General features: G+C 47.2%; 1 protein-coding gene across 3 annotated transcripts; it reads right to left on the minus strand.

Moving 5' to 3' along the window:
- Positions 1-5,535: 5,535 nt before the first annotated feature.
- On the minus strand, positions 5,536-57,752 carry LOC129514429 (tumor necrosis factor receptor superfamily member 11A-like). Of its 3 annotated transcripts, none has more exons than XM_055332988.1 (10): positions 57,639-57,752; positions 37,496-37,577; positions 35,969-36,094; positions 30,513-30,656; positions 27,197-27,285; positions 25,556-25,650; positions 23,923-24,036; positions 19,781-19,833; positions 17,711-18,482; positions 5,536-5,999 (listed from the first exon to the last, which is right to left on the minus strand). In XM_055332988.1, exons 2-10 carry the CDS (start codon positions 37,532-37,534, stop codon positions 5,641-5,643), a joined length of 1,791 nt encoding a protein of 596 aa, XP_055188963.1. In that variant the 5' UTR covers positions 37,535-37,577; positions 57,639-57,752; the 3' UTR covers positions 5,536-5,640. The 3 variants fall into 3 exon arrangements, with proteins under 3 accessions (XP_055188963.1, XP_055188962.1, XP_055188961.1); XM_055332987.1 differs by having other exon boundaries at positions 17,711-18,479; positions 27,197-27,290; positions 57,639-57,746; XM_055332986.1 differs by having other exon boundaries at positions 27,197-27,290; positions 57,639-57,746.
- Positions 57,753-60,948: the final 3,196 nt, after the last annotated feature.

The raw sequence follows: 60,948 nt of genomic DNA on the forward strand, positions 1-60,948 counted from the left end.
GGCATACGCCCCCTTCCCTCCATGTGTGATGTCAGAAGGTGACAACTTTGGGTCAGCTAGCACAGTCTTGTGGGTTTATGATGGAAAAGCCATACCCCTCGGGACCTCATTTCAAAGAGTGGGAAGGTGCCCGAGGTGGGCAGCAGAGTTAGTTCACGGTTATGTGGCTCAACTCAGGAAGTGGACATGACGCCTGGGGCCACCGCTGTGACCAGGAATGGACAGCTGTAAGAGACGAGGGAAGGTGACATGTAACAGATGGATCTCTACAACTGGCATCTTCTAGGAGCTCTGCAGGTACATGGTTGTCCCTCATCCCGTGTGATCCTGGCACCAGCCCCATAAACTAACGTGGTTATCTTCAATTTACAGACATGAGAAATGAAGCTAAGAAGGAAAGCTACACGAGGGAAGTCAGGAAACAGCAGGGCTGAATCTCAACTCCAGGTCTGATGGCAACTCTTCTATTTGTTCCATCACACAGGGGACCAGGGGAACTTCTGCGGCGCCTCATGGTAGCATGGAGTTACTGTAAACGTCCTGGAATTTGTCGTTGTAACTTTTATGCTACTGGTAATCTTACTCTTAAGTGGAGTTTTTTTTTTTTTTTTTTTTTTTTTTGGAAAGTGTTCCTGCATGTCCGTTTTACTAAGGGGGGTGGGGGAAAGAGATGTTAACTAAGCACAAGTCCCAACTTCACCCTGGGGTCAAGGTAACTGCGCATTAATGAGAGAGAGAGAGAGAGTCAGGCTCACAAGATCATGAGAAGCCAAGGTGAATTGAATCAAGCGTCACAATCGGAGGTCATTTAGGTGTCCCTCCCCACTTGGAAATGTATTCTGTGCTCCTCTTGTTCAAACCTTGCAGGGGACACTGGGTCGTTTGGCCAAGGGAGGCAGTTCTTCAACGGGGGCCACCATGGGAATGTCGGTCCAGGGTTCCCAAGATCTGTGGCCCCCTGCACCTCTGGGCTTGGCTTCAGTGATTTCGCTTGTGCTGTGCCTGCCGCTGACCCCACCTCTGCACGATTTTAGGTCCCCACCTCTTTTTGGCAAAGCTATGGTTGTGGCAAGGCAGTCTGTTCATGAACCAACACAGCCCTTCCTTGGCAGTGGTTGGGTGTGGGGATGGCGTGGCGCATGGTGGCAAGAATCCCACAGATGACCTTTTCCCAGCAGCTCCTCTGCTGCCCTGGAGCAAAGTAATGTCTGAAGTCTTCCCTAGCTCTCTAGGATGTCCCCAGATCCCTTAGGACTCTCCAGTTAGCTTCAGCTCCTTTCTCAGGGATACTCAGGGCTCAAGCATAAAAACCACACTAAATAAAAGTGACTCACCAACTAAATGTTTAGGCCTGTGAATGCTTAGTTCCTCTCCTCAAAGGGAGTTGTGCAAGTGGTGCCCAGAGCACCCCACAGCTCCCTAAAGCAGTTGGCCAAGGGGAGTCAGGTACCCTCAGAGACTGCCAAAGAGCAGACGTTTCAAAATGACACCTCTTCCACCAGAGACAGAACCTCTGCTCTAGCTCACTCTTTTGCCCAATACCTAACCATAAAGACTTTGTTGAGTCAGCATAAAGAGTGAACGTGACATCTTTTACCTGTTTATCTAACAGGTTCCTCTACCCAAGTGTCTCACCAGTTTTCTTGACTTTACAAACAGTCACTTTTCAATGCCAGTGGAATGCAGTAGTACAGCAGACCCTGTTCCCCGACCATGTATATTTGGCTTTGGTAGGAATTTCAATACTTAAATGTGGATGTGGGTGTCTCTCTGTAGGAATCCACAGTTCTCTCCATCGAAGGAATGTGATCACCAGAGATGGAAGCGCTCTTTAGGGGCTGGAAACATCCCTCTCCTGCTCCTAGATGTGCTCTGGGAGCATTTTATTCTGAACACTACTCCTCCGGTGGTAAACAGATGGTAAAAGGGAACTCATTCTTTTTCCCCCACTTGCATCCACCCATCCCTCTCCCTATATCACTCTGCAAGCCTTCCTGTTAAGAGCTGGGGGTCTGTTTCCCCCAACTCTTGAATCTGGGCTGCCCCTGTGTCTTGCTTTGGCCAACAGAGTGTAGCAGAAGTGACAGCATTCCAGTTTGAGCCTAGACCTCAAAAAGCCTGGCACACTTGCTCTCTTTGAAGCCTGCCCCCACCAGAGAGGAAGGCCAGATGGACTAGTTTGCTGGGCCCGCGAGGGAGGGCTCAGTGTGGCCCAGCTAACCCCAGCCAGCCTGTACGTGGGTAAGCAAGCCAGGCTCACCCAGGGCTGAAGAACCAACCAAGCTGAGCCAACCCCCAGAACTGGGAGCTAAATAAATGGTGGTTGCTTTAAGCTACTAAATTGTGCATGCTTACTACGTGGCAGGAACCCCCCTTCTTCCCACCGCAGGAAGCTTCCAGTACATCACATTCGAACTGCTCTTTGCACTTACAGGTAGAGAGAGAAATGAATTCTTCCTTCTTCTGGTAGTGGAGTTAAATGTGGGCAGGAGACCCTAGACTCCATTTCCCTTTCAACTCTTTCACTGCACAGCCAACCTGTATTTCAAAGAATTTTCTTATGAAATCAACAGCAGATAGAGCATCAAAGCAAAGTATTTTCTGTCCCCACTCTGTTCTGGAGGGTTTCCACCAATAAGAAATAATATGACCAACATCTGGGCAGCCCCTGTGGTGCAGCGGTTTAGCACCGCCTGCAGCCCAGGGCGTGATCCTGGAGGCCCTGGATCAAGTCCCATGTCGGGCTCTCTGTATGATGCCTGCTTCTCCCTCTGCCTGTGTCTCTGCCTCTCTCTCTCTCTCTCTCTCTATGAATAAATAAATAAAATCTTTTTAAAAAAAATATGACCAACATCTGACACCACAGCATACCACAGAGATAAAAAAAAAGTCACATAGATTATTTTACAAAGAGCCCTATTCAAGCAAGGTTTTATGGTCAACTCTAAGTTTAATAATCCCTTTATGACATTCCCCAAACATTTTTCCATTATTGTCATTTTATTCTGCTGATATTTGTCACATACATCTCAGTAATACATAGACACAGACCTCTATTTGCCATACATTTCTGTCATTTAAATGTCTTTGGATCAATATCGAATGTAGGGATCAGGGTGGGAAAGAGTACTACTTTTTTCTGAAATTAGATTCTTATTTATTTAGCACCTTTTATTGTGCTCAAGATACTTAAACATTCACTGTAGCATCCTTTTGTTATCTCTGGAGATGGAAAGTGTCAAAAATGATCACTAGTGCTTTTTTATAGAAAGAAATATGAAAGCACAGAAAGGTAAAAGTAGTATCTGTGAGACGATGACAGTCACAGTAGAAACTCTGGTCTTTAGCTTAGCATTCTACTCTGTGAACCATATTTTGTCTGTTTAATATGTTCCATATCAAAAGATATAATGGTTTCTTCTATTGTTATAACATCTCTCTTTGGATGGTGTTAACTAAAAGGGCAGAACAGATAGTAAATTCCCACACACTAATCATCCCAGCAGTGCACTTACTTCCTGAAGCTATTTATGTAGCTAAGGAGTCCAAAAAATTATAGAGCCACCCTCTGCTTCTTCATTAAAAATAATAATTGAGGGGTGCTTGGGCAGCTCAGTCCGTTAAACATCTGATTCTTAATTTTGGCTCGGGTCATGATCTCGAGGTGGGGAGATGGAACCCGGCATCCGGCTCTGCACTGGGCATGAAGCCTGTTTAAGATTCTCCTTCCCTCTCCCTCCACCTCTCCCCTGACCCCCAGCCACGCTCACTCTTAAAAAAAAAAAAATCATGATTGACTGCTACTATTCTAGCATTTGCAAGAGATCTGCAACCAGTAGGGAGAAACCAGTGACCAATGGTCATTCCTTCAGCTGGGCACCTGTGGCCATTTAAGTTTGGACAGCGACCACTACTAGCACTCTTAAAACCTGTCAGATCCACAAAATTAATTTTAATGTGCTTGGGTATTTTAACTTTTCTTTGGTATACGAGAACAAATACCGCAACAGATAGAATAACCCAGGCCATTCCTTTCAATCTGACTCAGCTGTTTCTCCACAAGAGGGCTGATCTAAGAGAAACGTTTCTCTATGATAAATTTTCTTAAATTCACAATATGAGGATCTGGTTTTTAATTAAGAGGCTTTGGAAGAATTACAGAAATGTTTTCCACTTCTACAAGGCTAACTTACGATGCACAATTATTTAGGAAGAAAATAGGGCCTATTGCCTGAACACACTCATGCCATTATCTAGAAAAAGAAAAGGTAAATGAAGCTTTTCAGCTTTACCCTTCTTTAAAATTTTTTTTTAAATTTATTTATGGGGAGTGCAGAGGAAGACAGAGAATCTCAAGCAGACTGAGCCCCTGAGATCATGACCTGAGAAGGAAGCAAGAGTGGGATGCTTAATGGACCAAGCCACCCAGGTGCTCCCATCCCTTCTTTCTTGAACTTCCCTGGCAGCTTGTCACCCTGTACTCAGGCTATCCCGTGTCCTTTCATTTTCCACGTATTTTTGAGAGAGATATCAAAAATAGGAATGCCAAGCTGCAACCAAAAAGGAGAACATAGAAATTTTTTTCAAAAAAAAAAATCCCTCCACTTGCTCCCTGAGCCTCCCTCCAGGCTTCACAGGCCTGGCCTTTTCACCAAAAGTGCTTAGTACAGACTTCCCTGCCCCCCAAAATAACCATCACCAAAACGCAGGCAACCTGCTTGCAAGAAGGGGTGCCAAAGAAATTCCGTAAAGAAGGCCAGCATCCTTAGGGGAATTTTCAAGAGAATCCTTACATAGTAAAAACAAAAGGGGGGAGAATATTAACAAAAGTGTAATGGAAATGAAATACAAATAAAAGAACCGACCCAAAGAGAACAGAACAATCATTAAAACAGATGCCATAGACAAACTACTGATGAAACGATGGTGAATGGGAGGGGACGGAGTAAAACCCTAAAAGGAGGTAAAAAGTGGAGTGACGTGTACCTGTGTCCTCAGCTGATACGTGACTGTGGGTGTTCGTGAATGGTCGTAACAAATGCAGGCTTTTAAAAAGTGCCCGATTCTACAAAGAGCAAGGTGGGCGCAGAATGTCAGGTCATCTGACGTGGATGTACCGGTTGGGAGGGCCGATAGGGCGCAGATCCGGGCCCCCGCCCCAGCGCAGGTGCGAGGGCTCCCCCACCCCCCCAACTCCCGGCCGCCCCGGCCCCGCCCAGGTGCAGGTGCGAGGGCTCTCCTATCCCCCCCCCAACTCCTGGCTGTCCCAGGCCCTCCCCAGGCGCAGGTGCACGCCATCCCCGGCCCCGCCCAGGTGCAGGTGCGAGGGCTCTCCTATCCCCCCCCAACTCCTGGTTGTCCCAGGCCCTGCCCAGGCGCAGGTGCCCGCCGTCCCCGGCCCCGCCCAGGTGCAGGTGCGAGGGCTCTCCTATCCCCCCCCAACTCCTGGCTGTCTCAGGCCCGCCCAGGTGCAGGTGCGAGGGCTGTCCTATCCCCCCCCACACCTGGCTGTCCCCGGCCCTGCCCCGGCGCAGGTGCGAGGGCTCCCCCATGCCCCCACCTCCCGGCGCAGGCGCGGTGGGGGCGCGGTCCCCGGGTGGCGGCCGCCGAGAGCCGAGAGCCGCTGCGGGTCCCGGGCGCTCAGCGCGGCGCGCCGGCCTGGGCCTGGCCCTGCTCCTGGCCCTGCTCCTGCACCGGCCGCGAGGCCTGGGCGGGCCCGGGGGCGCCGCGCTGCTGCTGCTGCTGCAGGCCCCCGCCGGGGCGCGCGTCCAGGCCGGCGCACGGGTCCGGGAAGCGCGGCCCGAGGCCGGCGAACGAGTCGCAGCGCGGCGGGCTCTCCTCCTGCACCGGGCGGCCCACCGGCTCCCCCGCGCCGCCGCCCGGCCCCGCCGCGCCCTCCTGGGAGTTCTGGCTGACGTAGACCACGATGATGTCGCCCTTGAAGTTCATCACCTGCCCGCTGGAAATAAACGTGGAGTTACTGTTTCCAGTCACATTTCCTACAAGGGGAAGAGAGAACACGCAGAGGGTGAGTCGTCGGTTCTGGGCGGGGGCTTGGCCTCGTGAGCGGGAAGTTTCCCCAGGAAACAGGCTGGGCCCTCCCCTCCCCTCCCCTCCTCTCCCCGACACCGTCTCTAAGTGCGTCGGACACTCCCAGCGGCTCCTTCGGTGTCAACGCACCAGCCCGAGTGACAGAGGAAGGAGGGAGGGAGAGGAGGCGACCGAGGAGAAGCAAGACCGCGACCGTGCTCCAGCCTCGTCCTTTGCCACACGCGACTCTGGCAGGAGAGCACACGGGGCGGCAGGCTGAGGACAGGTGCAGGTGTCACCTGCAGAAGGGTGTGCGTGCGGGAGAGCCACAGGCCTGGCTGTGGTCGAATGCATCAGTAAGGGAACCCGGGCTGGAGGGAAGGTCACAGCCTGATGGGACCCCGGAGCCCACCAGCCCAGCCTCCTCTCTGACCACATTGTCACATCGTTGTGCCTTCCACGGGGGTCCCTAACAGTCAGCCCTGGAGGACCATGGGACCGCCCAGGCTCAGTTATTTAGCAGAGGTTAAATCATTTCTTTAACACTTTCTTCTTAACTCCTGGAACAAAAGGGATTCGTAAGACTAAAATGGAAAAAGAAAAAAAAAAAAAGAAATTCCCCAAATCACTCTTTCCTTCTGAACCCTTGGCGGCCGTTTTGTTCCTAGGGGGTTCCAACCATCACTTCTTTGTGAGTCACTAGACCTGATTGGTCTCTAATTGATGGGCCATTTGGAAACCAATAGAAAGTTCAACAAATGTTAGGAAACTTCTACTCTTACTACTCTTCTATTTTAAAGGCTGATGATAGTCTAGAAATGTCCTAGGTGAAAATAAGTGCCATACACCAAGCAGGCAGAAATGTCCCACCACTCAGTATCAAAACAGAATCTTTCATTCTGAGGAGAAGAGGTGAATATCAAAATGACTCCTCACTGTTAACTTCATTTTTTTTTCTCATCTACTTGGACCCAGCTTTGTAAAATTTATACAAATTAACTATCACCACTACACAATAAGAGATTTTCCCCAAATTTGGAAGGGATGTTTTGGATGGTCTGACTAAAATACCAAAAGCCTACAGTAAATCCCTTTGGGAGCCTTCCCTCCACCCACAAGGTATCTTCAGAAAAGCTGAGATGGACGTCCAGTGACCCATGAAACTGTAAGGATTTCAAATGAAAACAGAGCTATCAAATGTGAGCGACAAATTGAAAAGACTTATGACTCATGCTATTTCTCTCCTAGGCAGTTGTATCGGTTGTATTTCAAGATAGGGGGTGGTGGGATTTATTTGCCTAATGACCCCCAAACAACATGGAAGAGGCCAGCCAGTGTTTCCGTTCACCAGTTAGCCGGATGGCTCCACGTCCTTCATTTCCTCTGAAATATACAAGAGATGTTCCTAACGTACCATGTACTCTACGCTAGGGATCTACTTTCTTGTATGTCTATGTCTTTCTGCTCTCACCAGTTACAAGTTGGTTCTCAGTTCTGTTTTTACCAGTTGCACTCTTTAGGATATCTAATTAACTATTTTGTAAAGTGGTGAAATGTAAGTGTGATTAAAAAGGGGGAAAGGTTACTGTAAAAACTCAAGTGACTGCTTTGCAAGGACCCCAATAAAAGTGAGTGACTCAACTCAAAAGACAATATCAACAAATTGCTGAACTGGTACTGTGCAACTGGTATGGGCAAGAAAATTGTTGGAAAAAAGAAAGAAAACACATGAAAAGTGCAGAAGGATCTTGCACTCAATTTGCTTTGAAAATGCCTACAGTTTCTCATTCCACACTAAAGCCATAGAAAGTGGAAATTAAGATCATGAGGTTAATGTGAAAAAAAAAAAAACCACTACCATCAGCCAACACATATGGCCCTGTACTAAAAATAACCAGTGTGAATGTTAAGTTATATATCTTAGGTTTAAAAAGACGTTTAAGATATGGACTTGCAAATGACTTCTCCAAGTAGCTCAGCAAATACTGACCCAGAGCTGATAGCGCTTCTCCTGTGGCAGCTGCAGGATGAGCGAGGACACAGAAGTCCTCCCGGTGGAGAGATCACTAGCTAGTTAACAGATGTCAATTAACAACAGTATGAGTAAACCATCAACACTAGTCTAATTTAAATATACCATGTTTGTTTAATAAAAACAGCAATTCAGGGACACTAGGTGGCTCAGCGGCTTAGCACCTGCCTTGGCCTGGGGCATGATCCCAGGGTCCTGGGATCCTACATTGGGCTCCCTGCTTGGAGCCTGCTTCTCCCTCTGCCTGTGTCTCTGCCTCTCTCTCTCCATGTCTCTCATGAATAAATAAATAAAATCTTTAAAAAAAAAAGCAGCAATTCAAAAGCTGTTTAAAAGTATGATTTCCTTGGGAAGCCTAGGTGGCTCAGCAGTTGAGCGTCTGTCTGGCTCAGGGCGTGATCCTGGAGTCCCGGGATTGAGTCCCACACCCGGCTCCCTGCAGGGAGCCTGCTTCTCTCTCTATGTCTCTGCCTCTCTCTGTGAGTCTCTCATGAATAAATACATAAAATATTTTTTTAAATTATGATTTTCTCAGTATAGTTCTTCTAGTCTTGATTACAACATCACTGATTGCTGGTTTTGTTGTTTTTCAGTAGAATGTAGAGCTACACAGAGCCACTGGGTGATTGACTTATGCCTTTGAATTTATCTCCCATCTTCTTCATCCTCTTCATAGAAGATATGTAGAGATTTATCTACATAGGTCATGATACATACTATTTCTCCTTCATTTTAAATTTCATTTCCCAACAAATCATCATCATGAATCCATTGTGGTTTCCCTTCTTCCTGGTCAGAATCTTCAATTTGTCTGGGCTCAAGTAATAGCGCCCCCCCCCCTTTTATTATCTTGCACATCAAGATCTTGTTTAGTATTTCATCCCATGTCAACTACTTCATAGCAAACAATATCTTTGATATATTCTATAGGATCTGTATTCTCTTTTTCTCTTTTCTAAAATGGAACTCAAGGGGATCCCTGGGTGGCGCAGCGGTTTGGCGCCTGCCTTTGGCCCAGGGCACGATCCTGGAGACCCGGGATCGAGTCCCACGTCGGGCTCCCGGTGCATGGAGCCTGCTTCTCCCTCTGCCTGTGTCTCTGCCTCTCTCTCTCTCTCTCTCTGTGACTATCATAAATTTAAAAAAAAAAATTAAAACAATTTAAAAAAAATAAATAAAATGGAACTCAAATCCTTTTGCCTATATTTAAACATTTCAGAGTCCTTTCACTCATAGGCTGGATCAAGAATATTATTCTTTGCAGGGAGGTGGCAACAGAATGGGGAGATTGACCAGAACAAAGCCTTTAAATTCCTCACAAGGGCAGCCCGGGTGGCTCAGCGATTTAGTGCCGCCTTCAGCCCAGGGCATGATCCTGGAGAGCTGGGATCAAGTCCCACATCAGGCTCCCTGTGCCTGTTTCTCTACCTCTCTCTCTCTCTCTCTCATGAATAAATAAAAATCTTAATAAATAAATAAAAATCTTTAAAAAAAATAAATTCCTGACAATAAGGATGTAAAGAAAAGTTATCTAGAGTGTAAGATTCTAACACAATATTATTCTTTACATGTGCTTTTTTTTTTTTACTCAAGGCACAATTAATGACAAAAACCACCTTCGACCAAGTCCAAGCCCATTTCGTCTATGCTGACCTTTTATGAGGGTAGTAAACTAGTACAGACTGAACTTCCTTAAAAAGCTCTACTGATCTGCCAATGACGGACATGGCAGCAGAGCTTCATGGGCACGTGGCCTGTGCAGTTAACGGTGCCCTGCCCTCAGAAGGCCAGGCTTGATTTAATGTTCTGCTGTCATCATCTTGGATTTCTGATTAATTTTTGCACGTTTTCATTTTTCACTGAGCTCTGGAAATGATGTAGCAGGTCCTGAGTGGCAGGCAGCTCTTAGGAGTATTGCTCTGGGTTCTTGCCCCACACTGATGCTTTAATATAGTGTCACTCTTTTTGGAGGCAACCTCTTATAAGTTGGATACTTTCAATATTGCAGAAGTGTTTGTGAATCTGATTTTCTGCACTGATAAAGAACTCAGTGTTTGGCAAGACACTGAGTTGCAGAGGCTCTCTACTAGTGCCACCAAAACACAGACCCTATGATACGTTTCCCTGATGTTTAAGCCACCTGTCATTTGCTGTGAAACGTTCTACACTAACTTTCTGATGTAGCACTGAGGCTTATCCCTTTGAGAAATCAATGATACCTTTAATGCTTTGCCTCCAGTCTCGAGTTCTGGTGTCTTTTAAGTGGCATGAGAACCAAGCCACCTACCAAGCAGTCTAAGTGCAGAATCCTTCTAGAGTTGTCTTCCCTGAACGTTCATACTTGTCTCACCCACCTCAGCTTCAACAGCAAAAAGAGCTGAGCAACTCATTCTTTAAATAGTCCCAAAACACTGAACGGTGTTCATAGAAACAGTTCTCATGCTTATCAAGCATACTTCTTTTTACCAGCTTACCAGTTTTAATAGGACCAGCTCACATTCGCAGCACCCACAGATTTAGTAAGTGCAGCCATTCACCAAGTGGGAGTAGAAGGGCCTGGGTATTCTAGAGGGACCCATTAGTTGTGAGTAATCACTGTACTAAGGGCTTCCATCAGCTTACTCTACAGAGGGAGAAAAGAATGTATACTAATCTATGGTTAGGAGTACACAGGTTAAAAAAAAAAAAAGGAGTGCACAGGTTAAGAGAGCACCCATTGGGGCAGCCCAGGTGGCTCAGCGGTTTAGCACCGTCTTCAACCCAGGGCGTGATCCTGGAGACCCAGGATCAAGTCCCACGTCCAGCCCCCTGCATGGAGCCTGCTTCTCCCTCTGCCTGTGTCTCTGCCTCTCTCTGTGTGTTTCTCATGAATGAATAAATAAAATCTTTTTTTTTTAAAAAAAGAGCACCCATTGTAGTAACAATTCTAATAGAAACACCACCCCCAAATCCAGAGTTTATTGAGTGCTTCCTTCATGCCGGGCTGGCTGCATTGCAAACACCAGCTCGAAGCTACTTTGCGTCTGACCATTCCAGTCTTGCTTCTTTCTTCCCCTTCTCCTGACACTGCCACAAGGATGGAAACTGTCAAACAGCCTTCTTTTTTCATGACTTGTCCTAATGCAGATTCACCTGCCAGTCATCGAATGATGTCAATGTCATCCTGGTGGTGTGGTCTTCAAAGAGCAGAAGGTGCTCAACCAGAGCTTCCAGACCCCTGCTCGCTCCTCTGTCCCTCCCCACTTCTTATCCTCCTGTACTCCAGCAGCCACTAAAACCTCAACTAAAGGGATGAGTACAGGAGGATAAGAAGTGGGGAGGAACAGAGGAGCGAGCAGGGGTCTGGAAGCTCTGGTCTGGTCCTGCTTGGCCCTCCCTAGCTGTGGGATTTGGGACAAGCCACCTAACACCTTTCCAGATTTCAGTCTGCTTGTTTGTCAAGTGAAAATCAAGTTTCAAGCCCTGCTAGCCTGGCAGTGTGTAGCCTCACAGAGCAGCACACAATACCTGTTACATGAAAGAATAAATGAATGAATGAACACCCACAGGATGGCGTAAGGGTCAAATGAGATGATGGATTTGAAAATGTTCAGGAAATCGCAGAGAATGAGTCACAGTGCACTAAAGGCATTACTACTCCCAGGAGGTAGTATTGGTGTGCGTGGAGGGAAAGAGATGGGTGGAATGTGCCGGGCAGTAATGTTATTTTTCCATCCGTGTCTTGTTGGAGGATCTCAACACATCTTGAAGACTGAGAGGGCACTTTCCTTCAAAAGTCTAATCGACTCTTGTTTGCCAAAATAATTCATCATTATGTCTGTCACTGGTTTGAACACTCATCTATGCAGCTCTGCACTAAACCCCTTGTGGTCTTGTTTCTCAAGCTATGACTTGCCCATAGCAATGGAGTAGATCAAGGTTAAGAATGAGCTGGTAATATTCTTATCCTATAATATACCTCAGTCCTGAATGGTCCTTCTCCATAGCAAAGAATTCCTTAAAATTTGCTTTTTACTTTTTAGGACAGAAAGGTTTTATAGGGTTATGCAAGCCTGCCAAAGAGGGCAAGTCAATGGGTCCCCATGTCAGCAAGCTGCATGATTATGTGGGTGCTGAGGAGGCCTCCCTTTCAGCATGGTTGCCATGGCTTCTATAGTTGGTGCCTTCCCCAAAGGGGTAAGTCTTTCCACTGAGTGCCAAGGAAGCCCTGGGTTGTTCTGCTGTTAGGGGGGACCCAGACCTCGTTGGTAGCTGGTAAGGGGAAATATGAAAAGGGAAGGATGGTGTACATGAGGCTCATCCAAGATGCCTTACAAAGGCCTCAGACTTTTATAGTCCATTTGGCCTCCAGGAATACAAGCAAAGCAAGAGTCTATCACTCCCTTCTTCCTTACTTTCCTTGGCTGTCTTTCTGATAGCCTTCCCCTACTGGGCTCCTCCTGGCATTGACTTTAACTTTATTTTCTCTTGAGAAAATAGATGGAGTTGGAAGTATCTGAAGGAAAGAGCTTTCCTCACAAAAGAATCAGGGATAGTGAAAATAGCATATTTTGGAGACAACTCGCAGAAAGGAGGGGACTCACAGGCCAAGGTAGCCATCACCTGCTGCACCAACCCTACTGTCGCTGCCCATAGAACTTTCTGGACCTGGCCTGGCCACTGCCCCCTCGCTCAGTTAGAGAAGTCAACTATCCCAGACCCCTTATTCTATGGTTCACTGGAGAGTCTCCAACATACAGTAAACAAATGAAATCAATAATTTGATTGGTGATCAATCACCAATTTGATAGCAGCAGTGCAGTGGTTTAAGCTACAGACTTCACAATCAGATAATCAGGATGTCAAAATGGTCTCCTCATCTTTCAACACAAGGTGACTGGGAATTGTATTTGAAGCTACCAAAAAGTGGGATTTGAGAGCCAGAATGCATGAGGAATTTTATTAAATTAGAAATTTTGAAGAATTTGTAACATTTGAAATGTGTTTTTGGGGTAACATTAATATTTAATGTGACATAAGTAGCAAATTTTTCAGGTAACTTGAGACGGTTAAAAATAGCATTGAAGTCAACAGAAACAATGGACAAATGAAGTGTCCCTTCATAATCAGAAAGATGTCTACACTTTGCTAAGTCTATGCTTGACATGGTGGTTCCATGGAATCTCTCTTTCTTGGGCAGAGGAAACAAGCATCATTTTAAGACCTCAATCTCTAAGAGAACTGACATCTTTAAGCAAGGTAATACACACTCTTCTTCCCAAAAACTTATTATGTTGTTTAAAATGCATAACATATGAATATTAAATCACAAGAACTCTGCCAAATAATACCACCCAATTGTCATGTAGATTTTCTCCCAAGGAACAAAACTAAAAATATACACAAATACACTCAAACTACCCAGGCTACACTGAGTTCTTTTGGAATTTTTTAAAAACTTATTTTATATTTAACCCATATGCTTCTCATGTGATTTTCCTTTTTATGGAAATGCAAGCTCTGTTTTAGGCATTTGGAAGAAACTGAGTATATGATGATAGAGGAAGGGAAGCAGTATTTAATAGTTCCATTCTGAATCATGCTTGAAAGTTACTTAGAATGACTTACAAATGAAACTCTTCCAAAAGGAGCCCCATTAGAACAGAGAGAAAGCAAGCAGGACTGAATTGTACAGTAAACAAATTTTTCATGTATTTTGAAAGAATGCATTGACTCTCAGTACCAATGAATATTGCTACACAACCAAATAATAAAATGTCATTTTTTAACTTACAGGGTCAATGAGCTAATACTTGCCCTTATAGCACCTGACTAAAAGTGAGACAAACACAAGCTAGTGGATGGCATTCCAACAGGAAAGAGAAGAAAGAACTAGAACATCGTTCATTGCTTGGGGGGATGGGAGGGAGGGGGGAAGAAAATTAAGGTAGGCAAACCTTTATCTGTCCTTCCAGGATGGGTGGTCAAAGATAGTCATTTCATGAGAGGGAGACTGAGGATGGGGAGAAATGGGGTCAGGTGGATGCCCTTCAACCTCCAGCGCTCCAGGCTCCCAGGAATGGGCGTTGGTGTATCACTGCCATTTGGATGAACCAGCTCACCTTTGCCGCCTCTACCCAGGCCACTGAGGTCTGTCCAGGACAGCTAAGGCCAGTCCCCCCATCCCCTGCTTGGCCTCCAGCTCCCCACAGCAGACGGAAGACGTGGGAGGCTGAGAGTGAGTTTAGGGAACAAACAGGGAGATATGGCCTCCTGTTCCTTGAGTTACTCATGACTGGCTGAGTGAATGAGCTTCACACGCCGTGACTAAGGCACCTTGGGAGAGCCTGGAAAGATCAGGTGTGGCGAAGGTCATGGAAATTCCCACTCAACGGTGTGGCTACCTGGAGGCTGCCTGTTGGTAAAAGCGTGCAGCCAGCACACTGCCCTCCCTGGTTCCCAAGGAACACTGGAGCAGAGCAAGAGCCTTCAAGGACCGGAGGAGTGGGCGCTCTGTGGAAGGGGACAGAGTGGGGACAGGGTGGCTCACACTAGCAGAAGCACATAACAGAGCAGAGGAGGAAAGTGAGGGATGTTTGTAGTAAAAAAAGGCTGGCTTTGATCAAAACTTAAGTGGGGGGCAGGGGGGATTGAGGGGGAGGGACGCCCCGCTGCTGAAGGCCTTGCTGTCTCAAGTTATTGCTTTCCTCAGTTTCCATTCCCTGACCTCAATCCCTACTTGTTTTGTTGGTTTTCCCAAGTCTCTGTGGCTCAGTTGAGCCTCAAAAAGATATGATAGAAAAACCAATGTGTAGCTGGTGTTCATTAATAACCACTGCGGACCCTGTAAATAAACAACTGTTTCCAGCTCAGAAGTGGCCAAACCAAGAAAGTGATTTCAAGAGCCAAAAGCCAAGTCATCGGCCACTACAGACACACATTAGTTGCAAGAAGTGATTCTTTCGCGTGAACTAATTTTCTAGACACAGTGAGAATTCTCCAAACTCTAGATGAAAGGATTTGTAACCAAGGTAACCACCATTATGTCATCAGGATAGTAATTTAAGATGCAAATTAAGAAATGGTTATATGAGATATAACCAAATATATGTTTTCCCCTTATTGGTCTTTGTTAATAATTCCCCCTGTTTTTTAAGAGTTATAACATTGCTAAAACAGCTTTATCATTGGGTATTATTTTTTAAAGTTACACTTGTAGAACCGTTTGAAGAAGCATCAAAGGGCTGCTCAGTGCAAAGCAGATACTCCTCCCTACTGAGGAAGTGCCCAATCATGTCATTTTCCCAGAAACCACTTGATTTGATTGTGTGTCTGTGTTTTTTTTCAAATACCCACAAATAAAAATCTAAAACCCAATTAAAAAAAGCCCACCTCCTTCAAGTCCAGAGAGCACGGTGGCTTTCAGAAGATGAAATAGGATTAGACTCCCTCTGATCTTTCACCCAAGCTCCATCCTCTTTCACACATTTTATAGAACATAAATAATGACAATCTTTAAAAAAAAAAAAAGGCAATAATGAGAAAGTGCTATTTTGACCAGGAACCAGAAGGCCTGTTCACATAGAAGTAATTATGGAGAGAACAGCACAGCCTCAAAAATCAATCTGGCTGCTGCTTCTCCTCAGGCGAGAATGAATTTGGCCCTCGTGCTGGCATCCGTAGGCAGACTCTCCACGGATGTTTTGCATGGCTAAGCACCAGACGAACAGAGAGAAAGCAGTGTAAACTTTCCGCAAATTAACACCATTTAGTTGATGACACACTTTTTTCCCCCCTTTCCTCCATGCCTAGCTGTTTAGTGCTGGAGAAATAAATGATGATGAGAAACAGACGAGGGCACTGTTTTAACTCTTCATAGTAGAGCACAGACCTAGCTTTTGGTTTCATGACACTGAGCAAAATCATCATCATCATCATCATCTCTTTAAATTTGGCCAATTCTTTTCTTCCAACAGCTGCTGATGATTTTCACACAGTGGCAAACATCACCTTTCTCGCATCACTAATTGAAACACTGTTCTGCCCCTGGCAGTGGCACCAGGATGTGGCCACTGTCATGCTCAGCTTTGGCCTCCCCACTCCCCACAGCCTGAAAAGCTAGTGTTCTGTATGTCTCTATGACCAACAGGAAGAAAATTAACCACTAAAAAAGAAATAGAATCATACAAAGGAACAGCAGAGCCAAACTTTTAGTTATGGAAATTCCTTAAATCTTAACGTTGAGGTCTTCTGAAGGAAAAACAAATCAGTTCTTTGAAAAATATCTCCCAAATGTATCTCCTCCTTTCAATTTGACTGAGAACTAATGTTAGAGAATTTACACATCAGTGAATTTGTGTAGTTGCAGCAAAACCACAAAGCTTGGAAGACAGATTAAAGTGCATTGTTCTACCAAATAAGCCAGGAGCCATCATCAACATGAGGCAGGAGAGTCTCTGTGTTTAGGGCAGGATCTAGCTACCCCAGGGTTATAAAATAATTCGAAGACCAGCTGCTAGCACTACTCGCTGTCTAAATAGAGAGGCAGGAAAGAAAAAGAAAATGCATCCCAGGATAAAGGAGGTCCATCAATGGGCTTTTTTCTTTTTTCTTTTGAGGGTGGAAGGATTCTGTGAAGCCCCTTAAATAGTGCATATCCATATATTCATATTTCTGGAGAGAGTACCTATAGCTGTCAGAAGATTCTCAAAGAGATCCCTGACCCACCCATGTGGTAAACAGTACCCAGAGCCCTCACCATCAGCGGCAGAGTTCCTTGTAACTACATAATAAAACAGATGGTGCTTTACCCCTGTGGGGGAAAAAAAGTTATAATATTATAATTGGTGGGCTATTCATGCTCAAGCAGTGGTGCAGCGATAAATCTCTATAATGATTTTAAATTGTAAAATGATCCTCCTGGTTCTGTAAATATATTATCTGCAGTGGTTGTAAAAGGGGCTTCTCATATAAAGCATTAAAGGATGATTTTACTGCATCATTAATTTAGCATAGAACCAACAAGCTACTTTGAATAAAAATTAATTAATTAAAGATTAAAACAGAGCTTCCTCAGGGGAAGCTAAGGCATAGGTTCTTAGGCATAGGTTGCTTGAAAAACAAAAACAAACAAAGCCAAGAATTCTGAGGGTATGCCTCAACTTCAGCCAGCCCTGAGGTGGCTGTTGACATTGCCTGCAGGGGGTCCATGGTGGGCCTGGGGCATGTGGAAGTGAAGAGACAGCCCAGGGCTGGAGGATAAAACCTCATGGCAGTGGGCAAGACCTGCAAACTCAACATGTCGATTGCATCAAAACCCACCCTGCAGGGACGCCTGGGTGGCTCAGCGGTTGAGCATCTGCCGTTGGCTCAGAGCGTGATCCCAGGGTTCTGGGATCGAGTCCCACATCGGCCTTCCTGCACGGAGCCTGCTTCTTCCTCTGCCTATGTCTCTGCCTCTCTCTGTGTGTCTCTCATGAATAAATAAATAAAATCTTTAAAAAAAAAAAACCCACCCTGCAAAGAGGCCTAGCAGGAGAAAAGATTCAAGTGGAATCTTCCCCACGTTAGCATCCTTCTTCCCAAAATGGTCTGTGACACTTGCTTTCCAACACTGCACAAAGAACAGGCCTTTTGGCTTGGAGGTGAGAGACAAGGAAAATCACTTACCAGATGCAGGTGGCTGGTCCCCAGAGGCACTTGCAGACCCAGGACCTCCCCTCATGGAGCCGGGAAGCCTGACATCAGCCCCGTCCAAGGGCTGGCCAGCCCCATCTGCTGCACCCTCAGGCGGAAGGCCCATGCCGTAGGCGCACTGGGGCAGAGGTCCACTTTTCGGGGAAGCCAGGAGGGGTTCCCGGCCCCCCCCGGGAGGCTTTCCGCAGTTTGCACAGCCATCCGCCGAGCTGGAGCTGCAGCTGGCTGCCCAGTGGGGGCAGTGGCCACCCTCCACTTCTTTTTGCAAGTACTTTTCGGAGGCTATGGGGATCCAATCAGTCCTGCACGGCGGCTCCACGAAGTTGCCACTTTCAGAATCTCCCAGGCTCTCTGTCCCAGTGAAGCACTGGCTCAACCTGTCATTCTCCCCCACCTCCAGGGGCTCGGGGAAAGGGGGTGTGGATTTGCTTCCAGGCTGAGTGAGGAACAGGGAAGAGTCTGGGGTCTGGGAGGGCCTGTCCACGTATTCGTCCTCCGTGGGAATCTGCCTGCAGGAGTCCCCCTCCACCTGGCTGACCAAGGTGAGCATCCTGGCATCTTCTCCCCCTGTACTGGGGCTGCTGCCTGCACACGCGCCCCCACAGCCACCACCACTGTCTGGGCAGCACATATCTTCAGAAAACATCTTCTCTTCCAGAGTCAGCAGTAAGACACCATCACAAATTTCACGCTGACTAGAGGCTTCCATGTGAGTGCTGCTAAAATTGTTGCCTGAGGACTCCTGCTGATTTAAATTCAGAAGGCAGAAGTATTAATACCCAGAGATATTAGAACATGTTTCTGCGAACCATGGCTGAAAATGGTTTAGAATAATTATTTCCACCATAACAAGTACAGATGGAACACTCATTATGGCACTTTGTTTGTGTTATTTAAGATTATAGAGTAGGGGAGAACCCAAAATGGAATATGGAAACAAATGAATCAAACTGCATTTCAAACGAATAGCATGTTCACACTGAAGCAAGGCGAAGAGCTAACTCCAATAACTTTAGAACACAGTATTTTGTCCATATACATTCAATATAAATTAAAAAAAAAACTACAAACGAATAAGGAACTCCAGTTTGTAGCTTTGGGTTTTTTTTTTTTTTTTCTGTAGTATGGTTTGGTAATTCTGAAACTAATTTCTGTGTCTACTGGCAGTGAGCAAATGAGTAAATATACTGAGAATAACAGGAACCAGGTTTTATCCTGTTGAAGAAGAGAAGATTCAAATCCAGGTAAGGAAAAAAAACAAAGGAATCCTGTGGGGTGTGGGGACTGGAATTGGAAGAATCAGGAGGAACTCCGTTTAAAATGTTTATTCTTTATACCTAAGACAACAGCCCTAGGGGACATAATGGGATAATCAAGGAAATTTTTAAGACTGATGCAGATCAGATAACTACTAAGTCTACTTAATCCACTACTAAATTTCTCAATTTTGATAAATGTACTATGGTCATATAAGAGAATATGCTTGTTCTTGAGAAATTCACACCAAAGTATTTAAGGGTATAGGAGCGTGACGTCTGTCACATTCACTCTAAAATGGTTGGAGAATAAAAACACACAGATACACACAGAGAGCAGGTGATAATACAATGTGATAAAGTGTAAGCAGTTGGTGGGGCTGAGTTTAGGGCGTGTGGCGAGTTTTTTGTACTATTCTCACTGCTTTTCTATAATTTTGATTAGATCGAAATTAAAAGTTACCAAAATAGCTACAGAGTAGAGGGAAATGGCAGCTCCTTCCTCCTTGGAAGCTATCCTAGGCAATCAAGATTGGCGCTAGAACAACATAAATAATGTATGTACACAGAGATGATGAGTGGAAGGAAATGCAAAGAAAAGAGCATTTAGGAGGGGCACCCACTTGGGCTTTGGGGTTTTTCTGTGGAGATCAGTCCTGGGATTCAGGGTTCCATCCCTCAAGGAACCATCCCATTCACAGTGGGGCTCAGTATTTGATTATTCATAGCCATAGCAGCCGAAGGAGTAAAAGGATGTGAAGGAGGCACTTAAGACTTTTAAACTTACCTTATTTACACTTAGGCGGCCGCAAGCCTCATTGACCCAGTGCCACAAATTAGCTAGAAAAACAGAGTAAGGAGAAGAACTTCATTTTATTTCCTCTAATTCAGTATCATCATCGATCACTATGTCAGCTCAGTGTTTCTTTAAACACAGGCCTCTGCGAGTCTTTGGGTGAGAGCTCCTGAGACTGAAAACATTTAAAAGAAAATCAACCCATTCGAAGACACCTCTGCCCCCAAACAGAACTTCCTGATGTAAAGTATCATCCGCTAATGTTCCACTGAATGAATTCCTCTGGGCACACTCAAGAGCTGCTGTTAGGACGGGAGGCATTCTCATTCCCTTTGCCACTTTTTCTGTGGCCATGAAGGACAGGGCTAGGCACTGCATGGGAAGCATGAAGACACGGGCCTAGGGCATTGCTTTTGCAGTCAATTAGCTCACACGGATGCACGATAAAGAAAAACCACATGCCAGGAGGCTGTCCGACCCCACTGAGTCCCAGTGGGCCGCACATGCTTTTCTACTATATCCTGTTGCTTCTCAGGAGAATGAGTATGTTCTGTGGCATAAATAAAAATGCATCTCCACTAACTTTTAAAAACAGAAATGCTGAGGGACACCTGGATGGCTCACTCGGTTGTGATCAAGTCATGATCTCAGGGTTCCAGAGATGAGCCCCTCCTCAGGCTCCCTGTTCAGGAGGAGCCTGCTTTTCCCCCTCCTTTTTCCCTTCCTCCCCACTCAAACTGTCTCTCAAATAAATAAAATCTTTTTTTTTAATTAAAAAAAAAAAGCAAAAACAAAAGTGACAAAACTTTTAAAAAGTCAAATCTAGGGCACCTGGGTAGCTCAGTCAGTCAAGCCTCTGCCTTCAGCTCAGGTCATGATCCTGGGGTCCTGGGATGGAGCCTTACATCAGGTTCCCTGCTTAGTGGGGAGTCTGCTTCTCCCTGTCATTCTCCCTCTATGCTTTCCCTCCCCCCCCTTTCTCTCTATCTCTCTTTCTCTCTCTCAAATAAATAAAATCTTAAAAAAAATCTACGCACTGAAAAAAATAGATGAATTTAAGTTCTACAAAGATAAATTTTTACCCCACCTCCACTATTTGATGCTGAATTCACTAGAAACACTGAAGCGGAGGCTGTCCATTCTCCAGGAGAAGATAATCAGGTCATGATAACAGCTAATGATCCCTATCACACGACCTTGCCAAGTGGTTCATTTCACTTCTCTGAGTCTCGGTTTCGTCATCACGACACGGGAGAAATAACAGCGCCTGCCTCATGGTGCCGTTGTGATTTTGTGAGTACATGTAAAACGCATAAGCAGAGCTAGCATAGAATAAATACGCATTATATGTCAGTTATTGCTATCATCTTCATTATTATTCTTGCTTCCTCTCTATAGTTTTGAAACTACATAAAGTTACCCCCAAATAAAAGGAAGCTTGTAGCTCTTCCCTTGTAGGGACCAGTACTAGATAATCACAAATGGCTAAAAAATGCTACTTGTGGGACACCTGGGTGGCTCAGCTGTTGAGCATCTGCCTTTGGCTCAGGCTGTGATCCCAGGTCTGGGGATCGAGTCCTGCATCAGGCTCCCTGCATGGAGCCTGCTTCTCCCTCTGCCTGTGTCTCTGCCTCTCTCTCTCTGTTTCTCATGAATAAATACAAATCTTTAAAAATAAAAAAAAATTTAAAAATGTTACTTGTACATGAGGAGATATTCATAATTACTAAGATCATCTCTCTTTTGGATGTAAAAGCCCTCCTAACTGGTGTGTCTGCATCCACTCTACTGCACCCCCAAATCTGTCTTCTATCCTACAACCAGATGGCTAGTTTTACTTCTCTTTGGTAAGGACAAGGAACAAACTCCTTCAGCAAGCCTGCAGGGCTGCATCATCTGGCCATGCTTCCCTCTCCGTTTTGTCTCACGCTGGCTCTCACTTTGCTCCAGCTGCAGGAACCTTAGCTAACTCCACCTGGCAGCTCCTTCTCTCCTCCGGGAGGCCCCTGCTGGCCCCAAGGCCAGACAACCCCTGTCCTCTGCTCACCTGGAGCTCTGTAAGTTCTCTCTCAGCACTCAGCCTCATTCTACAGCTTCCCCAACAAAGGGCCTGCACTGTGCTGTGCAGTAAGGAGCCCCAAGGGCCAGGCCTGTCCCAACCCCTGGGGGGGGGGTGTTAAGAAACCTGTGCAGTATGAATGGATGAAGAGAGGCTTAACAGGCCTACATTCTGATTTAGTAAGTAGTAGGTCCATTGTCCTCATTGATAAAATATGGCAGGAAGAGATTATTGCAGAGACCAAAAAAAAAAAAAATCAGAAATCTGTTTTTCTCACATAAACACGGCTCCATGAGTGACCCTCATTGACTGAACATGCAGTGTATTCAAATGCCTAGCTACCAGGTTGCTAGGGAAGTGGAGCAGCATTAAATAAAAATATTCAAGGGGCACCTGGGTGGCTCAGGGGTTGAGCATCTGCCTTTGGCTCAGGGCATGATCCTGAAGTCCTGGGATCAAGTCCCACATCAGGCTCCCTGCAAGGAGCCTGCTTCTCCCTCTGCCTGTGTCTCTGCCTCTTTTTCTTTCTGTCTCTCATCAATAAATAAATAAAATCTTAAAAAAAAAAATTCAGGGGCAGCCCGGGTGGCTCAGCGGTTTAGCGCAGCCTTCAGCCCAGGGGCCTGATCCTGGAGACCTGGGATTGAGTCCCGCATTGGGCTACCTGCATGGAGCCTGCTTCTCCCTCTGCCTGTGTCTCTGTCTCTTTGCCCCTCTTTCTCTCTCATGAATAAATAAATAAAATCTAAAAAAAAAAAATTCAATAATGAGTAGACTAAAAAAAGGCATCTGGGCAGCCCCAGTGGCACAGCGGTTTAGCGCCGCCTGCAGCCCGGGGTGTAATCCTGGAGGCCCAGGATGGAGTCCCACGTTGGGCTTCCTGCATGGAACCTGCTTCTGTCTCTGTCTCTGTCTCTCTCTCTCTCTCTGAATAATAATAATAATAATGTTTTTTAAAAAAGTCATCTAACACTGTTCTCTGCTGAACACAGGCATCTTCAAACACTATCTTCCTTCTTTAAAAACTTTCTATGGCTGAGCGTTACATTAAGTAACATGACATTAATGGAAAGAGCAAGATAGGTAAGGTTTCAGGAAGTCTGTGCATGTGACACAGGAGAACTGATCAAGTCACAGCAAAGCAGAGGTGGATGTGATAAATACCTGAGCAACCAAAAAGGAAAAAAGGATAGTGAGACAACAGTGCTCCTAGAGAAGGAGATCTAACCACAAAAACATGAAGAAATCTCTTGAAGAATCCTTTCTGAAAAATGACATTCTTGGGCACCTGGCTGGCTCAGTCGGTTAAGCATCTGCCCTTGGCTCAGGTCATGATCTCAGGGTCCCAGGATCAAGCCCCGAGTCGAGCTCCCTGCTCCATGGGGAGCCTGCTTCTCACTCTCCCTTTGCCACTACCCCCTGCTTGTGTGCTCATTCTCTTCTCTCTCTGTCAAATAAATAAATAAAACCCTTTAACAAGAAATGACACTATTTTAACTTTGTAAATGTCAAATATGCAGTGATGTTAAAAGGCACTATGGGACAATTGTTTGTGAAGAAATTGTTCCCAAGAAACAAGGTTAACACCAGACTATTCATTCTAAGAATGAGCACCTACATTTTACTGAATATGAGGTAGCTGATTTTCACAATTTTATATTCATATCTCAAGGTAAGATCCCAGTCAACACTTTCCATCTGCCATTTACCTGAACATTTGTCTTTATGTTAAGTGGGTACATAAAAAATGTTGGTAATTCTTGGATAAAGGCAACTGACATGAACATACAACTTTCAGGTCATCAGTTTCCTGAACCTGGCAGATTTTGGTGGCTTACACATCAACAGGCACCATGGGTTTTTGTTTATTTTTTTGGCCAGAGGACAATAGAAAAAATGAGGTATAGAGGGTATTTCTCCTTAGTGTAAGTAACTGCAACCGAGTCAAGGCACTTACTGTGGGCGGATCACCAGAAGCTGTCACAGGCAATATGTGTGTCTTCCAAAGCGTATACCTAGAAATGCATCTCCTTTCTTTAAGATTAATTTTCAAAAACCAGCGTAGACACAGTACCTGTTAGTGCTTTCCCTTTTTTCCTATAATAAACACCAAAGATGACAGCAGCAACTAATGCCACGGATATGAAGAGAAGCAGGATAATTAAACTGGGCAAGTAAATCTGGGGTTCTGTATTGGAAGAAAAGGAGAAAGGAGGAGAAGGTGTTAAAGATAATTTAATTCTCGGATTATTTTCACTTTTATTTAAAAACAAAACCCTTTGAATCAAAGCCCAGAATCAAAGATGTTGGTCTGGCATTGGAGAAGAAGGATGGTCCCTGACTCTGACCACAGGTGTGCAGAGAGTGCACCCCCCTCTGAAAGAGTGACACCAACACTGCAGCTAATCCCACTCCTGGCATCACTCTGCGGGAGGCCAGCTCACGTCCATCTTTAAAAGTTGGTACTTCGGGTGCCTAAATGTCTTAACCTAAGTCGGTTAAGCATCTGACTTCAGCTCAGGTCATGATCTTGGGGTCCTGGGATCAAGCCCCACGATGGGCTCCCTGCTCAGTGTGGCATCTGCTTCTCCCTCTCCCTTTGCCCCTCCCTCTGCTCATGCTCTCTCTCTCAAATAATTAGATTAAATCTTTAATGAATAAATAAATAAAAGTGGCTACTTTAGCACAACTCTAATTACCTTGACCACACCAGCCAGTTCCATCTTTGCCCACCTACAGAACACGTCAATCTCTGCAGCTGGATAGCCTCTGAGGCCAAAGGAAGCCCCTTCCCATATCTCTTTCCAAAGAACAGCATGGCACCAGGGCTCTGCTGGTCATGAGAACAGCACTACAGCCATCCTGCAAAGTGTTTCAGTATTTCATCTACAGCACAACGTGGACTCGACCATGTCTTGCATTTCCCCTTGATCACTTCCCTGCTAGATCCTTTATATTATGAACTCTTGGTTTACCAGCCCTGGTTTCTGGGAGTCTTGCCTCTCCTCCCCTCTCTTGTTTAAAGTAACTTTTTATTCCCTCAGTTATTTTCAATGTTATCTTTAAAATGGTCTTTTTTGAATGCTACTCTGTGTTAACTCCATATCGAGAATGCTTAGATATCCTCCTGTTTCCCAAAATATAAAATCTTACCCCCTGATTTTCTCAGTTCATTAACCCCATTAACCTGTGGCCTGGGTTCTTCCTGCTGCGCTTGGCGTTTCCATCTTTGGACCTACTCTGCACCATCTCATGCCCCGGGTAACCAGCATCTACCATTAACTGTCAACTTTGTCAGGCTTCAAAACTCTACTGAAGATTACTTGATCTACAAAATATGCCATATATAACGATGGCTATATTCTAACTCTGGTTGGTGACCAAGATCTCCCGCAGATACCCCTACTGTGACCTTCCACAACCCTGCCATATTTGGGCATTTTAATTCATGAAATTTGTAGCTCAGTTTCTGTTCTTTCTTTTGTATGTATGAATACTTTATTGTTATCCATTTCAGAGTAGGGCATTTTCAAATAAACAACATACCTGGAGTTAAAATACTGATAAAAGTGAAAGGTGACCATGGATATGATAGGATGAAGAGGGAGAAATAAAACCCTTGAGACACGACATGTAATTCGGGAGAAATCTAGAGTTGCTGACTAGACTGAGCACATCTACAACCAACCTGTTCTGTTTACACATACCTTTTGGTGGCTTTGTAGATGGCAGAGAAGAACTACAAACCACATCTGATTTATCAGTCCCATGACGTACTTCCTTCTCTCCAAGAATGCTACAGCTGTGGAGGTAAAGGTAGTTAAGCGCTTTTGCTTTTATATTCTTATTTAAAAACAAAACACACACTACAAAAGGCTCTACTTCACTAGATTTCTAGTTCCTTCAGGAGAACTGAGAGGTCCTCCTGCACATCTGAATCCCCAGTGTCTGTCCACATGTCGGAAGCCTGGACAAATAAATAAGCAAAAATAACCACTACCAGTATTCTCTAAGAACCACTCTGACACTATGGTCCAAAAGAGAGTACATTGGTGCCTTCAGTAAAGAAGATTCCAAATGCTTTAATTACCTTGGCTGAGTGATAAATTTTTGATGAATGCTCTTTTGACATTGAAAACACACACAAAAAAATCTTTTCAATGTAAAACTTGGATAAGTGGATCAGAAAATAAATATCTAATGAGACTTAATATATTGAGGAGCACCCGGGTGGCTGCTTGGTTAAGTGTCCAACTCTCGATATCAGCTCATGTCTTGAGCTCAGGGTCATGAGATCGAGTCCTGCATCAAGCTCCGTACTCAGCAGGGAGTCTGCTTAAAGATTCTCCTTCCTTCTCCCTTGCCCCTCCCCTACTCTCTCTCTCTTAAATAAATAAATAAATAAATAAATCTTCAAAAAATATATTGGGAATATACTAGTATTTAACATAGGCATGTAATGGAAGGACCCAAAAATTCCATTATATATATATATCAATATTAATAATAATGTATATTATATATATAATTCTACACACTATATATACATATAATTCTACTATACATACTATATACATACACACTATGCATGTATATACATATACATATAATTCTACTATATAAAAACACATTGTATATATACACATATAATTCTACTACACACACGTATATTGACATTAAGTATGAAACCCAGGATATATATGAAATGATTCAGTGCAGAGTTATTTATTAGTGCAGCAGACTGGAAACTACCTAAATGACTACCAATAGGGAATTTATTAAATAAAACTATGGTACATCTCTACGATGAAATACCAAGCTACAAAAGACCACAAAGACCTAAGTGAACACGTATGGAATGAGCTTCCTTTAGCACTCATTATGTTATAAAACCCAAGGTGTTTAGAGTATGCAAACATTTATATAAACAGGAGGCATCTACACACACACACACACACACACACACACACACACACACACATGCATCTCGGGACGAGCCAGCGGTGTGGGGAAGCTGGAAGCATGGGAGTGGTGAGTGAACGATAATAAACATTGTAAATCATTTTCAAATAACTAAGGTTGGAAGAAGGAAAAAAGAAGCTGTCACTGTAAGTCAAAGATTCGGTCCAACTGAATCTGAAAAGCAGAGTGCCTGTCACACATCAAAGCTGAAGATCAGTCGTGCTGATTTCTTTTCCCCACGCTGCATGGACAGAAAATGGGTTTGAGAAGAAGCCTCGCCAAACTCAATCAGTCTGTTTTCAACCTAGACGAGATGGCCCGGGCTGAGTTTAAAATCAACAAACTCTTACTTTTTTTTTTTTTTTTTTTTTTACCAAGTCACTTACTTGGTCCAGGGTTTGCATTTCTCAGTGGAAGAAAAGGCATCGGAGAAGTAGCCTAGAAGGCAGGGCTTGCATACCGTGTCCTTGTTGAGCTGCACTGTCGAAAAAACAAACGGACAAGAGAACAACCAGAGCAAACGGGGACACTTAGAGATCGGCCAGGACGATGTTCAGAGCACCAGAGATCAGGAGCCGCCCGCTAAGCCTCTGGCCTCCCCAAACCACCCTCATGGCCTGATGCCGATTGCCCTAGGGCCTTGTGGATTCAGGGGATCTCCGGTCCCAGCAGGAGGTCACAGACCAAGGCAACAGGCTCCTCATTAAGCCACTAACGTCAGCATCCAACTTAGGTACCGATTCTGGGCTGTTCTGAGTCACTGTCCTGGTCACGGATACTGTTTCCCAGCCGGGGAGCCTGCTATCTCCCTAGTTTCAACAGGCACTTGTCTGCTCTCTCCTTTCAGCCTTTTTTGGGTTTATATAGTCTTTGTCTACAGAGAATGACAGCCCTTTTCCTGTGTTTAAGGAAAATTTCCTATCCTGATTCCTTCTGACCAGATACAGCTTACCAGTCCAAACACAAGAGTGACTGCCACAAACTTTTCTCAAACAAAAACAACCTTCCTCCCCCACCCCCACCCCCCAAAAAAACCCTACAGGCCTCTCTCTTTTAAACCAAGGGTTAGCAGCAAATGTTTTCTATAAAGGGCCATAGGGTAAATATCTTGGGCTTTGCAGGCCCCTCTGAACTCTGATGTAATTACTTGTAGTATGAAAGCATCATAGATAATATGTAAGCAAACAGATGTGGCTGTGTTTCTAATAAAATTCTATCTACAGAAACACAAGTGGTGGGATGGCTTTTGAACCCCTGCCTTAAGCCACAGCAGTGAAAGCAGGAATTGGTCCTGGTTAGGAAGCTTTCTTCAGCTCTCACATTCCTCATCAGCTACGTTATCAAAATTGGACCTGTCTCCAACTTCCTACGTCTAGTAGCCTCCCTGCAATGGACACAGGAGGACCCTTTGGTAATTCCAATAAAGAAGAACGAACATTGGCTTGGCTTCCGTGTGGTACACAATCGGGCAATTGACTAGTGCCAAAACCACAATTTACTCTTGAAATTAGTAGCACTTCTGTGATTTATTTTCAAAAATAAAACACTAAAATAAGGAATTAGATTTTCTTTGCCCAAAGTCAAATGGGAAGTACATTCTTGATTTCCGCAACTGCCTCAATAAGCACGGTACCCCCCTCCTCAATCTAGTAATCTGACTCACTTTGTAACAATATTAACAAAAGCCCAGTTAACATCTAGTTGTCACATTAATCCAAACAGCTTTTAAAATATTAACACACTCTTAAAAGAGTAACCCTTAAAAACGAAGCTTTAAGGGCATTAAATCCATGTACTTGACTCCCACATCTACTCTTTGAAACACTGACCTGCCAGGGGCATCTTGCATGTTCTCCTTTCTCTTTTCCCCTCACACAATCACACTTTCCCCACTTCATAAAAGAAGGCACGCTGCTTACCCACTCCAAATCCTGCTTTGCCAAAAGCTACCACAAGTCGAAATACTGGCATCAGAAAACTCAAGTGTTCAGAGCACTTCCATACTGAAAGGCTCGGGGCCTTGTCTTAGAATTGGATTTATAAGGGAGTTGGCTGTCATAGGGAGATTTATTTTAATAATTAAAAAAATCAAGGGGCGCCTGGGTGGCTGTCGGGTAAGCATCCATCCGACTCTTGATTTTGGCTCAAGTCATGATCTCAAGGCCATGAGATTGAGCCCTGAGCTAGGCTCCACCATGGGGTGTGGAACCTGCTTCTGCTTCAGATTCTCTCTCTCCTTTTCCCTCTGTTCCTCCCCTGCTCTCTCTCTTTCTCTAAAAAAAAAAAAAAAAAAAAAAAAAAAAATTAAGTTGAACTTTTTCCAAGAGAAATCTCATCTGGTTTAGTTGATACATTTGGTAATAAGGGCTGACTGCACCAGGGAGACTCTGATGGACATCTTCTTCTGTATGAATTGAAAAACAGACTATCTTAATTCTCCTAAGCCTGTCCAAGTCTCCTGGGTTAAAACAGGGGATGCCTCTAAGTGAAAGACTAACAGGTATGAGTTATCAGTTTGTTACATCTTGAAAAAACTGCTGGGGGATACTTAATATAAGTCAGAAAAGTAAATGACTCTAAGAAATACTTTTTTTGACAAAAAGATACCTATTTCTTTACTTTTAACAAAACTGAGAACACAACTGAGTTCTTAACAGAGAGATCATTAAAAACAGCTTTTGATCCCCATCACTATGTGGCCTGCACAAGGGACTCAGAAAGTGTTGAAAGAACTGACACTCCTCTGCCAGAAGCCTTCCTTACCCTTTAGTTATTTATGTACACAAGTTTCTCAGCACTTAGTGGAAGCAGAATTAATGTTGAAATCTGTTATATTTTAGCAACAGATAATATTCGACCACGAATACATGAGTCAGAAAAGAAACTCCCCCATTATTAAGTACCTAAAGCTTTTACAATTATATTATAGCAAAATATATTACTTTTTGACAATCGTGTAATAACTGTAATAACAACTTAGCCCAGGAGTGTTTTTAACTCTTTGAACCTTGAGTCACAGGAAATTTTTTAAAATTACGATCTCAAATCGGTACATATTTTTGATGTGAAAGTGCATGGAGAGGTGATTAGTCAAAGCCCTCCAAGCATAAAAACGCATTAGGATAAAATTCTATGGGGCAGGTGAAATGGATACAAATCAAAGGAAGGACAAGAACTGTATAAATCTTCCAACAGTGAAGGATCATGAGTGCATTTTTAAAAGGATGATGGTGTTTATCAAATTGCTTTGCTGTTTAGGTGCCACTGAATTCCATTTTTAAAAGTGTTACTGCTGTTATAATTCCTTGGAAACGAATTCCTTAGCAACTCTTTTAACTTGGCAATAAAAAACATTAGCTGCCAACCTAAAAGTCCGCCAGGGGCGCATGGTTCTTCAAAATTCTTCCAAGGGGGTGAGCCAGCCTTAAAAAAAAAAAAAAAGTCTGAGGCCCCCTGCATTACCCGGGCCTGCCTAAGGGGGTGGGGATGGGGACCCCAAGGTTCCCCAGACGGAGGAGCCTTCAGGGCAGCGCGTGGGCCGCGCCCACATTCCCCGGGAAGAGCTCGCAGCCGGGCCCCGCTGGCGCCCCTCAAGCTGCACGCCCTGCTCCCCGGGCGTGGGGCCGGGCGCCTCCCAGAGCCCGCTCGGCCCGCGAGAGCCGCGGGCGCGACCCGGAGCCGGAGCCGGAGCCGGAGCCGTACCCGGGTGCAGGGCGCCGAAGCCGGGCGCGCACTCGGCGTTGCGGCGGCAGCAGTCGCAGTCGGCGCTCCAGTGGTAGCCCGCGGTGCAGGCGCAGCGGCGCGGGGCCGTCCGGTTGCCGGGCTCCACCGCCACCAGGGCCTTGCCTGCGGGAGACAGACAGCGGCGGCTCACCCTCCACCGCCCGCACCCCCCGGCCACCCCCGGGCTCACCCTCCACCGCCCGCACCCCCGGCCCCCCCGTGCTCACCCTCCACCGCCCGCACCCCCGTCCCCCCCCCCCGTGCTCCCCCTCCACCGCCCGCACCCCCGCCCCCACCCCCCGTGCTCACCCTCCACCGCCCGCACCCCCGGCCCCCACCCGGTGCTCACCCTCCACCGCCCGCACCCCCGCCCCCCCCCCGTGCTCACCCTCCACCGCCCTCACCCTCCACCGCCCGCACCCCCCGGGCCCCCCCCCCGTGCTCACCCTCCACCGCCCGCACCCCCGCCCCCCCCCGTGCTCACCCTCCACCGCCCGCACCCACTCCCCGCCCTGCCTGCTCACCCTCCACCTCCTGCAACCTCCCCCCACCCCCCATGCCCCTGTGCTCACCCTCCACCTCCCACACACCCACCCCCCGCCCCGCCTCCTCACCCTCCACCTCCTGCACCTACTCACCCCTGCCCCGCCTGCTCACCCTCCACCTCCCGCACCTCCCCCAGCTGCTCACCCGCCACCTCCCGCAAACCCCCCCCTCCGCCCCGGTGCTCACCCTCCACGTCCCGCACCCACCACCCGCCCCAGGTGCTCACCCTCCACCTCCCGCACCCCCCCTGCCCCCGCTGCTCACCCTCCACCTCCCGCACCCCCCCAACCCCAGGTGCTCACCCTCCACCTCCCACACCCGCCCCCCACCCTGGTTACTCACCCTACAGGTCTGGCCCCGCCCCAGCTGCCCACCCTCCACGTTATGCACCTCCCAGCCCAGGCTGCTCACCCTCCAGGTCCCACACTGCCCCCCCTCCCCCGCCCCAGCCAGGCTGCTCACCCTCCACCCCGCGCCCGGCGCATCACCACCACCCCCATCCACCCCAGCTGCACCCCCCCACCCCACCCTACCCCCACCTGGCTGCTCACCCTCCACATCCTGCACCACCCCCCCCACCCCCCCCCCCCCCACCGACTCAGCGCCAGCAAATGCCCTCATTCAGGACAGTAGCTTTGGGAAACAACCCTACCAGGGATTTCCCTCCTCCACTCCTCTTCTCAATAATTAATTAAGAGTCTTATAGTTTGTTTTTTTTTTAAGTCAGTTTTCTCCTCAGGAGGAGGATTAAGAACTGGGGACCTTATGATCCTTGACTATTTTGGCAAATCCAAAAATAGTCTTCACAGTTTCTTGGTTTTTAGTAAACTCAAACATGAGAAATATTCTTAACACGAATGCTAGATCAAACCTGAGAAAAATAGGGTTCTGGAGCCTGGGGATTCATCTTGGGATCCTGTGGGACCACAGGAGTATTCAGAGTAGTGCAAACAGGGGTCACAGGTAGTTAGAAAAGTGAATGCATTACAGAGGCTGAGCCTGATGACACAGTTGGAAGTGAATCTCCCCAAACATTTAGGGCAACCCATGTGTTGTCTCTTTTCTCACAACACATGGCCAAGTGCTCTCCTCCTTGTCCCTCCTTGCCCTTTCTGGTTTCAGTGGAATAGAGGTCATGTTGATACACACACAGCATTATTTGTTTACTCATTTTTGCAATTTCATGTACTCACTAAAATTTCATTATAACCCCCCAAATCAGTACTCCTGGCACTTTGGCAGTCATTCTTGGACACGTGCAGAACAGTGGAAACGTTGAGCCGCTGGCTGGACCTGCCTGCTCTTAGCTGAGGTCAAACAAAGTCACACTCAGCCTTCTTGTTACAACCCTTATGTTGGAAACAAGCGTCCTTTTTGTGGTCTACTTGGTGTCCCATTTTTGGCATTCCTGTGCTTTTCGTAAGTGATTCCACTGCTTAAAATGGCCCATAATCATAGTGCCCAGGTGCTGAGTGGCGTTACCAGGCCCAAGAAGGCTGTGATGTGTCTCTTGGAGAAAATACGTGTTAGATGAATACGTGTTCAAGCATGAGTTACAGCACTGTCGCTTCTAAGAACAATGTTAATGAGTCAAAATATTTACTAAGATGTCTTTAAACAGAAACACATAAAACAAGGTTATGTGTGGATGGGTTAACAAAGATGTTGTGCCCAGAGGCTCACAGGAACCTAAGTCTGTATTTCCCCATAGGAGCTGTGGTTCAGCATTTGCTAGTTCAGAACCCTGACATTATTCTATGAATAACAAGAATCAATGTGCACACACACACACACACACACACACACACACGATACAACACAATAATATTCTTTGAAACAGACTTTTGACACCTATAGGACCCCATCTCACCTGGACTGTCCCAGTAGCCCAGGTACTTAGACTCCTGAGTACTTACAGGACTTTGTTATGGACTAATGTTTGTGTCCCCTCAGAATTCATGCTGAAATCTTAACCCCCATCGTGATGATACTAGGAGATGCAGCTTTGGGAGGTGATCAGGCCATGAGGTTGGAGAGCACATGAGTGGGATTTGTGCCTTTATAAAAAGAGATAGTAGGGCAGCCCCGGTGGCTCAGCGGTTTAGCGCCGCCTTCAGCCCAGGGCCTGATCCTGGAGACCTGGGATTGAGTCCCAGGTCAGGCTCCCTGCATGGAGCCTGCTTGTGTCTCTGCCTCTCTCTCATTCTCTCTGTGTGTCTCTCATGAATAAATAAAATCTTTTTTTTTTTTAAAAAGATAGAAATAGTAAAGGGGCACCTGGGTGGCTTAGTCAGTTAAGCGTCTGTCTTCTGCTCAGGTCATGATCCCAGGGTCCTGGGATTGAGCCCCACATCATGCTCTCCACTCAGTAGGCAGTCTGCCTCTCCCTCTCCCTCTGTGTGCTTGTTCTCTATCTCTCAAATGAAAAAATAAAAAATCTTAAAAAGAAGAGAGACAGTAGATAGCTTGCTTCCTCCCTCTGTTCTTCACATGTGGAAACACAGCAAGAAAAACAGTGTCTTGAAATCCTAAAGAGGGCTCTCACCAAGAACCCAACCATGCTGGTGCCCTGATCTCTCACTTCCAGCCTCCAGAACTGTGAGAAATAAATGTTTGTTGTCTAAGTCACTCCGTCTGCGCTACCCTGTGATAGAAGCCCTAATGGCCTAGGACTCAGTTCCAAGGGAAAAGGAAGCAGGCAAACTAGATCCCTGTCTCCTTTGCTGTCTCAAAGTACAGCCAGCAGGGCGGGGATATTTCCTATTCCCATTCTTTTCAGACCAGAGCATGGCAAACCTGGAGAAATCTTCCTGTGTCCCTGTGTGCCCTCTCTGGAGCCCAAATCAGTTGTGCAGCACCAAGGCCAATCTGCATAAACATGTGCATAATGCCCAGAACATATATAGACAAGGGTCACTCCCTTGGAAAATCCTAATTCCACCACCCTTCTCAATTGTGAATGAATGTAAGCCTGTGTGGTGATGAACAATTTTGACAAAATTTTAAATATGCACCAGGTTTGAGGCTTTAGTCAGCTTTAGCAGTAGACAGAATGAATCTTTATTTCCAAGAGACAGCAGTGAATCAAGGTCATTACTAAGCACTGGGAAAGAAAAAAGACTTGATCAGATGCTTCTGCTCAGTGGAGTTTCCATGTACCTTCTGTGGCCACAATCGGCCAGCTGTCTCTAACACACTTGAAAATTATGATGTTTAAAAAAAACAAAAGTAAAAAAAACCTTAACTCCTAGTTCTGTCCACTGAAAAGAACCTATAAACAAGGATCAATCCGGTCACAATGAACCTCCCTAGCACCCAGACTAGAGGTCGCTAAGTAAGATGTTCCCCTGGAAGCAATCAGGAATTCTTAAAGAGTTTGGGGCAGGAAATGTCCAAGATGAACCTGGAAGCAAGGAGGGCTCTTAGAGTCACCTGGGGTCATGACAAAGACTTGGGCGGGGGGTGAAAAGGTGAGACCATCTGAGCACCCATACAACTAGTAACTATAATCTATTAAAAACACCTCAAATATGTCTGAATGGTTGAGTTTATAATATTCATATAAACCCTTTGGGAAAGCTTGGTGATCAAGTCATTATGTTGAAAAGTGGCAAATAAAGCTACAAGCATTCATTCAGCCTTTCCCATATATACTTTACTTTAGGGCAACAGATAGTTGACAAGGGAAGCTTCCCTTTATAAAGCATTCCAGCCATTCCTGAAGAAGGACTGACGGAAGGCCACCTTTCTACAGCTCCTCATGAAAACAGATCTAGGCCTGATGGTCAACCTGTTCATATCAAAAGAAGAGCGATAAGCAGGTACTATATGATCCCTGACCGAACTATATTATGCCAACTATGAAGCAGTTTGGCAAAAACAAACAAACAAAAAAATACAAACCAGCATCTGATTAGCCTTTTAGATCCAATAACCACTCTACATGAAATATAGGAGATGGGGAAAATATGTTAAATGACACCAAAGGAATGCAACCAGCAGAAATCAGACTGATCCACAAGAATCCTGTAACCTACAGGGTTAATAACACAGTTTCTGGGGCAGCCCTGGTGGCTCAGTGGTTTAGCGCCGCCTTCAGCCCAGGGCCTGATTCTGGAGACCCGGGATCGAGTCCCACGTCGGGCTCCCTGCGTGGAACCTGCTTCTCCCTCTGCCTGTATCTCTGCCTCTCTCTGTGTGTGTCTCTCATGAATGAATGAATGAATGAATGAATGAATGAATAAGAAACAAATAAATAAATAAATAAATCTTTAAAAAAAATAAAAATAACACAGTTTCTCCAACAGAGAGATTAAATGGAAAAAGAAAAAAGGGAGAGAAGGAAAGGAATCTTTAGGTTAAGGGACATAATTTGATTCTGATTCCTACAATTAAACTATAATTAAAAATTTTTTTGAGTTAAAAAAAACTATAGCAGTCTGATAGGAGAGCAAACTGTAGAGTTAGTAAGACACTTAGGGTTCAGGAGAAAGACGTGAGAGTCAGATCTAGCTTTGAGTCCTGCTTCTCATTTGTTAGCCCTGGAAAAGTCACCCAACCTCTCCTGGTCTCCGTTTCTTCCTCTTTAAAATGGGTTAACTGCGACTACCTGGCAGGGTTTCCGTGGAAATTAAATAACAACTTACACAGAAACATTGTGGCAATGTTTTGTCAACTATAACATATGTGTTCCCTGATTAAACTGAGACACAATTATTTTCCAGGACAAAAGTGTTGAATGAAGAATGTCACAATGTTTCTGTGATCTGAGACACTTACTTCTGGGGCTCCAAGGTCGGAACATCTTCCTATGTGCCCCCAAAAGAGACAGCACTGCTGTATCTGAAAATACCCCTCATCCACACTTCCCGCTGGTATGACTGACTTACCTGTGTCACACACTTTATGCAGCAAGCATTTATCTTCTTCATTCCAGGTGTCCAAGTATTCATCCGGGCCACAGGGCAGGCATACACTTTCAGAGGTAGTAGTGCATTTAGAAGACATGTACTTCCCTTTAGTTCACAGGAAAAAAAAAAACACACACACACACACACACTAATGAAAAATATCCCCCCAAATAACAAAACAACAAAAATATACCAATTTACTGGATCATTTAAAGAACTCCAGGGAGTCCCTTAACACAGTATGGAACACGAGATGAGCCCACCTATCAGTGACGGGCTCCTCAGGCCTCCCAGTTGGCTAGAATGACTTCTAGGTTTTATGTGCCTGTGGTCACAGCAGCCAGATAGTTCATCTCAGCAAAAGATCATCCTTTCCACCCCACATGTCAGCTGACCAAGGAAAAGGATGATGGTTTTCAAACTGGTGCCTATAAAACTTGAGGGGCTCCCTGGGGACTAAGCAAAAATTTCATTTTGCCCCCACCCTCCTATCTTCAAAATTCCCTCTATTATCAATCTGGAGAGTTAACTTCTTTTGTCCTATGTGTCCTGTGGGCCCTCAGTTAAAAGTATGACCAGAGCATGCGTGCGCCCACAAACACACACACACACACACACACACACACACTCACACACATGTACCCATGCAGGCTCAGGAAATCACTGGATCTTGGTTCTGCACATCTGAGAAATACTTATAGCTTGACTACCTAATGGATCTTGATGTAACATAACCACCGTTTCTAGAATGATGAGCGAGTGAGGAATCTGTGGACCTGGGACTTCACCGAGGCTATAGAAATATTCGGGCACACTCTGGCAGAGCAACTATAGGGAAGAGGTAACCAGTCTCTTGAGGAAAAGGGTGTAGGCAATTTGCAGTGGCAACGACTCCAGTATGGTTATTCTCCCCCCCAAAAAACTTCACTATAATACTTTTAAATAAGAGTTGCATTTTACTTGTTGAAAGTTTGAATTGCAAAGTGCTAAAATAAGGTTTTAAAACCTTGCTTTCTCGGGGATCCCTGGGTGGCGCAGCGGTTTAGCGCCTGCCTTTGGCCTAGGGCGCGATCCTGGAGACCCGGGATCGAATCCCACGTCAGGCTCCCGGTGCATGGAGCCTGCTTCTCCCTCTGCCTGTGTCTCTGCCTCTCTCTCTCTTTCTGTGTGACTATCATAAATAAATTAAAAAAAAAATAAAAAAAAAATAAAAAAAAAAATAAAACCTTGCTTTCTCAAGAAAGAGTGTTTTAGAGAACCGTATTCCAGCATATATTAAATACTAGTTTCAGCAACTGCTTGTGATTTTATCTACGGAAAGGTCTTTGTCTTCAGAGTGGCACACATTACTACCTGCCACTCCCATAGAAAGTCTATCCAATTTCTTTCTTTTTTTTTTTTTTTAATCTGGAAGGACTGAAATTATTCTTTGAATTACAAAAACTAAATAAATGAAAGCCCTACTCACTTTTGAGGAACAAGGAAAGGTGATTCAGAAATACAAACCTGGTTCACATTTATTACAGCACCGTCCAAAATGCTCATAATGCCTCTCACGGGTACACGGAGGGGTGATCTGAAAAGTCACCTGAAAGGAAAATTGACATCAGGTAGAGAGTCTGCACAAGTCCCTTCTGGATAAAATGAAAGGTGCAATACTGAATTCCATTTACAAAAAGCATAAGAAAACACCATAAACAGTCCTAAAACTGCTCTATGTGATATTACCTCCGCCTAAAATGTCACTTTGCTACAGTAGCCCATTCCCCACTAAGAATGTATAAAGCCGGGATGCCTGGGTGGCTCAGTGGTTGAGCGTCTGCCTTTGGCTCAGGGCATGATCCCAGGGTCCCGGGATCGAGTCCCACGTTGGGCTCCCTGCATGGAGCCTGCTTCTCCCTCTGCCTGTGTCTCTGCCATTCTCTCCTCATGAATAATTAAATAAAATTAAAAAAAAAGAATGTATAAAGCCAACTGACACTGGTATAAAAATCCATTTAAGCATTTAAAAATATTCTGGTTATGGGGCGCCTGGGTGGCCCAGTCGGTTAAATGTCCGACTCTTGGTTTTGGCTCAGGTCACAATCTCAGGGTCCTGGGATGGAACCTGGTGTCCAGCTCCGTGCTCAGTGGAGAGTCTGCTTGAGGATATTCTCTCTCTTTCCCTCTGCCCCTTCCTCTGTTCACGTTCTCCCCCTCTCTCTCTTTCTCTCTAAAATAAAAATAAATCTTACAAAAAATATTCTGGTTATGCTCATAGTAGTAAGATGGATTACGGTCACATGGTGGACAAATGCTCATCAATGTTGAACATAAGGAGGCCCCTTTAATACATGTATTATTTATACCAGGAAGGTCAAATTTGGTCTTACACACTTTCTCTGATTTTTATAAGATGCTTAATACTGCTTACCTTTAAAAATTTAAACATGCATAGAATGTTGTAAAGCAGAAGAGCTGTCATGGGAACCCTGTGGGGTTGGAGCTCGGAGTCTTGACCGCCTGCTGGCCGGGAGAACCCCCCCACACACACACAAGCTGCTTAAGTTTTTTGAGCCTCTGTTTCATTTCTGCATGATTCTAGTACAAATATAATTTGCAAATCTGCCCGTCTATGTAACACAAAACAACACAAAAAGCCAAGTCCCATACAATCACTCAGAGATTCTTATCACTTCACCACAGAAAAGCTCTTCTCTGCATCAGCTTTCTCGGTGTGAGAGAAACAACAACAGTCCTGTTGACAGGTGGCCATGTAGGACTCCGAAGGGCACAACCAGGGCACAACCGACCCAACAAATGCTTTGTACCAAGGGGCAAGTTCCCTGCTGGGTCTCAGGGATCCAGAGTTACAAACCCTGCCCTCAAGGGGCTCACACACACTCCGGGTGTTCAGCACCACCACCACCTCCCTCCCTATGGGCAGGTGGGGCCCTATCTCAGCTGGAGAAGGTCAGGGAGGCAGTCCCAAGGGATGTGATAAGTGAGCTCAGTCTTACAAGATGCAGAGACATTGGCCAGAGGGTGGAAACGGAACTGGCAGCAGGGAGGAGGGCAGGGAAGAGTACTTAATACCCTGTGAATAGTTCAACAGAGGCCCCAATGCCTGAAATGGCTTGTGCGGTGGGGGTGGCCACAGAGGTCCATCAGCAGAGCTGTAGGAGACAGTAAGACGGTTCACCCAGGGCTTCATCTGCCTACTCAAGAGCCTGGACTGAAGGTGTAGAGAAAACAGAGCTTAGAAGAAGCCATGCATCCTCCACTTGGATGGCTTCCTCAGTGATGGGAGGAAGTTTGATGAAGGGAGCATCGTACCCCGAACACCCTGGGCTGGCTGGGTGGGGTGTGGGGGACACAGCCAACATGGACCTCTCTGACCTCACCCTGGCCTGGCAAAGGGCTTACAGGAGGAATGGGGCGGAGAGTGAGGTCAGTGACAAGGTCACCATGCTCCTGGAGCCAGCTGCGCCAGGCAGGTTGTAGCTGGGCTCGGCCCGGGACGCTGCGCACTGGACGCTCTCCGTACATTCACTGCGGGACAAGGACAAGGGCCGTGAGCCCAGTGGAAACTAGGAAGAATGAGAGAACAGGAACCACCCTTCCTCCCTCTTCTCTTTTTCTTTTTGTCTTCATAGGAATCCGTTGCTCTGCAGGGCAGTCCTGCTCAGTGTCCAGCACAGTCATGGATGCGCATGCAAGAGAGATGAACAGAAGCGAAATGGTAAAGCTGAGTGTGGTCAAGGCAAATGCTAACCAATCGGAATCATCTGAGCCTAATGATATGGGAGCACCCCTGCCATGTTGATGACAAAGGCAAACAAGAGAAATATGTGGTTGGGCCTCATTTCAGATGATAAAGGTTATCAATTGCTTCTGACCCATTCGAAAGCGGCAACAGTCTCTGTGAGATAAGCAGAGGCTTTGTGTTAGACACAGAGAGGTTCTTTTTAGGGGAATTTGGTAAGAGGGCTGGCTGCTTAGCACACTGTCAGGCCACTGGCTGTGTCCTGGGCTCCAGATCCTGGTTCCTGCGGAGCGCCAGCTGATGTGAACATGTGGACAATTTGCCCGTTCAGGAGGGTGGCCGCGATTCATTCAGCTGGTTGTCCCACCCAGGGGTTTTACACCTCTTGGCAAAAAGGGGGAAGTCATTGATTCCAGATGTGACCAGATGTCGTAGCTCCTAAACAGATTTTCACAGACTATTCCTTCGAATTCATTCCTCTCTCCTAAGCTTACTGTGTGACTTTACACCTGGCCATGTCCTTTTTTAAAAAATCGATGTATCACTCACATAAAGTTCACCCTTCGAGAGAGTACAAGTCACCCCTAAACCGACATATCCACTTGACAGAGCAACAGGACTTACAGATCTTGTCAGAAGCCGCAGCAATTTTGCTACTAGAAAATCTGCAATGGGTGAGGCAGAAAATTAAGGTATTAATCTAATTTGAGGTACAGCTTAAACAGAATATATTTTTGTTCTTTAGGCACATTATATAGTTTGCAGTATGCCTTCAAACCTTCATATACAACTTAAAAGGCTACATACACATAGACCTATATCTAAGGCAACATGGTTTGGGGGCAAATACAAAGAATCTGGAAAATTCTCTTTAGGATGCCTGCACATTCAGAAGGCAAGCCATGCCTTTGTCCTTTTTTAACTCTTCCATCTGGCTCTCTCCAACTTTCTCTCTCTCCACCTGCAGAGATGTAATTATAGGATGAACCCTCTTACTAGAGGACTTTGCAGCTCCCCGGACCTAGCGCAGCATGTGGGGGCTGCCTTCTGCGGGTCTCACTCTGGTCCCATGCTCCCCTCCCGGGAGCAGGCTTCCAGATTGCTCTCTCAATTGCAGTGCCTGTGTTTGTGGCTATTAGGAAATCCAGATCTCTGATTTGCTGGCCTGTCTTGCTTCCGCTGGTCCCCTGGGCACATGTCTCATGGTGCTACAGGCTGGCTCTGCCCGCCTGCCTCCCAGCTCCTAAGTGTGCATCCTTGCCTGCTAGGGCTTGGTTTCCAGTTAGCCTGCGCTAGATCGCCTTTATGCACTGAAGCTCCTTTATGCCAATCCCCTTCTGCCTGGATGCCTTGCCAAAGACATCCTTTGAATGCCACTTTTTGGTGTGAATGAATGGATACCTGCCAGACCCTCCCAGTCCCGTCCTCCTCTCGCCTACAGATTTTGGTTCTGATGTCCACCAACATACCAGGCTCCTGGAGCCCCTGCTGGTCCTCAAGCCTTCCCTTCCAACTGCTCAGAATTTGGGCCTAATGCCATCCTCCAAGACCAAGCTCTTGGTCTCAGACCAAGACCAAGCTCTCAGACCAAGCTCTTGTGAGGTGGTGGCTATTACTGTTGGTAGCAATCTTAGTCAGGCAATAGTTTGCTAAAAAGCTGTTCCAGCTCCAGCCTTATAGAAGTGCACTCCCTGAGCAGAATAGGGGAATTCAGCATAAGGCTGCAGTTAATGGGGTGACTTCTTGGCTCACCTACAGTCTCCTTTTGCCTTTGGTAACTGAACTGGCATATACAACCTTTTAGTTAGATCTAGATCTTTCTTTCTAGTTCTCCTTTAAGATGGACTTGTTTCCTCCTAAAATAGAGCTTTTGAACCATAGTTGTTTCCCTTAAACAAATAGAGCAGAACCACTTTTCTCGTTATTTGGGGTGCCCGGTGGCTCTGGCAGTTGAGTGTCAGACTCTTGGTTTTGGCTCAGGTCATGAGCCGGGGGTGGCGAGATGGAGCCCCGAGTCCAGCTGCACACTCAGTGTGGTGTCTGCTCAAGCAAGATTCTCTCTTCCTCTCCCTCGGCCCCTCCCCACTGCACTTGCACATGTGCATCTGTGTGCTCTCCCAAGTAAGTGTCTAGTTATTAAATAAAGAATACAGTAACATGATACAAAATTCAAAATGAACAACAAACTTTTGTGGGGGTCCCCCCGCCACCCTTCTCCCACCCACTTCACCCAGCAGGTACCAGTGATGGTTCCCGTGTGCATCCCTCCACAGGCTTAAGGCAGAACTGACCTGTGATCCACCACCTGTGATCTATTCTACAGAACAGCTGCCCTGGAGGCCAGCTGGGGGTCAGGTCTGTTCGCAGCACTTGTGTTTTGGGGAATACAGTGGTACCTATAAGTCTTAGGGAAAAGAAAACAAAAACACCCAGACATGTATCAACAGGATTCTACTACAGTTCTTGATAAATTCCTAAAATGATGCTTGGTTCACAGAGTTTATGTCAACTGACCTTTGTTTTCTAATAGAGTTCCCCTGTTTATAGCAAATATGCTTTACATCATCCCCACCCACATAAATTCCTTGGAAAGTCCTTAAAAAAAAAGAGGGAGGGGGAGTTAAAATGGCAAGACGATACACTTATTTGCCTTCTGTTGCTTTACTTTCTTGTATGTTTTGTGTCGTGTGTGCATTTTTTTCGGGGCATACAGGCTGCTTTTTTTAACAGATGACAAACTCGCCCAGAATAAGCATGTCTACAGTCAGTGCAAGGCTTTAGGAGGCAGGAGAAGGACAATAAATTGTAAATCAAGTTTCTCTTTAGAAAGCTACATGGATTTATTTCCCAAAGCAAAGCCAAATGGGGTCTAATTCTGAAAAATCCAAAGCTGGAGAAACATGACCTCTCTGTCAGTGGAGCTACAGAGACCAGTGGATCTATATTTAGATCCTGTAGGGAAGGTTGACTTAAATATTTATTTTTTGTGCTGTTAAGCAACCCAATTGTAGTGAAAGTCATTATGGATACTAAAATTACTTTCTGGCTCTACTGAAAATTCATGCTGACATCTCACAAAGCAGACAGAAGCTTGGCCCCTTCTGTCAAATCAAGGGGAAAAGAACCCAACCCAGAAAAACAAATGAGGGATTTTCCATAGATTTTATTTTATAAAATATCATCCGTGACTATATTTGAGAAATTTGGCTATAATTTAAGTAAAGATGGTATCAAATTTCTGAATGTTGCAGAATTGAAAGATGTGGTTTTTGTTAAGAAAGAAACTATGAAATGTGAAACTAACACCTCACTTAATAGTCCTGCTGCCCTTGAGAAAAAGCATCCTTAAAGAAAGTCACCATTGAAACTGCCCCTGCTCAGAAGAGAATACAAAGTACTAGTACCCTGTATCCCCCAGAGCTGGTTTACGAGGACCATCCCACTCCAGGAAACTGTCTCTGAAGATTTTGTTTTTACAGACAAATAGACAACAAACAAAAGATGACAGTGATAAAGATAACTGAGCAGATCAGAGCAACCCAGCACATGCTTTGTTCCTCATACACTTTCTTTGAGAATCTTTTTCTCTCAGCTGGCTGAGAAGACAGGCCAGAGAGGTCTGGGTCTCTGCCCTTGCAGACATTTCAATTAGTGTGTCAAAACCCTTCGAGTCGAGATGTTCTGAAGGACCTTTGCGGTTTTGCTCCTTTCTTGGTTCCTTTCCTCCTGAAGCTTCCAGATGCTGTTCTCTACGTTATCTGTTCTCGATCACAGCACAGTCATAGGTCTATTAATCAAAAGAAAGCATCCCGCCCTCATGCTTCTTGGTTAAAAGTTCATAACTAGAAGTGGAAATGACACAGGAGTCATTCGTAAGCTCAGAGGTCCGATAAGACAGGTTTCTATAGAAAAAAAAAACCAACAACAGAAAAATGAAATCCTAATTGACATGCCAGCATGTAGGAATTCTGCAGAACAGAGAGAGGGGCCAGGAGAGGGAGGGAAGAGGGGGGCATGGGATAGGGAGGAAGGGCCTGGCCAGGCCACGCCCCTGGGGAGGGCAGTGGGCTCCAGGGCAGGATTTCTCTAGCCAGTGCTCAGAACTGAGCTTCCGGTTTGGCTGGGATAGAATGCTTGACATTTCTTTAATAAAATAGTCTATACTGGGACACCTGGGTGGCTCGGTAGTTGAGCGTCTGCCTTTGGCTCAGGTCATGATCCCGGGGTCCTGGGATCAAGTCTCGCATCAGGCTCCCTGCATGGAGCCTGCTTCTCCCTCTGTCTGTGTCTCTGTCTCAACCTCTCTGTGTGTCTCTCATGAATAAATAAATACAATCTTAAAAAAAATGTCTACATTTCTACAAATGGAAGACAAGGGGGAGGGCAATTCTAAGCCTTAGCCTTCTCATCTGTAAAATGGGGCTAAGCATTGCACTCCTCCCACTCTAGTGAAAATCAGATGTGATAATGCTTATAAATGAGTTAGTGCTGACAAGTGGCAATACTCAGAAAAATTAAGGCTCTGCATCCTCACATTGAAGCTGAAGACCTCTCCAGCAAGCTCTCCAGAGTGAAGGGAGATAACTGCATTATTCACCCAACACAGTGGTGTACCCCTGGCCAGTGGTCAGTGATGGGGAGGCGGTGGGGGGCAGATTCTTCTGTGTACATCTGAGCAGGATTAGTAAACATCCATTACTTAGATCCTTCCCTGAGGGAGTAAAGGGAATACTGTCCCCAGAAAAGAGAAAGAGGGTGGGAAAGAGAGGGTGAGGAACCAGCCACAGGAAGATTGTGAAGGCCTGGCAGTTTCTCTGAGGACACCATTCCTGTTTACCTGTAACCTAGCAATGATCAGTCAAGGGGATAGCAGAGTATTTCAGCTGGGCGACTGGGGAAAAAAAAAAGTGTTGTTAATCAATCCAAAAGGTTTATTTTTTTAAAAAGCATCTTTGCACATAAAGATGGGCTTTCTCATGGGACTGAAATCATGACAAGTGGTCAGACTCATTTCAGTGGTTTTCTGTCTGGGGGTTCAATCCGTGACCCAGGCCATGCTTGGGTGAGGGCAGAGATATTTTACTCAGAGCGTCTGCTGATAAAGCGGCTGCTAGATTATATCTGCCAGTGATTTCTGTTAACTAGGACATAACTGAGTTATGACCAAATGGCCTTCTAGACATTTTCATTTTAAATAAACTTGATAGAATTTCAAGCTTAGAGATTTACAGAGTAAGTATCACACTCATTTTCCTTTTGTACAAACCGAAGATTCACATTTCGTACTTCAGAACAACATTACACAGGTATCTATGAAGACAGTATGTTATAAAGGCACAAAGAGAAGAAACGGGCAGCTTTTGGGGAATCCGCCATGCACCCCAACAGATCACCTCACATACTCCCCTCATCTGGGAGACACTGAGCTAGGCGACACATTAAAAAACTTGGGGACACCTTTAAACCAGCCAGGTACGTGGCCCAAGTCATAATGGAAGTAGATTCAGAGAATCAGGGTCTAAACAGAAGACTCTTTGAGTGTTTAAAATATAATTCATCTCACAGAAGTATATTTTACACACAACCCTTGAAAAAATCTACTAAAAGTGAAGTTTACATATTCTCTGATTAACATGAAAAGATGTGTCTAGTTTGTTTGAGAGACTGTGAAGATTATGATGGTCACAGGTACTCTGCTAATTGACCTGCCACTAAAGGATCTGGAACAGGGGCACCTGGGTGGCTCAGTTGGTTAGGCATCGGGCTCTGGCTCAGGTCATCTCAGGGTCCTGGTAACGAACCCTCCATCCAGCTCCCTGGTCAGTGGGCAGTCTGCTTCTCCCTCTGCCCTTGTCCCCCTGCTTTTGCTTGCTCTGTCTCAAATAAAATCTGTAAAGGATCTGGAACATTCTAAAATGCATTTTATGAATATGTTTCTGGTGACAAAGAGGATGTAGAACTCCAACTCAAAGGGCATTCATCACACCTGGTTAACTCCTACTCACCTGGTTGAAAATCACAGATAGGAATCGACCCCCTCCTCACATACAGACCACCCTTCATAAAGGGGTTGTGATTCATTTACTCACTGTGCAAATAACAGAGGAAGGCTAGTCATTCCTTTGCCTGTCCTTCACTGTGCTTATGCCCAGAAGACACATTCTGCTCTAGTCCAGGATTTAATTACAGATGCCATCTATGTCCTTAAAAGCTCTGCTATCATCAGACTTTCAAAGCCGTCTTCACTGAGCCATCAAATACTTGGGCAAGGGTTTGGCTTGGTGCAGGACTAGAGAAATTAGCTCATCCCTGGCCTCTCAAAGTGTTTAGCACTGGACACAGGCACAGATAGAAAGACAATTGTAACAGACAGAGACCCACATGACAATGCAAGTCCTGGTGCATGTACTGCAAAGAGCCAAGTCCCTCGGCAGTCCCTGGATTTGGCCCTCCCTGGTCATGGGCAGGGAAGGAGAGAGAGCCAGGCCTGGGACACATCTTCCCCAGCTCCAGGACTGGGAGGCAATCACAGAGGGAGGTACAGAAAGCCTGGAGGGCAGGGGTGAGGGAGCAGGCCTAGCAGGGAGCAGTGAAGGCTGGTGCTTGGGCAGGTGGAGGGAGACAAAGGTGGGAGCAGTGGGAGCTCTGGGGGTAGGAGGGGGAAGGAGGAGGAGGAGGAGAGAGAAAAACCTTGCTTATAGTCTGCAGGAGAAGACTAACAATAAACTGACGTCAAATGCAATCTGGTTGGAAAGACTAGGATGAAAGAAATAAAAGAGGATAAAGGTGATGTGATGAGCTCATAAAGGGGAACCTTCTGGTCAGATGACACTCAGCGGAGACCTGGATAAAGTGAGGGGACAAGCCAAGGTCACAGCAAGTGTGAGGAGGAGGAGCACGGCCAGTGGACATAGCATTTGCAGAAGTGCACGGGTGCGCGGCAGGGCTTGATTAGGAGGAGCAGGAAGGGCCACATGGCTCGGGGGCAGGAAGTCACACAATGGATTACATAATCATCCAGATCTGGAGGTAGTGCACCCCTGGCGCTCCCACTGCGCGGCGCTGACTGCAGGTTCCCACCGGACAGTGACTGACGCCCAAAGGGTGAAAGAATAAGCACGTGGTGCTGTTTTCTTTACCAGGCATGAATTGCAACATCTGCCCTAAGAGTTTACTTTTTTTTGTTTTTGTTTTTGTTTTTTAGTTTTAAGGGTGATAAAATGCACATCATGTAAGACTTACTATCTTTTTTTAAAGGGGATGTATTTGTTTTGATTTGAGAGACAGCGCATGCACACGAGCAGGAGGGGCAGATGGAAAGAGGGAGAAACTCAAGCAGACGCCCTGCTGAGCGCAGAGCCCCACGCGGGGCCCCATCCCACCACCCTGAGATCGCAGCCTGAGCTGAAATCAAGAGTCAGACACTTAACTGACTGCGCCACCCAGGTGCCCCAAGCATTTACCGTCTTGGCCATTTTGCCATAAGATGTTTTGGAAATAGATACTATGCACAGAAAAAAAAAAATCTGACTTAGATCAGGTTTGATGAAAAAAGCACCTCAAAAACGTAGAGTAACATATGGCCTATTGGACGTCCTGACATACTCGCCATTCTAACTTAGCCGGCATGAAGCACCTGCCTCTCTAAGACCCCAGCAGCATCTTCCCCTGACCACCTGGGTCCCAGATGTGCTCCTTCAGGTGCGCTTCCTGAGAAGGGGCCTATCAAAGCTCTACTGATTTCTGCTCAACCCTCTACCCTACTTTCCTCACAATACATTCATTATCTCTGCTCCTTGAAAAGAAAACATATGGCCCGAAGGAAAATGAAGAAATAATATTGCATTTCAAAACTTCAATTGCAAGTGTCTTTGTCTTCCAGGGAGATAAAGAGGGAAACGAGTTCACAGCTGTGGGCCACTTGAAAGGCAAGTGCAAGGACCGTTTGTTTCCTAAACACAGTAAGGAGGATGGCTTTGACTTGTCCCTGTATTATCACCCGAGAGGCTCCCCTCCTGTGAATGCTCCTTTATTCTCCCAATGCCAGGCTTTTCTCTCTTTCTTTCTTTCTTTCTTTCTTTCTTTCTTTCTTTCTTTCTTTCTTTCTTTCTCTTTCTTTCTTTCTTTTCTTTCTTCCTTTCTTTCATTCCTTCTTTCTTTCTCTCTCTCTCTCTCTTCCTTTCTCTTCCTTCTTTCCTTCCTCTCTCTTTCTTTTGTATTCTCAATTTTTTTTTACCTTGTATTCACCTGAGATGAGAACTACTTTTCTCTTCATTCCTATAGTAAAAGTCAATGACCGTGCTTCCAGCAGCTCGCTGGTCTGCTGCTGAAGGCCAAGTCTCCTTCTGGGCCCTGCCTCCATTCCAGGGATGCACCAAGCTAATAAGACCACTGGCCCCCAAGTGGCCAGAGACTGGACTAGACGACAGCACCTGGCCCTGAGAGTCATGCCCAGCGCTGCTTGAATGTGCCCAGAATCACCTGGGAATCTTATGAAAATGCAGATTCTCATTCAGTAGGTCTGGGGCGGACCCTGAGATCTGTATTTCTCACAGGGTCCCGGTGCTGCTGCTGCTGCTGCTGCTGCTGCTGCTGCTGCTGCTGCTGGTGTTTTCTGTGTAGCAAGGCCAGAGATTACATTAAAGACGAAGATCCAGAACTTTGTCAAATCCCCAAACCCCATACAGTCATCTCCATCTATGTAATGGGTCTTGAGAACCACGTCTCCCATTGCTGGAATCAGACACCATTTATCTTGAGTGGAGTGAGTGAGAATTGGCCCTTCTGAAACACTGAGTATGTGCCAGGCACTATGCTCAAGACTTTTCTTAACTTCTGTATCCTCACAAAGCGATGGAGTAATCTGCTTAAAGGGTTAATGATGCAGCAAAGGCATGTAGCTAATGTTCAAATGTTAAAATGATGAATAATTTTTTCCTGAAGGACCACTGCAATCTCCTAACTTCCCTTTACAAGGACATAATCATTTCCTACTAGTTCTGGATGAGACTGGAGCTCCCAAGCAGGAGCTTGGAAGGATTGCCCACCAATTTGGGGCAAAAATTAGAGCAATCCTGGGGGAAGAGGGCTGCAAAATCAAAATGGGAAATCTCTCTCTGGGCTCAAATTCTCTGTTCTGATAGGGACAGGACACAGATCTGCCCAAGGGGCACACAACACAGCTGCCCCAGGTCACTTGCGCCCTGGAAGAAGGACCTCTCCCCTTTGGAGGAGCTCCTCCCGTGAGGTCCCTTTAGGCTCCCTCCCCAGGCCGAGCAGCCAGGAGCTCATGACTGGTCTTCCCTGGCCATGAGGACTACTCCGCACAGGCAAGAGGACAGTCAGCTGTACATTCTGCTATGTTGCTCATTTGTGATTTTACATATTAGTAGGAAATTATTTGAGTCCTGGCAGAGTCGCCAAAACAAAAACAAAAATACACACAAAAAAATAAGACCTTAGTACACACTTACAAATAAGTAAGACCCCAACTGGGCCCTGGAACTCATCATAAGGGGGCAATGTTTTATGATTTCATATAAAACATTCTAAACCTTGTCACCATTAGAAAGTCATGGGCTAAAGTTCGGGACAGAGAGTCATTCCAGTTGTGCTCCCACTGAACTTCCTTCCCCCAGTGTCTTATGCTCCATTGTCAGAGGTTTGGGGTCCGTACCTGGGTTTCTTGCTACTGTGCGTTGGTGAAACACCATATTGCCCTGCACCCAAACCCCACTGGAGGATCCCTCTCTCGCTCCAGGGGAGAGCTCTAGACCTGACAGTGACCGGAGGCTACGTCCATTCTGACCCCCTTTCTCCTACCACTTAGGGCAGTGACTTTTACGGTACTAAAAAAGTCATAACAGGAAGGAGTTAGATTTGTGCCGTGGTAGGCATCAAAATTGGAGCGAGAGAGGAGTCCCCAGATTCACTGTAATTATAGTCATCCTGAGGCATACAGGATGCCTCATCTGCACAGAGCCCGGCAGGTGGTGGGAAGGGGCCACACGCGGGACCGTGAACTGGCAGGTGCAGGAGCAGGGCTCTCGTATGGTTTATTTCTGGGGGTGGGGAAGGCACAGAGGAGTCAGAGATGCCTTTGCTTTAGGAAGTGGCTGAGGTGATTCAATATATCACATTTCTTTTCCTCCTGAGTCAGGGATCAACTGGCCCACGGGCCCTGTGCTGGGTACTCAGGGTGCCGCTTTAAACTTGACTGGCCTTAAAATCACAGTGTCTGGGATCCCTGGGTGGCGCAGCGGTTTGGCGCCTGCCTTTGGCCCAGGGCACAATCCTGGAGACCCGGGATCGAATCCCACATCGGGCTCCCGGTGCATGGAGCCTGCTTCTCCCTCTGCCTGTGCCTCTGCCTCTCTCTCTCTCTGTGACTATCATAAAAAAATAAAGTAAAAATTTATTTATAAAAAAAAAAATCACAGCATCTTTCTTTTTGTGAAACAGCAGTTAATAAAGGAAAGGCCTTAGGAGCATACACCCTCGAGCACACTTGCAGACTGCTTATGGGATTTCCCCAAACACTAGAATGCCTGCTTCTGTGCCACCACTCCTGGAGAGTCTTCATCCAGACCCCACCGTGTCACACAGCTGACTGTACAAGCACTTTCCCTGAGGGCGGGGGTGGCCAGGCCACACGGCTAGAGGGGACCCTCAGGAGGCGTTCTAGCCTGCACAGCCTGAGCTGTGTAACTGGGGCCTCCCTGGGCCTCATTCTCCTCTCCCTCCCGGCAAAAGTGGAGTGAGGATTAGAGATAATCTATGTAAAGCCCCCAGCATGTGTCTGGCACACCGGATGGCATCAAGAAACGGCAGGTGTCTTTAATACAACCAGTCATATACTTAGAGCTGAGCTCAAAACCTTCCTAGGGAATCCCATGGTCTGCAGCAGTGATTCCCAAGCTTCCTGGTGCATCGGAATCCCCTGGAGACACTGTTAAACCCAACCGCTGGGCCCTACCTCCAGAGTTTCTGATTCGGGAGACATGGGGTAGGGCCTGGGGATGTGCATTTCTAACAAGTACCCAGGTGGTGTGGATGCTGGGCCCAGGGACCACCTCTCCACAAGGTAGATCCCAGCTCCGGAGATCTGCTCACACACCCCCTCCACTCCCAAGCCCGCCCGATCCTTTCCTGGGCTCTCCAGCCAGCCCTGGACTCCACACAACAGGACTGGGCCCAGTTTCCCCCTGCATGCCCTGCTTGTGCCCACCCCCGCCCCTTCCCCTGCTGTCTGCACTCAGAAACATCTCTGCCCTTCCAGGACAAGGGTCACTCCGCTAGGGTCCCTCGGGCCGCGCCCTGCGCTCCTGGCCACCTTGCCTGCTCTTCTTTTGTAGGGCTTTAGACCCTCCTAACTGCCAGGAGTGCAGACTATCATGTCTCATCTCCCCTGCGAGATGGGGAGCTTCCCGGGTCCCAGGCAGCTTGGTGGAACTGGGATGCGTCCCACGGGGTCTTCTGGCCTTCTGTTTGCATGTCTGTGGCTTTTGCCAGCAAGTACAAAAATCAGGATCCACTGAATTGAAAGGAAAAAAGCTGACAGAGAGGTTAAAGGAACCAGAATGAATAACTCAGGGCAGAGGGAAGTTGCGGGTAACAATCTTCAACAATGGAAACATTAAAATAAAGAACACTGGCCAACTGATCTTTACCCCCTACTAAAGAACAAATTTGAGGAAATGGGGTCAAATTGTGACATACTGGATTTAGGTCTGCTATAGGGAAGTTCCTGATATCGGGAATTATTAACAGTGAATTGGATTGGCAAAGGCGGATGTGAATAATCTCTAGTATGTTTTAAAATGGAACAGATTCTCAATCACCGTGAAGGCTTTCTGTGTGTCGCTGCCTTTATATATTGGGTACAAAGTTGAGAGGGCGGAAGGGCTCTTTACAGGTTTCTTTTAACGGGCTTGGCAGTTCTTTGTGCTACCGAAGGATACACGCTTTTAAGTTTGCTGCTAACTGCATTACAAAGAGTAACAAATATATATATATATATATATATATATATATATATATATATATATATATTTAAATCAATACCTAAGGGAAGTGGGTGTCATGGGAACCCACACGTGCAAATACTGCCGGGCTTAGTAGGATTTACGCAATGCCACAGTCTGCTCTTCCCATTTGCCAGGTTTAACCATCACATTCACGAAAAGTTAGAGAGTTTTTCTTCCTCATTTTTAATGGAAAGTCTTCAAATTTCTGATGGCGGGAGGAAGTGGCTCTTGCACTCTCAACAGTGAACAGGAAATGTAATAAGTTATTATTACTCTGATAAACTGGAAGGATAGTTTTTGCAGTCACTTCTTCCTTCCACTTTGAAACCTGGCAGCTTTCTGACTGTGCTTGTGCCAGACGGGCCTCCGTGTCACCTGCTGGGCTAGATTTTTTTGGGGGGTGGGGGAGGCACAAGGGAGCTGGGGAGAGAGAAGGGGAAACGCTCCTCCTAGGCACTAGCAATCCACCAGGAAAATGTGTTTTGTGCGAGCGAAAAGGGTTTACTGAGCCATGTTCCAAGGTAAACACTGCTTCTATTTGGGGGCAGGGGACATATTTGTGGCCAGCGTGGGAAGACCGAGGGTCAGGTCACACCTGCTGCAATGATGGACCCTCTGGGATCTCTGGATGCTTATCTCTCTTTAGAGTTTTACTTTCTGCCTACATCCTGAACTTCTGATTCAAAGACACCTTTAGGTCAGGAAATGGCTCTAAATTCCAGAGCACAGAAATTTCCTGTGGATCCCAGTGCCTTGGGGCTCTTAGCTTGTTTACCTCTTTGGGGTGTGAAGAACTTTGTCTCTGCCTCACAGTAAAATAATCCAAAGCAGCTGGGATTCTGTGGCCTAAGATTCATCCTCCTTTATTTATTTTATTTTATTTTTTTAAGATTTTTTAATCTATCTATTCATGAGAGACACACACACACAGAGAGGCAGAGACACAGGCAGAGGGAGAAGCAGGCCCCATGCAGGTAGCCTGAGGTGGGACTCGATCCTGGATCTCCAGGATCACACCCTGGGCCGAAGGCGGCGCTGAACTGCTGGACCACGGGGCCTGCCCTCATCCTCCTTTATCGTTTGTTCAGGAAAAAGTCCTTCTTTACTTGAACCAGAGACAAAGATCTCCTTAAAGAACTCCGAGAAACACAATTCAAATGGTCAGCTGTTTTACTCTGACATCAATCACATCTTTTTTTTTTTTTTTTTTAGTTAATAGGTCCAACCACATCCTTTGCCCTTGCATTGTGGGCACCTAGCACAACTCGGCTGGCTCTGAAATCACTCCTGCACTTGGCTTCTCCTTTCTCTTGCCACTCCACCGACCTGATTCGAGCCTTCACTAGCTCTTCCCCCAAACCAGGGCAGTGGCCTCCTTACTGCCCCCTGGACCCACCCCCGGGGTCCAAATCTGATCATGACCCCCCTCCCCCAGCCCACAATGCAGCAAGATAAAATCTAAACTAATTCTGCTTGCATGTAAGGCCCTTGAGGGCTGGCTGTGCCTCCCTCTCCCCACAAGCCCTTGGGAATCCGGGAACGCTGGACTTTTTAGAGGCCCTGCACTGTTACGTGTCCTGGCACCAGCCCACCTTTGCACCACCAGCCCAAATGCTGGCCTCTTGTCCCTCCTTCCATGCTTTAGACCTCACAAGTGAACAGTAAGGAAGGAGGAAATATTCTTTCAGGCAGGTTAAAGCATTCCTCTTCCTGGGTGCCCACCACCCTTGGAAAATCCTCCCAGGAGATAGGTCTCTTCCTCTAATCCTTGGCGAGGAGGTCTAGACTGGGCACCTCTTGAAGAGGGGGGTGGGGGGCGGGATGGGGGAAGTGCTGTGCCCCTGGTCTCTGTCTCCTCAGCTCCTTGCAGAGTGTCCCACATGCTGGAGTAGGTGTGCACTTTGTTGAAATAAATGAACAGAGATTCAGGGTTATTTCTCACTATCGAGTTCCCTGTCCTGCAGCCCCAGACATCAGAGGCTGAAAGAGGAGGGGGCCCACAGAGCAAATGCAGGTATCAGGTTATCAGCACACATCCATAAAGAATGTGCTTCAATCTGCTGACGGGGGTGCTGCCGTGAGAACAGCAGAACAGCAACAGCACCAGCCAGCCCTTGACTTTGGAGACAGAGGGGAAGCCGGCCAGGGGCACTTGGGCAGGTCGGTCTCGCTGGCAGGAAACAGACAGAGCGTCTCTCAGAATGAGGACAGAGATATGGGGTTGTGTGTAATCTCACTCACCACCCACTCGGGGCTCAACCTCAAAAGCTCACTAAGAACTTTAGACGGACCAAGTCTTTTGTTTTGCTGAGTCTCTGTCTTGGTTTCTTCAGGCTCAGTGTTTTGGGGCAGAAAGAATGAAGTGAGTTCCTAGCGGTGGATCCTACAGGAAGCCCACTCTCTGCAAGCACAGGAAAACAGAGAGAGAAAGTGAATGACCTCCCACCAACCAGGTGGAGACCATAACGGTGCCTGAAGGGCACCTGCCACCTGCGGGCCAGCTCTGGATGCAGGAAGGTGAGGTCAGGTTGCTGTGTGCCCAGTAGGGGGTGCTTCCCTTGTGGGCTGGGGTCAGGATGCTGCAGGAAGAAGCAGACAGGCCACCGGTTGTCTAGGGTGGCCACCTGGCCAGGAGGGCAAGTGCCCTTGAGAGTGAATCACCTGTAGAGCCGATTAGGGTGCGGACCCATATCAGCAAAACAAGACAAAACCCAAAACGACACAAAGATGGCCCAGACAACATTCCTAGACCATTGGCCACACTGTGTGAGAAAATCAGTAATACCGTTTTCCCTGTAGAAATAGGAAAATATGATGAGGGAAATTTTAATACTGACACGGCAGATAAAGTTCACACGGCGCCTTCTTAACACAACACTCTCTGCAAAGGAGGCCCTGGTCTGGAACTCCCCTTTTCATGGCCTCATAAAACACTGATTTATTGACCTTCAAAGATACACCTTTATTGTTTCAGTTTTCCTGGTGTAAAAATTTCTGGTAGATAACTGAAAAAGCAAGCTCATATTTCCTTATCAACACGGAGAATGTGTTTATATCCCAGATTTGTCATTTTTTGGGGGGGTGGGAATTAGTGGGAAGGAAGTAACAGGGGAGGCATTGGAAACACTTGTTATCAACAGAATGGACAATAGGACCATGGATGTACATGTCTGTGGTTCTCTAAACACGGTATTAACATATAGCCAGGTCTTCTCTCTAGGATGGGAGGGGGCCAGGAAGACAGCGTGCAGGTGTCTATCCTACGGCCTGGAGCTCCACTCTAGGGGATTTCCTCTGTGGGGTCTCCCTGTAGGCTTTTCCAGGGCCCTGTGGCTTATCTGACTCCGATCAGTCTACCTTACCCCCTCAGCAAGGGCCATACAAGCGTTATCTCAAAAACTGTAAATGTTTAATGTCCTGTCTGTTGTGGGTTTTCCTGAATTAAGTGCTTTATACCATCTGTAAAGTCATTTTTAAAAAGTGGGTTTGGTTTTTCTTTTCTTTTTTTGGGGGGGGGGTTTGTTTTTCCAAGATGCCTTTAGGTCTGAACCACTCACACCACCCTCTGACCAGAAAGCTTTCTTTCCCCAATAGCCTCTTGGAATCAGTCCCTCTCTGACCCTTGATTTCTTACCCCTGCTGCAAAGTTCAGAAAAAGCCGCTTCCTCCAGAAGTCCACCCTGATTGCTCTAGCTGTACTCATTACCTCCTTCCCTCTGCACCAGCTGCCCCCTCTTCCCGTCATCACATGCTGCTTTATTATTATTACAGGTTCACCCATCTAGTCCTCCAACTAGACTGTGGCCCGTGAAGACACAGTCACCTCCGTCCTGTTTCTCACGAGCACTGTGTCATAGACCATAAATGTTTATTGGCCTGGGTCTCAATGAATCTGCCCTTAGGTCTTGAAAAACTGGAGACAACCGTGGCTGCATCTCATCAATTACCTAAACGAAAACAGCGAGCTTCTATATTTTCTTACTTGGAATAAACAGCAGAACTATCAACATAAAAACCATAAAATATTCTTTATCTGTGGGCAAATACTCTTCTTATGTCTTAAAACAAATTCCCTCACAGATACAGGCAGACAGAGATCTAATCACAGAAATGATTTAAAAGGCAAAACTCACAGCCTTCCAGGGACATTTCAATCTATTCACCAGTATGTAAATGAAACTCAAAATACAATACTTGCAGATGAAGCACTTTCTAGAAGCTGGTTTGGCCACCGATTTTACAAAAGCCAATACCCACTGTCTCTCACTAAGCAGTGCTTCAAGCCTTGGCCGAGTAACACCAATGGACTGCCAATGTGATTGCTGCTGCTGTTGTTGTTGTTGTTGTTGTTGTTGTTTTGAATGAGGAGAAGAGGTAGGCCAAAGAAGCAGTAATGACACCTGTAGCTACCACAGTATCACCTGCGGGTTAGCCTGCCGCGGCTACAGCACCAGGCTCCACCTTTCAGAATGAATGGATTTCCACGGGCTCCCACTGGACACGAACATCCTACCCTTTGATTAGAACTGTCACAGTATCATTTGTTTCCTGTTTAGGTTATGATTCAAAAGTGCATATAACTGGAGTGGCCAAAAGGGAAAGGGAGGGGAAACAGCCCTCGCTGAAAGCTCTCTCTGAAAAATAAACCTGTTTTGGTGGCACTTGCTGTTAGTATTAGAACCCAGTGCGTGCCAAGAATACGTGGGTGCACACAGTTTTGGCAACAGCAGCGTGAGATGCTTTCTTGGAACTGCGGAGCGGGTCGGTTTTCCTGGGGTGGCCTGCCGGTTCCCTGGAGCCCCGACTTGTAGTTCAGTGCGGTGGCACCCCGTCCAACCTGCCCAGCCCCTCATTAAGCAACACCTCCGCGTGCTCAGAATGAAATATTCCGTGAAGTTCTTCCGCCTTCTTTTCCCTCAGCCACGCTAAGAAACCCACACTCGAGGGAACCGAATAGAATGAAGCTTCAGGAGAGTCTCCTGCTCCAGCCTACAGCTCATTCCTGTTATTTCCGTCAAGGAGCTGACGCTAGGGGGGCTGCGCGGCCCCCACACTTCTGTCCCCCCCAACACAGCTGCACCAGCTCCACCGTCTTCCCCGGGCTTCTGGGCCATTCTGTGCAGCCCAGGACAGCAGCCTCGGCCTGTGACACACAAGGGAAATCTGAAACTGCCCAGACCGAGAAAACCGCCACCACGTACTCTTCCCTCTGAGGAACTTGCAAGCGCACGAGGCCTTCGGGGTGCTCGCGGTCCGGGTTCGCTGCCTGCAGCTCTCCCCCGAGCACAGGAAACCCAGACCAGCCTGCGTCGCTGGTGGTACAGGAATCCCTGAGAAAACCCGACGGCAGCAGGATCGAGGGGACGTCGGTCTTCGGGCGCCCTGAGGTCACGCAGCGCTCCCCGGGCAGGGGCGGGGACCCGCGGGGAGCCCCAGGTGCATCCCGGCCCGGGGAGCCCCCGGAGGGCCGGCCGGGAGGATGGGCCGGGCCCCGCGGCGCACGCTGCCATCCCGACCCATCCCGACCCGCCCCAGCCCCGGGGCCGGGCGGCCTGAGATTCGGGCTCCGCGCCCGCCTGCAGCACCCCTGCGCCTTGGTTGCTCCCCCTGCAAACAGTGCTCCGTCCGAAGGCAGCAGTGTTTCCAAGGGCAAGCCGTGGCCCTCACCCCGTCGGCCCAGGCCCCCGAGGGGCTCTAGACGCCGGCCGGGGGCCGCAGGCGGGTGGGGAGCCGGGCCTCGGAGCAGGGAGCCCGCGCCCGGCCCCAACCGCCTGCACCGTCCGAGCCGCGGACCCGCCTCCGCTCCTCCGTGCGGGTCCCTCCGCGAGCTCCCGAGGAGGCGGGCGGGAGCGGGGGGGCGGGGGGCGGCGGCGCTTACCTGCAGCGGGCAGAGCAGCGCGCAGAGCGTCAGCAGCGCGGGCAGCGGGCGGCGCCGCCGCCGGGCGCGCGGGGCCATGGCGCGGGGACGGGCGGGCGGGCGCCGCGCTCTGCGGCCTCTGCGGCCCCGGCTGCGCCGCCGTCTGGGACCTCGGGGTCCCGGCCCCGCCCCCGGCCTCGGCCCCGCCCCGGCCCCGCCCCCGGCCCCGCCCCCCCCGCAGCGCCCCCTCCGGCCCGACCCGGCCGCGCCCGCCAGGTGGTGCCCGAGCGCGGGGCGCGCGCCCTCGGTCCCGGGCTGCGTGACTCCGCGGCAGCCCGCAGCTCCCCACCCCGGGCTCTCGGGCGGCGCCGGGGCCCGACGGCTCACGCTCGCGGACACCGACCGCTGTGCGGCCCCCTCCGTCCCGGGCCGCCCGGAGCCCGCGCGCTGCTGGAGAGCCCGCCCGCCCGGCAAGGGTGGACGCCCCCGCCCTCCTCCCGGGGATGAACCAGAAGAGGATCTTCGCTGGGGATTTCGGGGACCACTGGGCGACGGGCACCACGACACACCGCGCTGCACGCTTCCTGCACTCCTCCTCCCAACGCTTCCGGCCCGCAGCGCGCCGGGCTCGCCTCTCCTCCGGGACCCCTGCCGCCGCCGGCCACCCCGTCCCCGTCCCCGTCCCCGTCCCCGTCCCTGTCCTCTTCACGCCTCTGGCCGCCACCCCGTCCCTGTCCCGGTCCCTGCCCCCTCCAGGCCGCCACTCCGTCCCCGTCCCTGTCCCCGTCCCTGTCCTCTCCACGCCTCTGGCCGCCACCCCGTCCCCGTCCCTGCCCCCTCCAGGCCGCCACTCCGTCCCCGTCCCTGTCCCCGTCCCTGTCCTCTCCACGCCTCTGGCCGCCACCCCGTCCCCGTCCCCGTCCCTGCCCCCTCCGGGCCGCCGGCCGCCACCCCGTCTCCGTCCCTGCCCCACCCCGTCTCCGTCCCTGCCCCCCACCCCCCCCCCCCGGTCGCCGGCCGCCACCCCGTCCCGGTCCCCGCCCCCTCCGGGCCGCCACCACGTCCGCGTCCCTGCCCCCTCCAGGCCGCCGGCCTCCCGCGTCCCTCTCCTGATGTAGAGGCCGCCCCTGCCCGACGCACCGCACCTGCTGCTCTGGCCGCTTGCTATTCCTCGCTTAGGAGACTATCTTCCCCCACACTCTAGGCCGATGCTGGCCTGGACGCACACATACACCCGCTCCTTTGAACAGATAACTTTTGAGGGAAAATACTTGTCCGATGTCAACAGAAAGTTCTGTTTCAAGTTTCTTGAGAGCCAGAACTATCTACTTGCCTTACCTTTGGCCCAGGGCATGTTGTGTCCTACTGAATATTCCATATGATCTTCCGCTGTTGGAGTGAAGTGGTTTTTTTTTTTTTTTTAGATTTATTTATTTATTTATTTATTTATTTATTTATTTATTCATTTATTTGTGTGTGTGAGAGAGAGAGGCAGAGACACAGGCGGAGAGGCAGGCTCCATGCAGGGAGCCCGATGTGGGACTCGATCCCAAGACCCCAGGATCACGCCCTGGGCCGAAGGCAGGCGCTAAACCTCTGAGCCACCCGGGCTGCCCTGAAGTGGGTTTTAAACGTCAATTAGATCGAATCTTTTGAAATATCCTTCTGTCTACTTGTTCTGAGAAAACTGGAAATTTACAACAATAACTGTGGGTTTATTTTTTCCTTTCGGTTCTCAATCTCTACCCCCACCCCCCACCATGTTTTTGAAGCTCAGATTAGAGGCATAAACATCTCGGTTATTATGTCTTCTTGATGAATTGACTTTTCATCATTATTACATGTCCTCCTTGATCCACGATAAAACTTTGGGCCCTGAAGTCTACTTTGATATTAATTATATAGCCATTTCGCCTTTCCTATGAATAGCATTTACATGGGATGTCTCATTCTTTTTTTTTTTTTTTCATTTAGAATGGGAACATTAAAAAAAAAAAAAGCCATCAGCCTTTCTGCCCACGGATGCTGGAGAGTAAGCATTATTAAAGTCTCCTCTCCCACTGACATCATGCCTCAGTCAGAGTCTCCCGGACAGTCTGCAGAGCTGTGGGAGGTCTTCATGGCAGGTTTAGCTTTGAAACAATGGATGAGAGTCTGAGAAGCCATTCTGAGCAATGGGGAATGCTTACAGACCATGTGGTCATGAGCGATCCAAACCCCAAGTGCTCCAGAAGCTTTGGGTTGTTGGTCAGGTATGCCACTGTGGAGGAAGTGGATGCAGCCACACGAGCAAGGCCACACAGGAGAGTGGAAGAGTTGTGCAACCAAAGGAAGGTGGTCTCAAGAGAAGATTCTTAAAGCCCTGGTGCCCACCTAACTGTAAAAAGATTTTTTTTTTTGGTGGCATTAAAGAAGACACTGAAGAACACCAGCTAAGAGATTATTTTGACCAGTAAGGGAAACTTGAAGTGATTGAAATCATGACTGAGGCGATGGCAAGAAGAGAGGCTTTGCTTTGTAACATTTGATGACCATGACTCTATAGACGAGATTGTCATTCACAAACCCCATACTGTGAACGGCACAACTGTGAAGTAAGGAAAGCCATATCTAAGTAAGAGGTGGCTAGTGCTTCATCCAGCCGAAGAGGTGGAAGTGGTTCTGGAAACTTTGGTGGTGGCCATAGAAGTGGTTTGGTGGAGATGACAACATTGGTAATGGAGGGAACTTCAGTGGGTGAGGTGGCTTTGGTGGCAGTTGAGGTGGTGGCAGATATGGTGGCAGTGGGGATGGCCATACTGGATTTGGTGATCTTGGAAGCAATTTTGGAAGTGGCAGAAGGCATGCTTTTGGCAATTACAACAATCAGTCTTCAAATTTTGGACCCTTGAAAGGAGGAAATTATGGGGGTAGGAGCTCTGGCCTCTATGGCGGTAGAGGCCAATACTTTGCCAAACCACGAAACCAAGGTGGCTATGGTGGTTCCAGCAGCAGCAGCAGCAGCTATGGAAGTGGCAGGGGTTTTCATTACTGCCAGGAAGCAAAGCTTAGCAGGAGAGGAGAGCCAGAGAGGTGATGGGAGGCTACAGATTATAACAGGTTTGTGAATTCAGCCAAGAACAGTGGAGGCAGGGCCGACCTGCTACAAAGAAGACATGTTTTAGACAATACTCATGTGTATGGGCCACAAACTCGAGGACTATATTTGTGAGTAATTGTACGACAGGTTGAGTTTCTGTTCCATGGAAAGTGTAAAGCATTGCAACAAACGGCTTTAGGTAGATTCTTTTTTGCACCCATGCTGTTAATTGCTAGATATAATAGTTGAATC

The sequence above is a fragment of the Nyctereutes procyonoides genome, unplaced genomic scaffold, assembly GCF_905146905.1.
Source record: "Nyctereutes procyonoides isolate TBG_1078 unplaced genomic scaffold, NYPRO_anot_genome, whole genome shotgun sequence".
In the NCBI taxonomy this organism is placed as follows: Eukaryota; Metazoa; Chordata; class Mammalia; order Carnivora; family Canidae; genus Nyctereutes; species Nyctereutes procyonoides.

Coding starts and splice junctions, on each gene's coding strand:
- LOC129514429 (XM_055332986.1), bottom strand. CDS start 57,716: ATGGCCCCGCGCGCCCGGCGGCGGCGCCGCCCGCTGCCCGCGCTGCTG. Junction 19,834..23,922: donor AAAAGGGAAAGCACTAACAG/GTACTGTGTCTA, acceptor CTGTTTTTCTAG/CTAATTTGTGGCACTGGGTC. Junction 18,483..19,780: donor GCCGCCTAAGTGTAAATAAG/GTAAGTTTAAAA, acceptor AATTTAAATCAG/CAGGAGTCCTCAGGCAACAA.